Below are 52,456 nucleotides of genomic sequence, written 5' to 3'. Positions count from 1 at the left end.
CTGAACCTTCAAGTTCGGCTGGGGCGGGACCTTCAGGTTATGACAATTCGGGTTATGACAACCAGGGGTACCACCAGCACTCCCTTTATGACAACCAAAGGTACCACCAGCACTCCCCTTATGACCACCAGGAGTACCACCAGCAATCCCCTTATGACAACCAGGAATATCACCAGCAGTCCCCTTATGACAGCCAGAGGTACCACAGCCCCGGTTATGACAACCAGGGGTACCACAACTCCCCAAAAAATACTGAAGAGTTGCCACCACCACCCAGACAGACACCCATAATCCCTAGATTTCCAACTATGCCAGAGTCAGGACCGGTACCCGTTAATCGAAATGATATTGATATTGATATTGATGTTGATGCTATTGATGCCATACCAGAAAGGGAAATGGAAACGGGGGACGAATACCAAGGGGTTTGGGAAGCTGATGACTTATCAGATGGTGATGCAAATGTACCAGGTTTATCCAGGGCAGAAAAATTCCCGATTACAGGTCGGGGAAGTAAGCATCCGGTCGCCACATTCAACGACACCACAGCTTTCGAAGAGGCATACATTAGTTTCTTCGGTCCTCGTGTTGAATACAATAAAGAACTTGCCGCAGGGCAAGTTTATACCAACATAGACGAACTTGTAAAGAAAATAAATGAGACTCATGTTCACGGCAACTGGGAATGTATACTACACAAAAGGGACCGAACAAGGTTAGTTGTGCTGTGTAAAACTCACCCGCGCTGCGAGTTCCGCCTTTTTGCAACCCCTGTGGGTTCAGGGGAAGCATGGATGATTAAGAAGTGTGAACCACCTCATACATGCAAGTCTGCGTCCACAAGGACAGACCATGCGCAGCTGACGACATCACTAATTGCCGATGCAATTGAGGAGGACATTAAGTTGGATCCATCGATGAGCATCAAGGCGGTGGCTATGACCGTCAGACACAAATACAAATATGTAATCCCAAAATACAACAGGCTGTGGAGAGGTCGTGAACTTGCTATCTGCAGGATATTCGGTAGTTGGAAGGATTCGTATGGCTATCTGTCACCATTGCTCCAGGCCATGGCAAGTACAAATGTCGGCACCGTATATGAGCGATGGCATGGCCCTTTTTTTGATAAAGACGGAGTACTAATAGAGGGAGCTCAACAATTCAAGGGCATAGCATGGGCTTTCGGTGCTTGTATCCAGGCTGTGCCATACATCAGACCCGTTATCAGCATTGATGCATGCTTCATGTCTGGCCGTTACGAGGGGAGGCTACTGATAGCATGCACATATGATGTTGAGAACCAGCTGTTGCCTTTGGCGTTTGCAATTGTTCATAAAGAGGACGGCGAGAACTGGGGATTCTTTATGCAGTTTTTAAGAAGACGGGTGATTGGGGAAGGGAAGTTTTTCTGCGTGATATCAGACCAGCACAAAGGAATAAAATATGTTTTTGATCGTGAAGATTACGGTTGGTCAACACGTACTGGCCAGTGTGTGCACAGGTTATGTATGCAACACGTTGCGGAGAACCTTTCCAAGGCAACCGGGGGCGACAAGTGGGTTACTGATACATTTAGATGAAATTGCAGAAAGAAAAAGCCGAGAAGGGTGGTAGAGATAACTAGCAGTTTTGCAAAGGTACATGTATTTCAATTGTTTACATATATTATTGTACTTTAAGAAAACAATTTTTTTTAGTACAATTGTTTACTTACATTATTCTATTTCCTTATTTTTTATGTAGTACATGCCAAAGGCAAATCTCTACTTAATGAAGGTGGGCAAAAATAATCCCCGAGATGTCAACGAAGATCCAGCATACGAGAAAATATATCAATCCCGTGATGGAGGTTGGCGTTGGGGAATTATGACCACCAACGGGTCCGAGTTGCTGAATGCAGTATTCAAGCAGAGCCGGATGTTGCCTGTGGCTGCAGTTGTAGAGGACACATTCTACAAGTTAAATGCCTGGTTTCAGGAACGACGTGCTAAGGCCGCAGAATTAATAAGGATGAACCAGTCATTTTCAACAAGGGTGGAGGAGAAACTAAGACGACACAGGGACAAAGGTGCAACTATGACCGTGATCCCGATGGGTAATGATGGAATAGAATTCGAAGTGCAAAATCCAAATGAGTACGTTCCTACCAGCCGTAAACCAGACGGCACTATGGCGTTTGTCAAGAGGGCTTGCAAGTACGTGGTTAAATTCGGAGATGCCAGGGCGGTAACCTGTACATGCCAGGGACCCCAACTAAGTCACATACCATGCAGTCACGTGATGGCGGTATGCCGAGTGAGGAACTACTGCGAGGATCACTATGTTGCTGACATGTACCGTACCGATTACCTTGCTTCCACTTGGGGTGGATCTTTCCATTCTTATCCCGATCAGCACGAGTGGCCTGCATATGTCGGTGATAGAATACTCCCTTCAGAAGGATGGATAAGGAAGGGGAGGAGGAGACATAAACGTGCTATAATGACCATGGACAAGATGGGTGGTAGGAGGCCATCGGGAAATCAGGCTCGCCGTTCCGTTTCTGATAGGCGCAACGCAGGTATGTAGCATTTTTCGGAATTCATTTATGATTTTATTATATTACTAACTGAATTGTATTCTTATTTTCAGATGCCATAAACGCGCACAACGAAAGAGAAAATGCTAGAGTTGTTGCTGAAGCAACTGGTAGAACACAACCCCCCCCTCCTCCGAGCCAATCATCTAGTAGCCAAGCCTCTACAAGTAATGCCGCACCTGCAGCTCATACCAGTACAACTAGTCGTTTGTTAGGTTTATTGAGACGTCGTGGTAGGGACAGATAAACTTGCTATTTTGCTTGTGTGAACTTTTTTGTTTATTGTAATATATTTCTGATTGTAGTATTTTTACTATGGGACCGCTGTATTACATTGGCGCACATATTTTATGTTGTTTGCACTTTACATTTCGTTATTGTAACACAGTTTAATAATACAATTAAAGTTGAACAATATAATTAAAAGCGTAACAATATAATTAAAACCGTTAGATGTTCAATCTATTATAAAATATGCTTGGAGACCAAATTTTACATTTTTTGACATACTCATAATATTTTATTTTTTGACATACACATATACATAAACCCTAAACTTTTTTCACAAAATTATTCAAATCAAAATACTAAGATTTCTCTAAAAAAAAAAAAAAAAAACACACACACACATGAGGCGCCCTGCTGTGTGGCGCCTCACTTGTGCTTTGGGCCGCCCCAGGGGGTGGCGCCTCACAGGCTTTTTTGGGCCGCCCGAACCCCAGGCGGTCAGGGCATTTTTAAAAAAAAATTGGGAGCAGGGGCATTTTTAAAATTTTGATTTGTTTTAGGGATATTAATAAAAATCGCCGCACATACACATACACATACACATACACATACACATACACATACACATACACATACACATACACATACACATACACATACACATACACATACACATAAATAATATACGGTTACCAATTTTTTTTTTTTTTTTACTTTTTTTACTTTTTTTTTTATAACAGAAAATTTTAAATTTTTTTATTTTTCTATTGAAAATATACACGAAAATTCGTATTTAGATTTATCAAATTTACACCAAAAAAATTTGTAAATCAAATATGAAATTTAAAATTATAGAAAAATACACATACACATACACATACACATATACATATACATATACATATACATATACATATACATATACATATACATATACATATACATATACATATACATATACATATACATATACATATACATATACATATACATATACATATACATATACATGGGTCTGTCTAAATTGCTGCTGGCAGCATTTCGGCAGAGGTGCTGCCGGGGCTATATTTAGCCGTGTGATGTCCAAACAACAAATCCAAACCGTTAGATGTTTAATCTATATTATAATCTACTTGGAGACCAAATTTTACATTTTTTGGAATTTTTTTACTATATATTAAGCTGGTTTGAAAACCGCTGATTTCAGTAAATTTCTGCAGCATTGAAATCAGTGGTTTTCAAACCAGCTTAATATATAGTAAAAAAATTCCAAAAAATGTAAAATTTGGTCTCCAAGTAGATTATAATATAGATTAAACATCTAACGGTTTAGATTTGTCATTTGAACATCAAAAAATAGAAAAAACAGTGGCAGCACCGCCGGCAGAAATGCTGCCGGCAACAAATTAGCCACAGCCCATATACATATACATATACATATACATATACATATACATATACATATACATATACATATACATATACATATACATATACATATACATATACATATACATATACATATACATATACATATACATATACATATACATATACATATACATATACATATACATATACATATACATATACATATACATATACATATACATATACATATACATATACATATACATATACATATACATATACATATACATATACATATACATATACATATTATATATGAAATTTAAAATAATATGTATATGTATATGTATATGTATATGTGTATGTGTATGTGTATTTTTCTATAATTTTAAATTTCATATTTGATTTACAAAATTTTTTGGTGTAAATTTGATAAATCTAAATACGAATTTTCATGTATATTTTCAATAGAAAAATAAAAAAATTTAAAATTTTCTGTTTTAAAAAAAAAAAAAAGTAAAAAAAAAAAAAAAAAAATTGGTAACAGTATATTATTTATGTATATGTATATGTATATGTGTATGTGTATGTGTATGTGTATGTGTATGTGTATGTGTATTTTTCTATAATTTTAAATTTCATATTTGATTTACAAATTTTTTTGGTGTAAATTTGATAAATCTAAATACGAATTTTCATGTATATTTTCAATAGAATTTTTTTTTTTAAATTTTATGTTTTAAAAAAAAGTAAAAAAAGTAAAAAAAAAAAAAAAAAAAAAATCGGGTTCGGTTAACGGTTAACCGAACCAACGAATCCGGTTAACCACTAACCAGATCCAAACCAAATTTCCGGTTAATGGTTAACCGGACTCTTTTAAAGGGTCTGGTTAACCGTTAACCGGAAATTTGGTCCGGTTAACGGTTAACCGGTTTGGGTAGATTTCAAATTCCACAGCCGGTTCGGTTATTTTTTTAAATTTAATTTATTTTTTGGATATAAATAAAAAAATCGGTAATGATGAAATGAGGGCAGAGAAAATTCTTAACACAGAGTTATAGACACATAGTAAAATTATGCAATTTGCTCGGAGACGGAATTATGGGAGAAATTGAAGAGAGAATAAATGATTGCAGTTCAAATTTAAATTAACTAACATCTTGTTTGGATGGAGAGTAGAGGAAGGAATGGAATGGTAAGCAAAGAAAATTTTATGTTGAATTATGTTTGGTTGATAAAATTATATCGAAAGTGAAGGATATCGGAGGTGAAAGAATTTAATCTTGTATTATTATAACTAATAAAATCAGTTTTTCTCCCAATTTGAAGTGCGTGCAACAGATGAAAAGAAATTTTGTTGCAAGTATTTTAAGAAAAAATAACACAAATATCAAACTCTGTATCTTACTTATATAATTTTTATAGAAGCAGCTAACAGTCCCCCAAAAATCCCCGGAGATTTTCAACTAATTCTGTAAACATCAATACTAAATCCTGTAAACTAATTCAACAAATCCTGTAAACATAAAAACACGTGAAAGCTGTTAAAAACGCGTGAAAGCTGTTAAAAATGCGTGACAGCTGTTGAAAACGTGTGACAGCTGTTGGGGACCACCTTCTGTGAACATACACATAATATCTTGTAAACATACACATATTATCCTGTAAACATATACATATTATCCTATAAACATATACATATAATTCTGTAAACATACATAGTGTACTTGAAATTATAGCAGTGAAATTATGCAGTTGTGGCAGTTAAAAACGCGTCAGAACTAAAGCTAAAAAGGGAATACTTTTATACACGGAGATTTTTGGAAGACTGTAGCCCGAGGGAGATTACCTTTTCTCAATTTTTATATAAGTTTTTTTTTATCACAATCCAACAACACTCACGGAACCTTCTAAAATTTAATCAACTAAACAAGAAATAAGACAAAAAAGAAAGTTAAATTTATTTTTCCTCATTAATAATCCAAACATAAAGAAGTAAAATATATTAATTTTCTTTTCTATTATATTTCATTACCTTCTATTCTTCACCTCCCCTTCATTCCTCTACTCGATAATAAAGTAAAATTGATAATCTTTATAACGCATCAACCTTTTAACTAACCGAATACGCGGCCATTTTTATTAATATCTCTAAAAAAAAAGAAAATTTTAAAAATGCCCCTGTCCCCCAATTTTTATCGAATATGCCCTGACCGCCTGGGCCTGGGGCGGCCCAAATAACCCAGTGAGGCGCCCCCCCCAGTGGCGCCCCATATCACAAGTGAGGCGCCACCCCCTGGGGCGCCTCATGGGACATGCATTTTTTTTTTTTTTTTTTTTTTTTTTTTGTAAAATCTTAGGATTTTGATTTGAATAATTTTGTTGAAAAAAGTGTTGAGTTTATGTATATGTGTATGTGTATGTCAAAAAATAAAATATTATGTATATGTATATGTGTATGTGTATGCCAAAAAATAAAATATTTGAAGAATTTTGTGAAGAAAAACAGATTAATCTGGACCGCACATCTTAATGGGTAATTTGACTAATCTGGACCGTCGGTTAAAGGATTTTCATGCAATTGACTTCTCTGAAAATAAAATTCTCCGAGATAAACAGAGCGGTGCTTCGTAGCCTCAGACATCGCTCGCAGGGGGCTGCCGCCCCCCTGCCACCCCCCGCATACTCCTAGAATCAGGTCCCCAAATTTTATATTTTTTGAAATTTTTTTACTATTTTTTTAGATTTATTGAAAATCACTGTTTTTGGATGGTCCAGAATTTTCAGATCAAGTGATTTTCTAAATATCTAAAAAAAAGTAAAAAAGTTTCAAAAAAAGGTAAAATTTGGTCTCCAAACACATATTAATATGGAGAACAAGATGAACGGTTTGGATCGACTGTTAGGATTTGAAAACTCGAATATAGAGCCGTAGTACAGTAACAACCCGTGATATGCATAGTACCATAGACTCACTCATTTTCCAAATATAAAGCTTAATATCAGATATATATATAAGGTAGATATATGATAAATAAGATAAACATAATGATCAAGAACCAATATTTTCAAAGAATATTAGGATTAATTCAAGCGAAGATGAGGATATTGAATTCAGGAAACGAAAATCTGAGCTAAGTTAGAAAATTTAATTTGACTAACTTGATAGAAGTTGAAGGATTAAATACCCTTAACCAAATTAGTTTTTTTTGGTCCCGAGCGCGGATAATATCCGCGGGCCGAATTTTAATTTTTTTTTTTTTTTTTTTTTTTTTTGTCTGGAGAAAAAAAATTATTTTTTTGGTCCAATTTTGTACCTCTGATTAACATAACAAAACACCTTCAAAAATCATGAAAATTTACCGACATGTATTCTTGACTTCATAGAATAAGACTGTAAAGTTTCATACAAAATCTCAAAACAGATCGTGAGATATCGACTCTCAAAAATTGCCCGAACTGCTGAAGGAGTGCTTCTGACCCCAAATTTGCACCTCTGATTAACATACCAAAACACCTTCAAAAATCATGAAAATTTACCTACATGCATTCTTGACTTCATAGAATAATACTGTAAAGTTTCATACAAAATCTCAAAACAGATCGTGAGATATCGACTCTCAAAAATTGCCCGAACTGCTGAAGGAGTGCTTCTGACCCCAAATTTGCACCTCTGATTAACATACCAAAACACCTTAAAAAATTATGAAAATTTACCCGTGATATCCGTACCCGATCTCTACCTGTGCCCGTGCCCGGATATGCCCGGCCCGCCCTGCCCCTACCCGAGAGCAAACCACTATTGGAGGGTGATCTACTCAAACTTTAGATATGTTTGAATGTGTTAAATATCTTGACAAATAATTTTTTTTTTTTTGTATAAAAAAAGAAACTAATAAGATACAGTTTCTAATTTCGTTGTTCGATCTGCAAGTAATCATATTTGGACAAACAAATATCAATAGCATGGATAGGGATGCTGGAAACTTGCTTACCGGCCTCGGTTTTGCCATGTTAACATGTAATTCAGAGTGTTGGCAGTCCACCGGTCGAAGGGAGATGCATGGTCAGTGGCTTTCGTCGTATCGGCATACTTTGCACTGCTTTTCTCTTCTGGTTTCTGCGTATCGGCATACTTTGAAAAAAGTGTTGGTTTTTTTGTAATTTCATATATACTACTTAAAAACTGTGAAATTACGTATTTACCATCTAAATTTTTGTAATTACATATTTACAATCTAAAAACTGTCAAACTTATTTTATTTTTTATGTATATGTATATGTATGTGTGTATGTGTGTATGTATATTATATATATATATATATATATATATATATATAGAGTACGGCTAACGCGCTTCCTCTAGCATATGGGCCGAAATGCTTCCGGTAGAAATTTGAAATTTCAAAATCCAAAAAGTCGATCTGAACCGTTCATCTTCTTCTCCATATTAATATCTGCTTGGAAACCAAATTTTACATTTTTCTGAAATTTTTTACTATTTATTAAGCCATTTTGAAAATCGTTGATCCAACGGTAGCTTCTGATTTTTACTGTTTGGTAAGCCACCGTTGGATCAGCAATTTTCAAAGTGGCTTAATAAATAGTAAAAAAATTTAGAAAAATATAAAATTTGGTCTCCAAGCAGATATTAATATAGAGAAGAAGATGAACGGTTCAGATCGACTTTCTAAATTTTGAAATTTCAAATTTCCACCGGAAGCATTTCGGCCCATATGCTAGAGGAAGCGCGTTAGCCGTACTCTATATATATATATATATATATATATATTATACATATATTATAAAAACCATAATAAATGCCAAGTTCTTAATGTTATGTATGTGGACCTGATTCTAGGAGTATGCGGGGGGTGGCAGGGGGGCGGCAGCCCCCTGCAAGCGATGTCTGAGGCTACGAAGCACCGCTCTGTTTATCTCGGAGAATTTTATTTTCAGAGAAGTCAATTGCATGAAAATCCTTTAACCGACGGTCCAGATTAGTCAAATTACCCATTAAGATGTGCGGTCCAGATTAATCTGTTTTTCTTCACAAAATTCTTCAAATATTTTATTTTTTGGCATACACATACACATATACATATACATAATATTTTATTTTTTGACATACACATACACATATACATAAACTCAACACTTTTTTCAACAAAATTATTCAAATCAAAATCCTAAGATTTCTCAAAAAAAAAAAAAAAAAAAAAAAAAATGCATGTCCCATGAGGCGCCCCAGGGGGTGGCGCCTCACTTGTGATATGGGGCGCCACTGGGGGGGGCGCCTCACTGGGTTATTTGGGCCGCCCCAGGCCCAGGCGGTCAGGGCATATTCGATAAAAATTGGGGGATAGGGGCATTTTTAAAATTTTCTTTTTTTTTAGGGATATTAATAAAAATGGCCGCCGAATACGTATTCAGTAGGCAACCAAGAGAGCGAATGGGCGTAAAAATCACAAGTTTGTTTTCTTTTGTGATGTATTCGTAGTTCAAAGTTAAAGTTCTAACTTATTTTATTTTATTTTATCCACTAATCAAAAGAAAATATCAACAATATAAAAGAAAAAAACTTTTAATTGTGCATAAAATTAGAATCACAACTTAGACTACTCTAAATTAATCCGGAGCTACTTCAATAAAATTTTAATATACTTTTAAATTATTCTAGATCTAATCCAATAAAAAGTAACTATAGTAAATATAATGTAAATATCAATGTTGAAGAAAATAAATAACACAAATAACAACGATTCCAATGATAATGATAAGAACTTATTTCTTCTGCCTGTACTAACTTGGCCCCAAATAACAACAGTAAGCTTTACAAAACTCTCATTTACTTTTTTTAATTTACATTATCCAACAAGGCAACAGCCAAGGATAAAATTGAGATATTATTAGTATAAATTTATCTATTTAATAATGAACATATCAATATATATAAGATGTTTCAATATGTTATGGCTAATAAAAAATCATAGAGACTTTGGCAAGATCTTGATCAGAATTAGATTAATTTATAAATCTATTTTCCGTTCAATGAAAGGGGCCCCTAATAAAAGCATTGTGATAAAGAGTTTTATACAAGCTAACTTAAGAGACCAACCTATTTAATTATTAAGGTAATTAGCCTTAATTATAATTTACTGATGTTTAAAATTGGGTGAGTTGCTGTTAACGATAGGTTGGAGGTTATTAGAGGTGTTTTAGATGGAGAGGGGGCCGTCCGATATTCGATCAAGTTGTTCGATTTGTATTAAGATTTGTAAGTACTTGATCCAAATGAATCTCAAAATTGTTAGCGTCAATTTTTAATGCAGATCTGACAGTTCTAATTGAATATCGATTTGATCGGATGTCTATCGACGGATTCCGTTTTAGATACCAATGATTTTTAGAAATATGTATCTCGTTAAACGCTTTGAAAATTTTAGGTTGTCTACAATTACAATATTGACTTAGGTTTCAATTTATAGACAATGATTGGTTGTGGAGTGTTTATTTCTTACGTAAAAGTAAAACTAGGGGTGTCACAAAAAGCTCATGATTCGAAACTCAGTTCGGAATTAATTCGGATTCAACTCATTATAACTTGAGTTAAAACTAACTCGAGTCAAAACTTACTCGAGTTTACTGACTCGGTTGATTTATGAATCGATTCCAAGTTATCTCTAATTCGGTTCGGAATCAACTCGGTTGGACTCATCACACCAAACCCTAACTCATATATTTTCAATTTTTGAGGCGCCCCAAAACCTTAAAAATTAGAAATATTTGCCACTGCCAACATTTTATTTGACTAGTACATTTTTTTAGCAATCTACAGCATATGAAGAGAAGTAGAGAAGAAAGAGGGAGAAAAGTAGAGAAAAGAATTGCATACTGCTTAGTCTGCTTTATTAGACTTCTTTTTTTGATAAATATGTTTGGTAATTTGATAATTGTGTAATGTTTTGTTAGACATCGTAATATTTGGTAATTTAATGAACTATGTACTATTTCTTTTGTTTTGTTAATTTATTAAGACTCTGTACTGTTTTATTGGACTTTATCGGTTTGGTAATTTTTAGTTATGTACTATTTTGATATTTTCGTAATTTTTAATTATGTGTTGGCCATTATTTCATTATGTATTGCCTTTAATTGTGTATTATTTTAATAAACTATGTAATATTTTTTTTGTTAGAATTAAATTAGACTATCTCACTATGTAGTACATTATGAGTCACGAGTCGACTCTCTTCGACTCGAGTTGCTCACGAGTTGATTCCAAATCGAAGTTTTTGACTCAGAACTGGATTAGCAACTCGGACTCAACTCGGCTCATGAGCAGCCCTACGTAAAACCATATTATATATTGGTTAATAAAATTACCAAACACTTCAATTAATTTTAATTGTGGAATGAGCATTATCTGATTCTTGGTTTTGAGATGCTAGTTACTAGAAATTCTTTTCTTGTAATTACATGTCTTGGACATAAATTTTTTTTTTTTTTTGAGAAACTGATAGTGGCTATCAGTGTATTACATCAATATACCTGCTTATAACAACAACTAAACAAGAAACAACCAAAGCAACTGCTACCTAAGTTTAGAAATTTAAAACACTAAATGAAACAACCTAACAGTGCTTCAACCACAGCCGCACTTCATGTATAGCCTGATTCGCCAGTACCATTGAATGAGTCCCTTTTCTATCAAAAATGAGTCTGTTTCAATTTTTCCAAATATGCCAGCAGCCACCAAAAAATAAAGAACCCCATGTTGGACCTCCTACTTTGACTCTGCCTGCTCTGTGTGAGTTTGCAACTATGCTTTGTATTGTGTCCCCATGGTGATATATCTGGAAACCGGCTTTAAGAGAAAAGATATGCCAGAATAATCTTGCTATATGACACCAAAAGAAGAGGTGCAGAGCAGTTTCTAATGTTTGTGTTTGACAAACTTCACATCTAATTGCACAATTAAATCTCCTTCGAATCATATTCTCAGGTACAAGCAGTATTGTTGTGAGTTCGACAAATCAAAAAGTATGACACTATCTTTTCATAATCCATAGATCAAAACCATTGAATATACCAAGTTTAATAATTAAAAATTAAAAACCATCTTGCAATAATTGTTCACACTCTCACATATAATCTGGTTGTCAAGTAAGAAGTATATCTCGGATAATAGAGTAAATTTATGCAGATAAAATTAATAATATTTTTTTTCTTGTAAAAAATCAATCCTTTGAATACCTGATGGTCTATCTGTTCAGAGTAAATCTGAATTATTGAATCAATCATGATTAGTATTATAACCATATGGCTATCAACTTGGTGATACATTGCTAATTAGGTCATTGAAATACTCAAATACAAATAAAACTGCAAGTCTGCAAACATAATCAAAGAACGACTTCATTTATTTTCTATTTCTAATTAATCCACTTTGAAGTACAGATGTATAAGAAAGAATCCCTAGAGAACCAGAAGCCAATCAAGAACAACCTAAACAAAAATGAATGTTGAAGTTCAGGAAATCCTTGGTTCAAAAAAGAAAAAGAAAAAAAATAACAACCTAAGCTAATAAAAAAGAGAACAAAAAATAGACCTCGTGGAAGCATCAACAGACACCAAACCATCCTAGCAATGAAACCCAAACCTATTTCCCTTCCCGTATTAGATGCTCAGCATCCTCAAATTCTACCTCACCTCTATTTGAATCATTCCCCCTAAACATCATCTCAATTTGTTCCAGGGTTTTCTCTTTCGTCTCTGGAATGCACACCTTGACAAACAATACTGAGATGGCCGAAAGAGCGGCAAAAACAAAGAACACACCGGCTACTGATATAACTCTAGATGCCGACAAAAACGACATAGAGACCAGTCCACTACTGACCCTCCCTCCCACTTGGCCGAGTGCAGATGCCTGGGCCCGTAGTCTCAGAGGAAAAATCTCAGAGGAGAGAACCCAGCATACGGGTCCCATTCCGACAGAGAAAAATGCGACATTGGTACAGACAGCCAGGATTGCAAGCTGAATGCCAAATGCTGAGTTTGGCAAAGTCAAAGCAACACCTAGAACGAACAAACAACAAGTCATGCCGATTGTACTAACATACAAAAGGGGTTTCCTTCCAACCTTGTCAACCAAAAAAATAGCAACCAAAATAAATATAGTTTTGGAGAACCCAACTGCAACGGTGGCTACGAGAATCTCTTTGTCAGATCGTATACCTGCATCTTTAAAAATAGTCGGGCTATAGTAAACTGTAGCATCTATGCCCGTAATCTGCTGAAAAAGCTGGATGCCAACACCAGCAAATAACATTCGGCGCACAGCAGGAGATGGATACAAAAGCTCTTTCCAAACAGCCTTATCTTCATGACCTTTTGATGCTTTAGCCGCCTCTTCTATTTCCTCCATTCTTTGTTCGACCTCTATATCGGTCTCACTTAGTGTAATTAGCACTGACCGTGCCTCCTGTAGTCTGTTTTCCATAACTAACCACCTAGGTGATTCAGGTATAACAAAAAGTGCAACACCAATAAATACTGAAGGAAGAACACCAACACCGAGCATTATTCTCCAGTTAATGTGCTCAGGTAAACCCGAAAATGCGTAATTAGAAACATAGCCGAGTAAAATCCCCAGATTAATGCAAATCTCAATGAGTGATGTTAGAGTGCCTCTAGCATCAGCTGGTGAAATCTCGGCTATATAGACACCTGAAATCATGGCGCCGAACCCAATACCTATACCAGCCATGAGTCGGCCGATCATTAAATAAGTAAATGAGGGAGCAAATGTCATTATAGCCATGCCAGATTGAAAGATAATCGCGCCGACACCCATTGTCCATTTTCGGCCAATTGCGTCAGAGGTGCGGCCACCAGATAAACTGCCAATCAGTGAGATGACACTTAGACAGCCTACTAGTATTTCTTCTTGGAATTCAGTTATGTGAAGATCTTTTTCTATGTATAGGATTGCGCCGCTCATCACCCCGACATCTATCAATTGAATATTTTCAGTCTTAGATTATTAGCTTGTAGAGACTAAAAAATAAATAAATAAAAGGAAACAAAGAGATTATAAAGTGATGGCAGTAAAATCAGCTGATTTTGTATGATATTAGCTAACCATAAGATAGCAATAATATTGAACAACTATATCTAATGATGCTTTTTTTTATGAGAAATTCATTTTTCAATATTGGTTCACCCCTTGATGACACAAGAAAATAAAGAAAAGATAAAAAGTAAATATAAATTCTGAACATTGCCGTGACTGAGGTCAAGCAGCATCCAAATCCAAAAACCAACATATTTCAAAAGGAAGTCCAAATCCATTAAAGGTAGCAGGATCAAACTGTAAATCTACCCGTAATTCTTGATTGGCACTGGTAAGTACACAGAGGTGGGTCAATGTTCACCCAGAATACATGGCTGATTTAGATGAAACAGTGTCTGCCAATGAAAAAAGCTTCTCTCATGACTAGTTCACAATGAATTGTTAGATTTTCGATCATTGTTACCAGGATGGTACAAACTGGGATCTTATGTTCCTTTTGGTTCCTCTTATGGAGTTGGAGCCAGTTTTCTGTCCAGAATTTGGTTAGTGATTGTTGCCAATTGTGCTATTTAAAGTGAACTAAGGGCATTGAGGAGAGAGGGTGAAGTCGCTGTAGAAGCTTTCCGAATTTTGCCACCCCCAAATCAGGATGTAGACGGAGTAAACACGTAGCTGATCCCTTCCTTCCCTTCCCGTTTGTTCCCTCTACCCTCCGGTCTTCTGGAGCACAGCCTTAGGCTATTTACCTTATCTTGTATCCCCTTATCCCATTTATGTTATAGTCTTTGTCATGACTCATGACTCTACTTTCACTTTTTTTTTCGCTTTCTATTCTGAATCATATTGGATCATTGTACTGTTTTTTTTCCTCATATAATTATAGCTAATCTCTACGCACAAGATGCAATACCCTTATATAGTATATACTTTAATAAAAAAAAAAAAACAATCAAACATTAGGCAACCTAATTTGGTTAGATGTGCATAGGGATTAGAGACAACATGGTAATTTGACTTGATTATACTTTGTATTTGGTATCTTATTAATCCAAACCCAAATCCAATAAACTACCAAATTGATTTCTAAAGTTCATATGAAGATCCTGTGAACTAAAATTTACAGTTTTAATCAATATTGTAGATCCCATTGATGTGGATCCTGATAAGGTAAATGATTAGTTGGCAAAATAGGAACTTTGGACCAATTTAAGGAGTTCTTCTAACAGGCATTTCTGCAAACACTTTTCATATATTGCATATACAACCAATTAAGTGAAACGGTCCTCTTTCCTTCCATAGTAATAATTAAGAATAATCTAAAAAAAAACGAAGCAGCTTACCATATCCAAGTAGAATCGAATTTAGCGAAGCAAACATGGCACAGGCATATACATACTTCTTAGTGTCTCTTCTTCTTTCCATCCACTTCACTTCTAAATCTTCATCTTCTTCCTCTTCTCGCGAATCCATTCTCTCATAATTGCTTTTGAGCCCCATTTCTGTGCCTTTTTTCATCACATTCGCCATTGATCCAGTCTCAACCTTCTCCATCCTTTTCAAAATCGTACTCCCGATTGAATCTGTTGCAAGATCTTTTGGAAGTCAAGGTGTGATACATTACCCCAACTTTTAGTCACTATAAGCATTAATTTAAGACCAGAGGGAATTGTTAATTGGTTCTTCAGTCTTCAGCGTCGCTTTTTCAGGAATCCCCAGTTTTTCTATTCAAAGTAAGGTACACGATGGCGACTATAAATCTCAAATGGACCATTCTTGGAATTCATTCACCTACAGTAACTCAAATTTTGAATTTACATCAGGACCGTGAGATCTATTTTGGCACGAATATTGAAACGGACTCGTGCATTCCACCTCGGACCGGATTGGCTCGATTCATATCGAACGGTCCAGATATAAAATCAAAATTCGAGTTACTTCAGAGGATGCAAACTAAAATATCTTGTATTTTTTTGGCACTGTATAATTGGGTCCACTGCAGGAACAAGAGTAGTAAACTAAAACGCAGAGAGGGAGATCTGCGTCCATTGGGATCTAATGGTTGGATGAACGTACCAGATTGATCCAAACTGTGGGATCGAATAAACGGATATACCGTCCAAAAGAGCTGGAGGACGCGGTAGGTAACAGAATATTTCTTCAGGAACGAGCTGAATCTCCTAAAACAAGAGCCCGGATCTCTAAGGTAACAGAATATTTCTTCTTTTATATCAACCGTCTGATCATAATCGGGGCATTCGACGGATCGTGCGCATTCTGATCGAACGGTGTTGCTATGAATTCCTAAAACAATGGCACGCTAGCCAGGTCAACTGTCCAAGAGCCAATCAGGATAACACCGTAACACCGTTTGGTTGTACACCATTAGAGAAAATATCTCACGTAGCCGGTGGAGGCGTGGAATATTACACAAGCTCTCAAACTTTTTTTCTTTCTTGAGGTGCGTGTTAATTAAGTTAATGTTGTTTATATCGTCATACAAGAACAGATTTATTTTTAATTAATTTTTACCAGGTACGATGGTTTAATTGCGAAACGTCAAACTGAGAATGATTGAGTACCAAATTTGGATTGGCAAATATGCGACTAGAGAAGGGTTCAAATGCCTCTATTTTTTGTGTCTCCATCATGCCTCTATTTTTAAAAATTTAAATAACTCAAAGTTTAAAACTTAAACGTCAAAATAAAACTGTTAGATGCAATCTATGTTATTTTCTCTATGTGCCCATAAAAAATTATCACATTTTGATTTTGCTTTTATATGAATTAATAAGTTGAAAAATCAACGTCTAGAAATTATCCACATTTGTATACATTTTTACAAGCTCAAGATGACAATCAAAACAAAGTTGAAATGCCATAATTTTTTACATGTGCATAGATAAAATGATATAATTCATATCTAACGGTTTTATTTTGAATTTTAAGATTTAAATTTTGAGTTATTAAAGTTTTTAAAAATGGAGGCACAAAAAATGAGGGCATTTGAACTCTCCTCATGCGACTATGGGTTATGATTAATATAAAAAAATGCTTAACTGGTTATTTTGTCAGCATTAGATATATTTAATAAAAAAAATAATTTGGACATAATATTTATAGGAGTTGAATTTTTGACCAAAATATCTTAAGTGCGAGATCCATTAACATGGAATTAGTTTAAAAAATTTAAGGGCGAGATTCCTTCAATAGAGTTTTGAATTTGTTATGTTCTACACAAAAAGCTTAGGGGTGTCAATTGCACCCTTTTATCCGTTTATCCGATCCATACTGTTTTCGATAAGACGGGTATGGATAAGATTTTTTTTTCGTAAACATATCGGGTACGAGTAAATATTTTTTTTCCGTTATCAAAACGGGTAAGGGTACGGGTAAATCCTATTTCCTACCCGTTACCCGATCAGGTAATTATATAAAACAATTATATATTACATATCATGAGACGCGGTGCTTAACATGATGGGTCCATAGAAGAGGACTAAATGTGTCAGGATCATGCACACCATCTGAAAAATCGGCCTGAGATGACGGATCCGCTCCAGTCGGATCCTCAAAACCCCTGCCAGTCGTATCATCATACGACGACGGGCCCTCTCCAGTCGGATCCACTGAGGACGTGCCCGCTCCACTCGGATCCACAGCATCTGCACCCGCTGCAGGCTCAGCTCGTACTCCCCACCGTCTAACTCTAGGCATAATACATTTACCAAAAAATATTAATCAAAACATACAATTTATATAATTTTACATTTTTTGAACTTTTTTTACTATTTTTTTATATTTATTGAAAATCACTATTTCGAATGTCCACAATTTTCAGATCAAGTGATTTTCTAAATATCTAAAAATATACCATTTGGTCTCCAAACACATATTAATATGGAGAACAATTGTATGATATATACATGCAATTTACTTACAATAAAAAAATATATATGTCATCTTTAAACAAATATTGATATACTTCAAAATAATTAGTTTTAGTTCAAATTATTTTGTATTGATATATACATGTTTTTCATGAACTATCACAAAAATAATTTTCAAAAAATAAATATGCATATTTTTAAATCATAAACCCTAAACCCTAAATTCTTAAACAGTTCAACTATTTGAACCATAAATTCTAATCCTAAATTGAACCGTAAACCCTAAATTTTTAAGTAATTCACAATTCACAAACATAAACCGTAAATTTAACTATAAACCCTAAATTTTTAAGTAATTCACAATTCACAAACATAAACCGTAAATTTAACTATAAACCCTAAATTTTAAGAAAATTCACAATTCACAACTATAAACCCTAAATTGAACCATACGATATTCAAGCAATTTTACCATAAATCATAATCCTAAATTCGAGCAATTGAACCAATTCAAGCAATTCAAGCATCCAATTCAAGCAATCAAGCAATTCAACCATCCAACTCACTTTTCGATTGCCACAATTCAAGCATCCAATCCAACCAATTCGACCAATTCAATCAATTCAACTAATTACTCACATTTAACCCTAAACATCGAATCGAACCAAACCGAATCACATTACACCATTTAATCACATTTAACCCAAACCCTAAACCCTAATCGAATAAAAAAAAAGAGAACTCACTTTTCGATTGCCACAATTCAAGCATCCAATCAAACCAATTCAATCAATTCAACTAATTACGCACATTTAACCCTAAATATCGAATCGAACCAAACCGAATCACATTTAACCCAAACCCTAAATCTTAATCGAATAAAAAAAAAGAGAACTCACTTGTTCGATTGAGAGAGAAGCGAATCGAGGCGAGGCAGTGACGAGCGTGGTGCGAGGCAGAGAGGGAGCAAGATCTAGCAGGGTTTCTTCTTCTTTTTTTCACTTTTTTTCTGTTTTTTTACGGCTTAGATGAAGGCAGAGAGGGGAAGAAGGTGCTGCTCACGGGTTAATAACATGGGTAGTGGGGCGCCTCACTTGCCATATGGGCCGCCATGCGCTGGGGCGCTCCACTGGGTTATATGGCCCGAAGCCCAGGCGGTCAAGGCAGGAATAAAAAGAAATTTTCAACAGGATTATTTTTAAAATTAAATATTTTTTTAGGGATATTAATAAAAATGGCCGATTTTTTCTTATTATAGATAGTTAATGTTAGATTTTAGTTAATTTTTTTTCGTTTTATGTTATTTTCTTAGTATAAATTTAATGTTAGAATAGTACATATTTTTTTGTTAGTTAAATTTTAGTATACAAATCTAAGTTAATTACTAATTTTGTTCTATATTATTTTATTCGACAGTATGATCATAGACATAATAATTAATTTATAATATCTTGTTACTTAATTTAGATATGGCTGATAGAGGCAAATCGATGTGTAGATCAGAAGATGTTGGTTGGGAACATTTTGAAGCAGTTGATGCTTCAAAAAAAGATAAAATGTAAATGGTGTCATAAAATCATTTCAGGTAGGATTTCTAGAGAAAAAGAACATTTGGGTGGAATAAAGGATAATGTTATTGTATGTTCTCAAGCTCCATCAGAAATTTGACTTCAATTTAATCAACACATTCGAGGAAAAAAACTAGAAAAATAAAAAAACAAGGGCGCGAGAAGAATTAATAGCAAACGAGTTGACAAGAGTCCCAGAAAATTTATCGGATGAGGATGTCTCAGATCCCGAACTTCATAGGGCTCTAAGAGAAAGTACAGAATTTCAAAGGGTTGAATACTTTCAACGTAGGGGTGGCGAAGGCTCTTCTAGAGCGGAGTTAGGGCACTCTACTTCTATGCGTGCGCCTGAAGGGTTTGGTCGTAATAAGAGACTGTTGAATTTAGGGATCGGGCCATCTGATAGGCAACCTAGAGTCAATAATTATTTATACTCAAAACAAACAAGTCTACAATCCAAAATTTCTAATGTTGTGCTAAGGGGTATAAAAGATGCTAAACAATATTTAGGTTGAGCGTGGACAAAGTTATTTGTTAATGATGGTATCCCTGCACATGTTGCAGATAGTGTCTACTTTAAAAAAGCCATTAAAGCAACACAGGAATGTGGAACCGGTGCCTGTGCACCAAATTCATATGACATTTATAATAAATATCTATCAATGGAGGTTGAGGAAATTGAAAACCACATAAAAAACTTTCACAACCACTAGGATGATTTTGATTGTACCATAACGTGTGATGGATGGACCACTAGTAATAAAAGAAATATTAATATTTTTTTGGTTTATTGTATCGAAGTAACGGTATTTTTGAAATCCGTTAATGCGACGAATAATTACAAAAGTGCAAATTACATTTACGGTTTGATTGAAGAAGTTGGTGCCACTCGTGTTGTCCAAGTGGTGTCCAAAAATGGTATTAATTTTAAGAAAGCAGGAAGCATTCTCATGGATAATTACAGCCACATACTTTGGACACCATGTGCCGCCCACTGTATTGATCTCATGTTAGAAGATATTGGTAACATTGATGAAATAAAAGATGTTGTTCAAAAGACACAAAATTTTACAAATTTTATATATAATCATCAGTGGGCTCTTAACTTGATGCATGAAGCTACCAATAATCGGGAGTTGCTCAGGCCCGGTATCACACGCTTTGCAACAAATTTCATTACTTTATCGAGCATATTCACATTTAAGGATGCACTTGTACATATGAGTTTAAAGTCAAATTGGATTGAACAAGTTCGAAAGTTGAAAACAAATAAAGGACAGAAAAGGTGCTGAAAATGTGAGAAATCTCATATTGGATTTTTGTTGTTGAGACAATTCAACTATTTGAGCCACTAGTTAAAGTGTTACGAATGGTTGATTGTGATGATAAAATCGAAATGAGTTTTTTTTATATGAAGCAATAAATCATGCGAAAGAGTAAAAAAGAGCCTCAGTACGAGATGCAGCAAACCTTGGTGGAAAATAATTGATAAAAGATGGAAAAAAACACTTCACAAAGATATACATGCAGCATGTAAAATATTTATTTAAAATAGCAAGCTATTTTTTTTACTAATACTTATATAATATTATTAACTTTTCAGGATATTTTCTCAATCCGCAATTTTAATTCTCACAAGCACTTCAAAATAACAGTGAAGTAATGAGAGGCCTTATAAATGTCATTGCAAGATTACAACCTGATTTGCCCAAACAAATTAGCGCAGAAAAATAAGTATATTATTATTGTCCAAACTTTATTGATATGAAATATTCATTATTATTATTCTCTAATATTTATATATTATGAGAATAAATTTATTTGCAGGCTGAACGGTATCGTAGAAGATTAGGAACATTTTCTACCAAGAAAATGTTAACAATAGCAAAATAGTGCCCTCCGGCTGAATGGTGGAATATCTACGCAAGTGTAGCCATAATTAGACAAGGGTCTATTAAAATTGGAATCCACATCAAAATATTTACTCGAGGTAATGTAGAATTAAGTTCCTAATATTAGTTAAGGGGTAAAATGTATGATTCAAAAGAAGAACATATCAAAAAATAAATGACAAGATGGTAAAACGAGTCTAAGCCAACTGTTTTCATAATTAAACCAACATTCATATTTTAAAGTGTCATTCTATTAAATCATGCGTGATTGCTTAGGTACTGTAGACTAGCCAGAAGATCAGACCGGTTATAACTCGGTACTGCAGACTGGGATCCAGACAAGGGTCCCTGCCTCAGTTTGGCACAAGAGGAATAACCTTTTACCGTTCAACAAACTTCCATATATGTTGGTGATGGAGATCCTCTCTCACCTGCCACCTAAATTATTCTTTCGTTGCAGAAGTGTCTGCAAAGCCTGGCTCTCCCTTTTTTTCTTTTTTTGTCCGCCTCAACAAACATTTGAAACCAACTATGAGCGGTTTTTTCTACCACAATAGTCCATTTGGTGGTGCCCGCTTTGTGAACTTATCACGTGGCATCAACAAGGTGGAGGTTGATGACAAGATCAGTAGTGCTATATCACATATAAGACATTTCAGTATACTAGATTGTTGTAACGGACTTGTCCTCATGAAAACCTCTAGGAAATCATCATCGAACGTATATGACGTACATGTCTATAACTTGACAACCCGGACTCTTTTGACCTTGTGGTCATTGGATTTTGACCCCGACCTACGGATGAATGGAGCATTTTCATTGGCCTTTGACCCTCAAGTGTTCCATCGGTTTCACGTAATTAGATTCACAGACAGGGCCCTTGAGATTTTCTCGTATGAGAAAAACAAGTTGAAAAACTAGAAAATTGGTATGTGCTATGAAAATCAAGGCATATCTCGGGGGCACTTTTACTGATGGGAGGATCCAAGTTTAACAACTCACAATGAAATTTTGAGCATTGATCTGAACAATTGCTCATTTGAAGTTTTTTGCCACCCAAACCTGAAAACATGTGAACTGATTATAATTAGACAGTCCCGAGGGGTCTTACAGTGTATGTCTGTACATTGGAATAAAATGCTTTCTATTTATGCACTTGAGAGCTACACTAGAAAAGAGTGGACCTTAAAGTACCAATTGAGCCTTGATGCAATGCATCCAAATCCCACATGTAATTTTGATGATTTTTGTATCTATCGCATCAAGAACTCACGACATTTTGCATTTCATCGTGATAAGGATGTTCTCTTTATGCCTAAGGGAGAAACAAGTTTCGTGTCACTTGATTTGAGCACGGGCAAAGAAGATAAGTTTAATGGTTTGGGCAAAAATGGAGAGAGCAGAAAGGGTTGTTGGGTTTACATGCCTTGTTACTTGGTATGACTTGATCTCTAGAGATCATTTGTAGTAATGATATATCTTTTTGTACCTAGACATGTCTAGAGAACATGATTTGCGTTTCGTATATCTTCTTTAAAATGTGTAATTTGTTTTTCTGTTGTATGACATGTTAAAATTTAGTACTATTATGACACGCTTCTTTAAAATGTGTAATTTGTGATCTAGAATTTAGTACTGTTATGAGATGCTTCTAATGATTTGCTTTCGAACGACTTCCTCATTTTTTTGCTACTTTATAGTTCTTATTTGACTTGACTGGTATATTCGTACAATCGTGAATATATTGATCGTGTAAAGTAATTGTATAGATTCACCGGGACAGTAATTTCAATGATTTTTGACTGGTATATCCTAGTATTTCAATAAGTCAGTGGACTAACATCTCACGCTAAACCTTATATATTAGGCAACACCTCTGTGAAGCAAAAAAAAGACAACACCTCATGGAAAATCAACCATATATCTTGTGTCAAATTGTTCTACCACTAGTACAGATACTTGAAAAATGTACATCAGCGATGAGGTCGATGACCTTCTTGAGGCTAATAGGCGTTGCGAAGAGAGGTTGGCAAAAATTAATGAAGAGATCATGGATGGAGTGAATATCCATATCCAAGAATTTTATAAGGCAGCAGGCTTGTCATGCCCAATAAATGTATCGGTATGTACTATGTTTTCTCTAATTGCAATGTATTTGTTAATGACAATGTACATGCTAAATGTTTTCGCGAATATGAAAGTGCTTATTTATGTTATGTATTTAGAATATGTGGTTAAAATTATATTAAGAGGATGCAACCACTCTGTTATGAAATGTAGCATCGCGAATACCTTCATATTCTAGTTGTAATACCTGTATGTATCTATCTAATCTTCAATTCATATCCATATACTTATTCGAAAAATAAATAAAAACAAATACTGATGTGGTTTTATCACTATAATCCTTTTCCGATCTGTTTTCACCCCTATTAGTATGATGTATCTCCATGACAAATACGAACAAACAATACCGTGTAGAATCTGTAGATCCATGGAAAATTTTGATGATAGACCAAATTTGGAACAAGATATGTCTATTCTCGGATTTGTGATATGGGGAAATCATTGAATATGGTAATATAAAATACTGCAGATATTCAAGGTATTGTTAATACCTTGTAATAATTTTTTGCAAAATACTGATTTTTTATACTTTGATTTTGATTTTAAAATTCATATGATTGATCAAAATTAATTTAAATATCACAATATTATACGTAATCAAGGTTTTATATTTTTTTTTGATATTTTTAGACATTTTAAACCGTTCAGTAGCAATAATTTGTTTATGTTTATCGGGAAAAGTAAATGGACCTAAAGAATGAAAACATATATCTTGATTTCTTCAATTAACTTTTTGTGCGTATAGATATTAACAAAAAAAATATATAATTGATCATTCAGTAACTCTTTTCATATGGCTTTATGGGTCATGTTTCGAAACAAAATAATAATAGCGAACAATCTCATTAAAAAAAATATAGACCATCTGTTACAATCTCACAGATGGTCTATATATTTTTAATGTTACAGTCTTACACATGATCTATATATTTTTAATGAGCTATATATTTTTAATGAGATTGTTCGCTATCATTATTTTGTTTTATTTATTTACCGTTTAAGTTGTAAATTTTAATACTTAAATCCTTCAATTTTTATTCAATGCAATAAAGATAGGGGCTTGATTTTTGTATTTTGTTTTATTTGAAAGAACTTTTAGAATTGCAAGATTTCTGAAAGTATCACCTGTGTTGGAGATAATTAACATCTGGCCGCATATGTATTTGCGATCTCCAACTGCATAAAAGTTGACTATGCGGATACTGTTTAGTTTAGATATTAACCAAAATCAAATACAATTCACTTAAAATATTTTATTTATTAACAAAAAAAATCAGATTTGGATCCTGATTCCAGTATAAAACCGAAATCCAGTTCTTATTAATCCTCATCCAGACTCCATTGTCTAATTAAGTTAATTTGCGAAGTTATCCCAGGACGCCAGCCTCTTTTATAGGCGCTTCAGAGCAATGTTTCTCTTTGGGATAAGGCTAAGGTGTTATGGGTTGCATAGCGACCTACGGTGCTACAGCTCAATATTTGAGTTTTCAAAATTCAAACGGTCGATCCGAACCGTTCATCTTGTTCTCTATATTAATGTATTTGGAGACCAAATTTTACATTTTTTGAAAAAAATTTACTATTTTTTTAGATAGGTAGAAAATCAGTTGATCTAAAAAATTCTGCACCATTCAGATATTTGATTTTCTACCTATCTAAAAAAATAGTAAATTTTTTTCAAAAAATGTAAAATTTGGTCTCCAAACACATATTAATATGGAGAACAAGATGAACAGCTCAGATCAACCGTTTGAATTTTAAAAATTTAAATATTGAGCCGTAACACCGTAGGTCGCTATGCAACCCATAGCACCTTAGTCTTACCCTTCTCTTTGTTTGGAATTGTAGGACAAATGCATTGATTATATGTACCGGAATCATCATGTTGTCTTCTTTTGGTTTGAAATTGGGCTGATAGATTTTGGGCCACGCACAGACCCACTAGTTATTTTGACTTGGGCCAACGAAATTTATAGAATGTTTGTCTAAAGAAACATGAATTTGCTTTACTCAAGAAAACAAATCATCGAGCAAACCGATCCATAAAAATTTTCTCATTTTTTTCTATTTTGAAAATACAATACCATACATTTTGAAAATATCACACCATATCTAATTCGAATGTTCTCTTTCGCATATATAAGTCCATATAAAAATTTACATATGCAGCCGCATACTGTATATACAGTATGACACCTTCTGCATACTGCATCAAAATCACATTTTATAACATTGATTAGCATTATACACATGGTGGGAGATCCAATACTTGGAGACACGAAGCATAAAAGAACTTGGAAAAACTGCAGATCGATTACACCAACGGCTAAATCAGCCGTTGTATTGTATAGATACTTTATTCAGAGTTCATTTGTTTTGTACATTGTAAAATAGTGAAATATATCAATAAATCAATTAATTCATTAAATTAGATAAAATTGCAAACCTGTCATAGATTTTGAACAGGATAAAACTTAAAAGAAGAGTGATTATGCTGAGTCAAACCATTGCCAAATTCTTTTGACTGTTACGATATCTAATTCTAATTTTTTTCCACAAACATAAATAAAAGAAAGAAGAATAAATTTTAGAACAATTTAGGGAGACATGCTTATATGTACATTTACATAATGTATATACCATGTAAAGAAAGAAAAATAAAAGATTAATCCTTCAGTTTATCATTCTCTCTCGAGTGAGGCTAGGGGACTATGCATAGTGCAAATTAGTTTGTGCTATGATTAATATTTTTATTTTTAAACTTCAAACAATTGATCTAAATACTTTAACATGATCTCCATTTGGAAATGTACTTGTAAATTAAATTTTGCATTTTTTACTATTTTTTTTAGATAAGTTAGTGATTTTCTATCTATCTAAACAAATTTTAAAGAATTTTAAAAAATACAAAATTTTGTGAACAATTGCATTTTTTTTATGGTCATTTTTGTATGAAAATCAAATTGAATAATTTAGATCGACTATTTAAATATTGAAAACAAAATATAAATCAATAATACGGACTAATTCGCAATATGCTTAGTACCATTGCCTCACTCTTCTCTCTCTCTCTCTATACATTATTAATGAGATACTAAATACACAGAATGAAAACTTGAGTTATATTTAGTTTTAATTATACATCTTTCTTTCTCTACTACCAGAAAATAGAACCCAACTACATGAGAGAGAAGAAATACTAGCCTATTTTCCATTTTATTTCCTGAGATCTTAATTTTTTTTTTCCTTTTCTTTGCCCTATTTCTAACCAAACAGAATTTAAAATTAAGTGGAATACACTTTAATGACCCAAAATCTGAAGTGCACTAGAAGATAAACAAAACCAAAGAAATAACACTTTCTTAAATCTTAAGACTAGATATAGAAATTCTCAAGCTTTTGTTTTAGTCTCCTGTTCTGTTTTAACAGATTCTACATCTGCTTGATCCAGTTTCTCTCTTCCTCTAAGTGCCATCTCGATCTCTTCTAATGTCTTCCCTTTCGTCTCTGGTACACACACCGTAACAAATACCACAGCTACAGCTGATATACCTGAGAAAAGAAAGAACACTCCAGCCACCGACATAGCTCGCGAAAGAGATAGAAACGACATGGAAACTAAACCGCTACTAACCCTTGCTCCGACCCCGCCAAGAGCCGATGCCTTGGCTCTAAGTCTTAGTGAAAAAATCTCTGATGAAAGAACCCAACAAATGGGACCTAAGCCGATTGAAAAGAACGCGACGTTGCTGCAAACCGCAAAAATGGCAAGGCCTATACCGAAATCCTGCATGCCCGATTCTGACAGATGCTTTTGCAAAGCAAGTGCCATCCCAAGCATAGCCAAACAAACTGTCATGCCAATTGTGCTAACATACAACAGTACCTTTCTTCCAACCTTATCAATAAAAAAGATTGCGACTAATATAAAAACCGTCTTCGTAAAACCAACCCCAACCGTAGTCGCAAGAATTTTCTTCTCAGACTTGATACCAGCATTTTTTAAAATTGTGGGGCTGTAATACACAGTTGCATCAATACCTGTGATCTGTTGAAAGATCATGATACCGCAACCTGCAGCCAACATGCGGCGCACAGCAGGAGATGGGAATAAAATTTCCCGGTACGAAGACTGGTTTTTGTAACCCGAGTTAACACAGGCTGCCTCTTGGATATCCTTTAGTCTTTGTTCGACATCTTCGGCCTTTCCACCCACTTTAACAAGCACTGATCGAGCCTCTTCTATTCTGTTTTGCATTACGAGCCACCTAGGTGATTCAGGTATCACGGGAAAAGTGATGGCGATAAAAAATGCAGGGAGAATCCCGACCCCGAGCATTATCCTCCAGTTAATATGCTGGGGTAAACCCGAAAACGCATAGTTCGATATGTATCCGAGTAGAATTCCAATATTGATACAAATTTCAGGCACTGCAACGAGGGTTCCTCGTGTAGCAGCTGGGGAGAACTCTGCTATATAAACAGCTGAGGTCGATAAACCAAAACCGATACCAATTCCGGTTATAAGCCGGCCGAGCATTAAAATAGTAAATGATGGTGCGAAGGTCATCACGACTGCTCCGGCTTGGAAAACGAGCGCTCCAATACCCATAGTCCATTTCCGACCAATTGAATCCGATGTCGGGCCACCGATTAAGCCGCCGATGATCGAGACAATGCTCAAACAACCAACAAATATTTCTTGTTGAACTTCTGTGATATCGAGGTCTCTTTTTACATAGATGATTGCTCCGCTCATTACTCCTATATCTGTGAAAAAAAATTAAAAGAACTTCTATGCGTTAAGTGATCTTGTTACAACTATATAATTGGCAAATAATACAAGGCGCCATATATATATGTATGTGCATATTTGTATCTTTTGTTGTAATTATTAGCATGCATAATTCGTTTATTAAAATTAAATGGAGAAAATCGAGATTTTCCACTTAATTATACACACAGAACTCCCAAGAAGAATATTATTTCTATATATGCTGAACTTTATGTATATATTCTCAATTTTACAATTCGGAAGTATGAATGATCCATTTTGAGTCATGTGCACCTACAACTGTTAAATATCAAAGAGATAATTAATAAAGAGTTAGGCTGGGGTGCTATGGATAGCATAGTGGCCTCTATGCTACGGCTCAATATTCGAGTTTTCAAAATCCAAACGGTCGATCCGAACCGTTCATCTTATTCTCCATATTAATATCTGCTTGGAGACCAAATTTTACATTTTTCTGATTTTTTTTACTATTTATTAAGTATTTTACAAAATTGTTGATCCAACGGTGGCTGCACAAAACAGTAAAACCGTTGGATTAGCGATTTTCAAAGTGGCTTAATAAATAGTAAAAAAATTCAGAAAATTATAAAATTTGATCTCCAAGCAGATATTAATATGGAGAATAAGATGAACGGTTCGGATCGACCGTTTGAATTTTGAAAACTCAAATATTGAGCCGTAGCATAGAGGCCACTATGCTATCCATAGCACCCCGCCTAACTCATTAATAAGTGTGTGTGTGTACGCGCGCATATACTGAAAGAATAACAATAATATAATATATAGACTGTACCGTAGCCAAGGAGAACGAAATTAAGCGAAGCAAAAATAGCACAAAAGTACACGATTTTCTGATGCATCATTCTCCGAATATCGCCTTAAAACGACCAACACTTCAAATTTTAAAGGACAATAATGATCTCTTAAACAAAATATAGGATAAAGGATTTTTCTTTTTATCTTTGAGTCTTTGCAATAGTTTACAGACTCGTGCAAAATAGAGACCATGCTGGTTGATATTTATAGGGAAAATAGGGCCCATTGTGGTTGCAATCAAGTTTGCGTACGGTCAAACAAATTGATGAGCATATATATATAAGTGGGACAGGTGTTAGAGCTATATATTGTGGCAATTGGTCCCAATAATACTTGAACCGGGTCGAAACCTACACAAATTAAGTTCTGGTGAATAAGTAGATCCGATAATAGCAGAGGCGGACCCAGCAGCCGAGCCAGACTTTCAAGTTATGGGAGTCAATCATATAGAATTTTTCTACTACGAATGGGGTCAAATTTACATATTTACACCATTTTACTCAAAACTACATATAATATTGTGTATAATTATAAAAATTTTGAAATTAAATGGGGTCAATTGACCCCCATACCTTCAATATCCCTCCGCCTCTGGGCGGACCCACATGGTCTCAAGGAACAGCTGTTCTCTTTGGATTTTGAATTTTAGTGGAGATCGGAACGTTCTGATCGAGTTTGTTCTTCTCTGAAAAAAAATTTGCCCTCTGAATGTTTAATTTGTAAGCCGGGTTAAATTAGAGTTAAAATTAAAATATATTTTTTAAATTATGATTGGTAATTAGAATTACAAGTTAAAGAATTAGAAATTACAAATCAGAGTATTAGAAAGTATAAGTTAAAGCATTGTTTTTTTATTGAGTATCTAATTATTTAATGAGTTTAAATTCAATTAGCTATTTAAATTCGATTTGATATTTTTTTTAACTCTCTGATGAAAATAGTTTCGTCTGTTCGTTCTGACAATAAAAAATGTTTTAATTATTTTTTATCGTTTACTTTTGTTACATTGAGAAGAAAATTAGTGTACAACCAGGGGCGGGCCAAGAAATAGAATAAGGCGAGACAAAATTTTCAGGGTAAAATATAATTGTTTAATTATTTTAAATACAAACCTATTTCTATAAAGTTTTCTAAAAGGATATATGATAAAAATAAGAGTGAGTCTATGGTACTATGCATATTACGATTTGTTACCGTGCTACGGCTCTATATTCGAATTTTCAAATCCTAACGGTCGATCTGAACCGTTCATCTTGTTCTCCATATTAATATGTGTTTGGAGACCAAATTTTGCATTTTTTGAAATTTTTTTACTATTTGTTTAAATTTATTGAAAATCACTGTTTTTGGATGGTCCAGAATTTTCAGATCAAGTGATTTTCTAAATATCTAAAAAAATAGTAAACAATTTTCAAAAAATGTAAAATTTGGTCTCCAAACACATATTAATATGGAGAACAAGATGAACGGTTCGGATCGACCGTTAGGATTTGAAAACTCGAATATAGAGCCGTAGCACGGTAACAACCCGTGATATGCATAGTACCATAGACTCACTCTAAAAATAATATACTTTTTTTTTTAAAATCATACAAGTCACAAGTGTCTCAGAACTCTACTGGTTCGAAATGAGATCTGATGCTCTTTAAATCTCTACTAGTTGCTGCTATTTTCTCTTTCTCGTCTTTCTTTCTTTTCTTTTTTAAAGAGAGAGAGAAAAAAGATAGGAGAGTTCTGCTTTTTCTTTGGGTACATTTGAGTGACACAGGAATAGCGCTAACTCAGGAATAGCTATTATTCATAGTGAGATATTCTCAACACAACGGGGCTGTTCGGCAACACCCCTTAATCCTAGTTAGGATTAAGTCCTAAGGAAGCTTAAGGAACCGGTGTTCGGTAAGCTAAAGGAAGGGGCAACGGATTAAAGAAGCTAAAGGAGGGGGGGATAATACCTTAAGGAATGGGCAGTGGATTAAGATCCGGGCAAAAGGAGGCTAAAGGAGGTAAACTTAATCCGTGCTAAGGAACCGGTGTTCGGCGTGATTAAGCGGCTAAGGAAACTAAAGGAGGCTCCTTTAGCCTTAAGGAGGCTTAATCCCATCTAGCCGAACAGCCCCAACACGTTTGGGTAAAAAAAAAACGCTATTCTTAACAAAGGAATAGCTCAGATTAGCTGCTATTCCTATGAAATGTTGGGTTAGCGGCTCTTCCGAATCCATAAATAGCTGTTATTTCAAGCTATTCCTTAATTCATCCAAACGTACCCGGAGAAAAGCAGTGGATATTGGTCCTACTGACTCCTCCCCTGTATGCAATCAATTAGTACTTTAGTTATATATGGTTCAATTTTTTTTCTCTAATAGCATTATGAAGACTAAGCCCGGCAGGATATACACATGTACGAATAAATTATTCAGTCACAAGCAAATAAATTATCTTGGTCAAATAAAATAAGCTAAATGATCATATCATGATATGTTTTAACTTTTAATTACACTTAAATTCAACCATATCTAAGTTATATATATCCGTATTTAACTAGGATATTTTATTGTTGTCTTCTAGATTCTTAAATTCCCATTTTATTGCATTAGCTAATTTAGTTTGAAAATCGTAATAATATATTGCGTTTTGAACCTTTATATTATTTATCAAATTCAGACTAAATTTGCGCATTTAATTCAAGTAAATGTTCAACAAATAGGCGCCTCTTTTAAAATTTATATGCAATTTTCATAAAAATCATCAGATTCAAAAATAATTTTTGTTGGATGAAATACATACATACATACATACATACATACATACATACATGAGGAGGGTTCAAATGCCTCCATTTTTTGTGCCTCCACCATGCCTCCATTTTTAAAACTCCAATAATTCAAAATTTAAACCTTAAAAGTCAAAATAAAACCATTGGATATGATCTACATCATTTTATCTACGCACGTGTAAAAAATTATGACATTTCAATTTTATTTGGGTAGTCATCAAGAGCTTGTAAAAAACGTACTAATGTGGATAATTTCTAGACGTTTATTTTTGAACTTATTGATTAACATAAAAATAAAATTAAAATGTAATAATTTTTTATGAGCACATAGAGAAAATAATATAGATCACATCTAACAGTTTTATTTTAACTTTTAAGTTTTAAACTTTGAGTTATTAAAATTTTCAAAAATGGAGGCATGATGGAGGCACCAAAAATGGAGGCATTTGAACCCTCCTCATATATATATATATAGAGAGAGAGCTAGGCTACGGTGAGTTGCGAAGTAAAATGACTATTTTACTTCACGCTCATATTTTGCGATTTTAAAGTTCAAAACGTCGATCCAAACCATTCATCTTGTTCTTCATATTGAAATGTGCTTGGAGACCAAATTTTACATTTTTTGAAATTTTTTTACTATTTATTAAGCAATTTTGAAAGTCGCTGATCTGATGGTCCAGAAAATTTTACTGTTTTTTACTGTTCACAGCAAAACAGCAATTTTAAAAAATGCTTAATAAATAGTAAAAAAATTCCAAAAAATGTAAAATTTGGTCTCCAAGCACATTTCAATATGGATTAAATATCTAAATGTTCGGATCGGTAATTTGGACTTTCAAAATAAAAATACAGCGTGAAGTAGAAACGCATTTTACTTCTCAACTCACCGTAGACTACCTCTATATATATATATATATATATATATATATAGTCAGGCTATGATGCATTGCAATGTATAGTCCCTCTTATACATTGGACTACAAATCGTTGGTTTTTATTTTCAAATAACGGTTCCAAACTGTTCAATTTGATATCCATATTAAAATGTGATTGGAGACCAAATTTTACATTTTTTAGAAATTGTTTGCTATTTTTTTAGAATTTTTGAAAATCACTATTTTTCTGTAGTTCAGAAATATGAAAAACAATGGTTTTCAAAAATTCTTAAAAAGTAGTAAATAATTTTCAAAAAAATATAAAATTTGGTCTCCAATCACATTTCAATATGGAGAACATGTTGAGCTCTTTAGATTAACTGTTTGTACTTCAAATCTAATGATTTATAGTCCAATGTACAAGAGGGATTATACATTGCAATGTACCATAGCCCAACTATATATATATATATGGAATATGCTAGCATGCTATGCATAGCATAGAGGGCCTCCATGCAACGGCTCAATATTCGACTTTTCAAAATTCTAATGGTCGATCCGAACCGTTCATCTTGTTCTCCATATTAATATGTGTTTGGAGACCAAATTTTACATTTTTTGGAATTTTTTTACTATTTTTTTAGATTTATTGAAAATCGCTGTTTTTGTTATGGTCCAGATTTGTTGAAAACATCGATTTTCAATAAATCTAAAAAAATAGTAAAAGAATTCCAAAAAATGTAAAATTTGGTCTCCAAACACATATTAATATGAAGAACAAGATGAACGGTTCGGATCGACCGTTAGGATTTGAAAAGTTGAATATTGAGCCGTTGCATGGAGGCCCTCTATGCTATGCATAGCATGCTAGCATATTCCACATATATATATATATCAGATTCAACTGGCAGATTTATGTATGAAAGTCCAATGGTCCACTGATAAAAAGTTTGGATCGGACTTTCGGATTGTTTATCAATTAACATCCATTAACAGTTTAAGGACCCAACTCATCCTGTGGGTCCCGCAAACAGCGACCCATTAATAATGGACAAACTGATAAGTAAAGATCCTAGGCTGCATTAGCGCCGCATATATTGTGCATTGGAATCTTTGGTTCATACGGAGAAAAAAGCCATATGGATGGATATACATGGAAATATCAAGAATATAGACAAAATTTGATTATTAAAATTGAGAAAGGATAATATACAGACAGCCATTTAATTCATTATGAGCATTAGAGATATGTTGATAGTCAATTTATTTTGATAAGTAGAATAATTTATGTTTAATTACTTAAAATTATAAATTATAGTTATAGGGTATGTTCTTTATCATTTATATAGATTGTATATAAAATTTAATGTAATTTTAAATATTAAACAGATAACACTATGTTTGTTTTTCAAACTGCTTGACAGATGATTAATTATGTTTTTAAAGTGTACTAAATTTAATATACAAATAATTAAATCGTAGAGAAATATTAAAATTTATAATATTTGATGTGAAATTATTGTGTCATTAATCACAATTGTGAAAGAAAAATATCATGTATAATATATAATGAGATTATTCTAAATGAATCATGCTGAATGTATTATCAATTTTTGCATATATACTTCTATAACAACTAGTTTTTTTTTTATTATTATGAATAAACTAATAGGTTAGAGAGAATGACATATTGTAGTTTATACTTCTTCTTTTTTGTCTTAGTATAACATTAAGCTTATGATGATCCCCTTTTTTTTTAAGGTACTCTTTGAGCCAAAATTTTTATTTATACCATACTCATAAAAAGGTAAATCAAAAAACCATGTTTTGGGAGAATTTTGAAAAATGCCAAGGCCGTCAAGTCAATCTGTGGTTTCATTCCTGAGGGGACCCCAGATTGACTTGACGGCTCTCCAAAAATTTAAAAATGCACTGTAATATTAAATATATTTAGGTTTTTAAGGACCCTTCAAATCAATGTGCATCTCCTAAAAAATGAGGCTACATATTAATTTAGAAGCCCTAGTATTTTTCGAAATCCCTATAACTCGGAGTGTTTTTTTTTTTTTTTTTTTGATATGGTATAAATAAAAATTTCGGCTCCTTGAGTCCCGTTAAGCAAGCAAATTTTCTTAGGATGAGCGAGTCCCATTTGAGCACGTGATTCTCCATCAATTATAATTATAGAGACTCGTTCACCAATAACGCAATATCTTGTAATCTTCAATCACCAATTAACTCCTAGTATTAGCTAGACGTTAATTGGTTCACATTTCACCTATCGCTAATATTACTAGCAGTTTATTGTTTATTTTACGTGGTTCATACTTCCAATCAAATATGGTTCACACCTTTTTAAAGAGTTAGGCTGGGGTGCTATGGATAGCATAGTGGCCTCCCGTGCTACGGCTCAATATTCGAGTTTTCAAAATCCAAACGGTCGATCCGAACCGTTCATCTTATTCTCCATATTAATATCTGCTTGGAGACCAAATTTTACATTTTTCTGAATTTTTTTACTATTTATTAAGTATTTTACAAAATTGTTGATCCAACGGTGGCTGCACAAAACAGTAAAACCGTTGGATTAGCGATTTTCAAAGTGGCTTAATAAATAGTAAAAAAATTCAGAAAATTATAAAATTTGGTCTCCAAGCAGATATTAATATGGAGAATAAGATGAACGGTTCGGATCGACCGTTTGGATCTTGAAAACTTGAATATTGAGCCGTAGCACGGGAGGCCACTATGCTATCCATAGCAACCCAGCCTAACTCCTTTTTAAATTAACAAACCAATCAGTATTAGTGAGCTTTATATATACAGTGACAAAAATATCTCACGTGCGTGACCTTTGGTATATGATGTCTCCATCGTGAAATTTTTTATGCACAGAAATTATAAAATTTAGACAGATAAAAAAATAGATAAAAAGAATGTCTTGTTTCTATTAAATATAGTAAGATCAGATTTAATAAATCTGATTCATTTTTTTTTTTTTTTTTAAATTGTGCACAGAGGGAAACAAAAATTTATGGATTATAAACAGTGATTCCGACCCATAAAGTGATTGATTTTTTACAGTACAAAATTCTTTGTAAGTATTGATTTTCGACAGATACAAAGGATTTTGTACCGCATAAAATGATCAATCCCTTTATAGATCGGAATCACTATTCACGATTCATTCACTAACTGGTTGATTTTTTACGACAGCAAACCCTCGTATCTGTATCCGTAGATACAGAGAGTTTTGTGCCACATAAAATTAATCCCTTTATGAATCAGAATCACTGTTCATCATCTATTTTTTTTTATTTTTGTTACTATATTTGATAAAAACAAGGTACTCTTTCTAATTTTGCGTCTAAATTTTATAATTTTTATGAATAAAAAATTTCCTCTCCACCAACGTGTTTCTCTACACTAAAGAATAGATCAATTAATGACAAACACCAGGACATCTAGTGGTTCTCCTCCAGAAGACTTTTATGTCTTTTACAGTAGTCGTATTCTCCAAAATTAATATTCTTACGTGTCAAAGAAAGGGACCGAGGGAGGGAGAAAGAATGAATTAATGACAATGTTTTTCTCCTAAATCATTAATGTTTTTCTCCTTAATTATTTAGTGTCTTTTCAGTTTTGAAGGAGGAAAAATAAGGGATGTCTGCTTAGTATTTTTTCATAGTAAACTTAGGATTAAGCGCGTGGTTTTATTCTGTTAGGATATGTTTGGTTGAATTGAGAATATGCTATTTTTGAGGTTAGGTTATTCGGAATAGCATATTCGGTGTTTGGTTGGATTAGAATAGCTAGAATAGTGAATCCAATTCTTTTGTCTTATTAGAATATGTTATTCCTAAGGGTTATGAAATTAATTATTCTAGTAAGACAAATAGTAGTTATTTTTAATTTGGCTATTCTAACTAGTCTTGTTTTGCAATCAAACATACCCTTTTAATTGTTAAATCCCAATGATCAACTTTTCTGATAAATGTCATTAATTTATTTATTTGTAACTTAATGTAAATAAAGTTCGAAGTTCTAAGTAGAGATTATTGCGTCATCGTGAAAAGGCTAAAAAAACAGCTATAGTTAGCTATTTAAAATCCTGATTAAAGTTAGTTTCTGTTCAAAAGGTAGGCACCAGTTATTAATTCATCCGTTGAAATTGATGAATATCAAGAAAAGTATTCAGTTGTTCATGTAAATCGTATAAAAAGAAAAATTACGAAAATCAATTCAAGGTAACCCCATTCAGTATTTGAAATTTTAAAAGTAACAATTGAAGGTCATCAAATTTATGAAAGCACATTTGATAGTAATTTAGGCGGATCAAATGAGAAAATTATCTCTAATTAGCAGGGCCAATTAGTAAAACTTAAAATCACTGAAATATAAAAACTTGAAACTTTTTCTTACAGTGGCGTTTCTTGAATACATATTATAAAATCATCTTTAGTTAGGAGGGCCAGTTTGTAAAACATTATACCTTCTTTCAACTGAATCTAACTCTACATCAAGTTTTTTTTTAAAGAAATAATGACATCTATCAGAAAAATTGATCACTATTTAACTATTTAACTATTTATTGAAGGACATGGATGCAAAATTTTCCCTTTAATCAGCGGCCCAACATAGAACCCCTGTTTCTATTTTTAACCAAACAGATACTAAATACAGTCGTTTCAAACAAAATAACACTGATAGATGACCACTATTCAACAAAAATCCAGATACATTCTCCAGTTCGTGGAAAATAAAAGTAAATTTAAGCATCTTGACATTTTCACAGCATCCATAAAAAAAAGGGAAAAGATGTATTAATGCAGATTTTCCAGGGTGCTTGAAAATGAAAGTATATAAGAATGGTAAATTACTATTTTGATGATGAAAGCACCAAGAATAGAGTGGAAAAAACGTGCCGTGTCGTATCGTGCTATGATTAACACGCCATGAGTAAAATATCAAGGATAATCACGATACACGAATGGTCACGCCCAGTGGCGTAGCCAAGAATTTTGCCAGGGATAGGCGAACACATATGAAAGAATATATATAGTTGCAAAAAATAAAAATTTCAGCATAACAAAAAATACAATATCAACCAATTACCCTATGTTGTTTGTCTTTGCATTTCTCCATTAATTACCCCGTGTTGAAATTTTTTATTTCCAGATTAGCAACCCAAGCTATGTAGAGCATGAACATCAAATTAAGTTGTTATCATGCAATATTTACTTACCTATGTGCATCGAAAGTAATTTCTTTAATCAAATGAACAACATGATAAAAAGTGGGAAAATCAGGAAAACTTCTTTAATCCAGTGAAGAGTGTGTACATGCCACTCCAAATAATTACTGGAAGTTGGTAATTGCATCGAGAATTATCATTCCACTTGGTATCCAATCCTTCATTAACAAACAATTCGAATTTGGTAGAGAACCAGTTTCCCCCAAATTACAACCCTAGATTGAACATCAACAAATTCACTAATAGAAACGAACACAACAATAAGATCAAGCAATACTTTCTTATTTAATCTTAAAAGACGACATGAACAAGCCATCAAAGGGTCTAAAAGGCACCTTTAGTCTTACAAAATACTCCAAAAGCAACAAGCATAAAAACCCCACACTTAGTTCCAAATACAAACGGAAGGCTATCTCTGCCCAAACTTACAATAATTAATATATAGTATAGTACTGATGCGCAATACTCAAAAACTTTGCCGGCAAACAGTAGAGAGCTAGCACTTAGAAACCGTGAAGTATATAGTATGTGCTCTTTCTTCACAATACCAGCCTATCATTTGCAAAAAAAATTATCAGCATTCCATATACAAATTAGACCACACAAGTATATAGGGGTGTTCAAACGGTTCGGTTTATTTGGTTTTAAACCGAACCGAGAAAATTCGGTTTAAATGGTTCGGTTTTTCGGTTTAAATGGATCGGTTTTTCGGTTTAAATGGATCGGTTCGGTTCGTTTTTTCATGTAATTCGGTTTATCTTGTTCGGTTCTTAAAATTTTGAAATCGGTTGAACCGAACCGACCGGTTCTCTTTAATAAGACTGCATATTCTTTTCCCATCTCCCAACTCTTTTTTTTTTTCTTTTCCCTGTCTCCCGACTCCTCTTTTTTTTTTCTTTCTCCCTCCCCTTCTTTCTTCTTCAAACCTAATGTCTGCTCCACTATTCTCTGCTCTCTTCAACGGAAAACTCTTCTGGCAGCGTAGAGATCGTCGGATGACTTTGCTTGTTTCCACAAAGTTGTTCTCGTCTGGAAATATCTCCGCCTATTCTCTGATTTCGACTAAGAAGTTGATTTTGAGGGTTCGTCGTTCTAATTAATACCAAAATTGAGCTATGGAGCTCATTCTTCTCCTATTCCTCATGATCTGTACTAGATCTGATTCAAATTTGCTGTTGATTTTCTTGCTTGAGTCATTTAATTTGGGAGTGGCTCAAATTAATTTCCTTTTGAGGTTTTTTGCCGCATTTCTTAGTTGTATACTTTGAATTACTGTTAAATGCCTTGTAAAGCAAAATTTTCTAATTATAAGGTTTTTGCTTGGTGTATTGAGTTTTGATTTTTGAGAAAATTCGGTTCAACCGATCATACCGAAGTTTAAATCGGTTTAAATGGTTCGGTTTTAATTTGGTTTGCTATTTTAGTTCGGTCGGTTCGGTTGGATTTTAAAATTTCGGTTTTAAGTTCAGTTTGGTTATTTTAGTTCAGTTTAAACCGAACCGACCGTTTGAACACCCCTACAAGTATACATACTGGAAATGACAGAATAAAAAGATGCTTGTCTGGTTAAGGTATGAAGTACCTGAATGAGGAAGTTGGAGACGTTTTTATGCTGATCACCTCGCAGTTGTATCACCTATATACAACCTTGCAGTTGTAAACTATTTTATATTTATATTTATATATTTATGTTTATAAAGAACAAAAATATGGTACCTGGCCCATCTCAGGGTCCTGGACCACGGTACTGTTGCAACAGAACTCCTTCTTAAGGTCTTTGAGGATTTTGTTGTAGGAGATGTCTTTCTTGAGGCCCTGCACGGTGCTTAGGCTCTTGTGGCCATTCCTCTGTTGGATGCATATGTGCGCGTAATCCTTTGTTCCTGCCCCTGCTTCCTCAGCATTTGCCTCAGCAAACGGATCTGCACCAAACACTGGGAAAATCAGGAAAATTTCTTTAATCCAGTGAAGAGTGTTAACATGCCACTCCAAATAATTACTGGAATTTGGTAATGACATCGAGAATTATCATTCCACTTGGTACCCAATCCTTCAGGAAAATTTCTTTAATCCAGTGAAGAGTGTTAACATGCCACTCCAAATAATTACTGGAATTTGGTAATGGCATCGAGAATTATCATTCCACTTGGTACCCAATCCTTCATTAACAGACAATTCGAATTTGGTAGAGAACCAGTTTTCCCCAAATTACAACCCTAGATTGAACAATTTTTCCTCAAAATTAACATACAAATTCCATAAATAAACTGAAGGGCCGTTTTACATACCAGTTTATCCCCGATCGATAGAGAGAAGAGTGAGGTTAGGGTTTATCTCCGATCGATTGAGAAGAGTGCGGCGTTAGAGTTTATCTCCGAGGATTTGGTAGAGAAAACCAAGAGGCTAGGGTTGGCCGCGGTCGATCGATCTGGAAGAGGATGCGATTTGGTTACTGGAGAATTTGGAAAAGAGGAATGCTCGGATTACTTGGAGAGTAGAGGGGGAAGAGTCGTAGAGAGAAGAAACCATGGCAGAGCGAAGCCGCGATTTCACGAATCCGTATCCTCTCCGGTCTTGCAGAGGATCACTTTACGATTTGAGATTAAATTTCAACCGGTTTGGTATTCGGGTTGCACGCACTATTTTTTGGCTTTGAGATTGGTGACAAGTTAAAAAGAACGGTTTAGATCTAGTAATTGTAAAAGATTCCCTTATCAGGTATTGGAGAGGATGTGAATTCCAATTTCACTCGGGATGAAGCGAAGAGACTGCAAATTGGCAGTTCTATTCTCCTAACGGGCTGGGAAACAACTAGGCCCAGGGCGGATCTATGAGGGCTCAGGGTAAGCAAGTGCTTATCCTGAATTTGAAATTTGTTATAGAATTAGTACTAATTTTTTTCTGTGTCTTCTTCTAATTTGATGGAGTGCCTATTCCTGATCTAAAAATATTGATTCAGTCACTATTTTGAGAAAAATAATCTGATTTAAAACAAATACTTTTGCTTTGACCAATTGATTGTAGAACAGAAATTATAAAGAGAAAAAGAGAAACTAAAGAAGACAATTCTGATCATGGGACCCATTAATTTATTATATACGACATTTAACTTTTCAGATTTCAAATTTCAAATTACTTGGGCTCACCGAAAGCCCAAATATTTAGTGTCTATGTGTGCATGTTGTCCATGTGTCTACCTTCCTGTTGGCATTCCATTTTATATATTTCATCTTATATATTCCTCGAAAGCCCAATTGGCATTCCACAGTATACTGTTATACATGTATATATTCACAAAAATCCCAATTGGCATTCCAGTCAAATATTTACTCTGAGTCACTGTGAGATGATGGTATATAATTGATATTTTGGTTCGGTTTCTATTATTGACAAAAAAAATATTTTCTTTGCTTCTTAAATGTTATTTTATTTGGTCAAGTATGTAACATTATTTGTTGTGTAATATTGGAATTTACAATTTAACCCTATTAATTTTGCAATTTACTTATAATTTTTGTATGCTTTTATTGTATAATAAAAGTGAGACATTTATTTCGAATATAGTATTGTACCTGATAAGTTAATAAGTTTGAATCCGATTAGCTATTTGAATCCAATTAGCGTCCTACCCTGATAAAAATTCTGAATCCGCCCCTGATTGGACCACAAGTAGGCATACTTAAATTCAGGGGTAGGCAAACTTTTCAAGGCTCACTAGAAAACCTGATCCAATTTTTTTTTCCAGGGGTAGGCAAGCTGCCTACCCTTGATGAACAGTAGCTCCACCCCTGGTCACGCCATGACCAAACGTGCCTCGGGTGACCATTTAATCATAATTTAAATTAGTTTATTCAAGATTCACCATTTAATCAATATATGATTGTCCTAGTTACACGCAGTGTTTTTAAATGCGGTTTTGTTCATGCATGCGGAAGGCCACTGCATACCGCATATGCGGATTTTCATGCGGATTTATATATGCGGATCAATTTTAAAATAAAAATTCACGTATATATATATGGCAAAGGCTTCTATGGACATAAGGATCTATTTGTAAAATGAACATATTTTTATTTTCAAAATTCAAACAGTCGATCCGAACCATTCATCTTATTCTCCATATTAATATGTGCTTGGAGACCAAATTTTACATTTTTCTGATTTTTTTTACTATTTATTAAGATGGGTACAAAAAATATCAAATTCAGACCATTGAATCCGCATGGAAAACCGCATGGCCGCATGGAAAATTCCGCATGACCGCATATTCGGACCGCATATGCGGCCGCATGGTCAAAACTGCATGGAAAACCGCATGGGCATTCTGAGCACGGCTGCCGACCGCATACGCATATGCGGCCCATGCGGCCGCATTTTAAAACACTGGTTACACGTGACTTGCATAACCACATGCCGTACCATGCCAAAGTTTCAAAAGATGATCATGGCATGAGACACACGAATCGCGACACGTAACTGACACGCATGTCATGCCGTTCCGTGACAGAGACAACTCCGTTGTGCCATTTTTCCCACTAGCCAAGAATGTCCAATTCCAAATGACGAACCTGTTAGATATGTGTTCTAAAAGTTATCTTATGTTGATTACTTTTACATGTTATGTTTATGAATTGGATGCTACATGCATTTTGTTCCATGAAATTTATGTTTATCTTTAGAAGTGTTCAAGAAGATGCACTTGATATTGATCCATAGAACTCTAAATAATAACAAACATAAATCTCTAAAATGTTCACAAACTTGGTTATTAGCATGGAACACTAATATACCATGATAAGTTTGTCATGTTGATTAAAGTACATTGTAGTTCTATAAATGTTAATAAAGATTTATCATTTAATAACATGAGTATATGAAATGTTTCATATATTAAACAGACTCAACAAATGAAAATATTATATAGGTTATGTTAGTGTCATTAATATTTTCATTGTGTCTAAGAATTCTAAAATATGAGATGTATTTCTTTTTCACATGAGAAATATATAATGTAATTAGTATTAAAAGCTACTTATCATAAGTGGTGATAAAAATATTAGTTTCTTATATATAACTTGTGCGGGAGAAAATTATATGTCAATAGTATAATTGCCCCTCATTTATAATGAGTGATGATATTTTATGGGCATCTTGGTAAAGTAGAATTATAATGCATGCAATATAACTGAAGTGTAGTTATATATTTATAATTTACTTAAGAGACCAAGAAACGAATATATAATACAAAGATGACACAGTCCGACTTTGTATAATATTCATAATATCATGTGGCAAGGAATAGACATAAGTGATGTTAATTATAGCATTACTTTAAGTAATCGTGTATTATAAAAATGTACTTTACATCTGTGTCATTTGGGTAACTATAATGTATAGCTAGTACCGCTTATAATTTATGGTAATAAAATATTTTATGCCATTGTCTGTTGGGGTTTTTGACGATTCAAACCCATTGATTTAGCTTAAGGTACGGAAAGAGTAAAACAAAAATTTTTACATCTACCTTAAGCTACGGATTAAATGAATCAGGAAGATCCATTTAATCCTATTTACATATCTACTCCATAATTGATTTTCTAAAGCTTTAAATCTATTTATCAATTAAATAGATTAATATAACATGTTTATACCTTGTTTCCAAATCACAGTTGGAATGCAGACCGAGTGAGAAGAGCTACACCAGGGAAGGAATCGACTCGGAGTATCACACGTGTGATACCTCTATCGGTTATCCACCAGGACTAACCGGAGAGCAGTTTATTTCTTCTGCCAGAAATACCGTAAATCGCGAAATTCTGCAGAAATACTATTCACCAAAAAGGGACAGATTAAATATATTTAAGACTCCAAGTTATTCCATTTCACTTAAAAGCAAAACAAGAAATACCGCAGAGTTTGCAAAAATATATTTTTCCGAATCTCGTAATAAACGAAACCGGAGAAGAGAGAAAAAACCGATTAACGAAGTAATCAGATTAACACGTGAATTAGTAAGTTTTCTCTCTACCCTCACCCTCTATTTATAGTGTTTTGAGGAGGTTCGCAAAAGACCAAAATACCCCTCAAAACAAATCTATTTACCAAAATACCTTGACACCTCATGCTTTAATATGTGAAATGACCAAAATACCCCTTCCACACTCTTCTCCATGCTTCTACACCCTAAGGTGTCATGCAAGGTGGCATAGGTGTGAAATGACCATTTTGCCCCTGGCCCATTAAGGCATAAATAGTAAAAGGCTTTGATTTTGGGCTTTTAATTTTAATTAAGGCTTTGATTATTTTTGGGCTTTTAAACCAATAATTCAAATCCATAATTAACAAATTAAAATTCAAATCAAATATATATAATTGTCATATACAATTATATTTCTTTTCGGTTGTTGTTCGGTAACTTTTATACAACGTAACGTGTACGTTTATAAATTAACCGTTGTTTCTGCTTGTCATTCTAAATGACATTTATAATTTAATTATATCACGTATAATTAATTATAACCATCTTAATATTAATTATAATCAATTTATAATTAATCAGTAAGATTCTCCGAGTAGCTCCTATATGGTGTGACCCAATAGGATCTATGTTATGTTGGTAAACAGAGTTAAAACTGTTTTAACTTCTATAATCATGAGTGGTATCTGGCAACACATCATGACCATCCAATTACACAGATGATGCTGTACTGTACAATATCACGATCCAGTAAACTATTTACTTGTGTCTGTTCTTCTGTCTCATAGCTATCAGATCAGTTTCAAGGTAGATGTGTGTCATCTTTGCTAACTGAATCTTTTCTTGATCTTGAGTAGATTATCAAATATAATTACTCTTGTAATTATACCGCATGCAGATAATCTAACTCTACCAAGGGGCCCAGTGATGTTATAGCTCGTATAAAATACGAGGGACAAATAGTACTTTTGGTAGACTATCACTTCCTCAGCTAAGCTATACATATGGGAATGCTACCGTTAGGACTGCTTTTTACGGACAGCGGTGGATAACAATCACACATACACATTTCTCAGTGGGAACGATAAATACCTCATACTGTAGAACGTGATACTGAATGAAAACATAAATGACACGAACACAATTCTATTTAATGTCTCATTCGGGGTCTGTCAAATACCATGTTCCTAGAACATGTATCTATGTGATTAAAATGACATCTCGTGTCAAGTGGTTTGTAAAACTTAACCATCTTTTAATCCACATACTAACCTTATAGCGGTAATTAGTGTTCCTGCTAATTACCTTGGTCAGTGACCTTTTAAGAGTATATATCATCTATATTATGGAGTTTCACAATTTCAGTAATGAACTCGAAATGATCCATAAATGCAATAATACTCAAGGCAACAAAATGATATAAACATTCAATTCATGAACAAAGCTTTATATAATCAATTATCGTATTATTGACTTCTAGATTATTACACTAACATTGTCAACATGACATAGATCCCACATGGTCACACCAATAAGAAATTGATTAGAAAGGCTAGCTCCTATATTTATTTAACATGTATGACATGACTAATAAATGAGTTTCTCTACTTAAACATGAGATAAATAATTATCTCATAATTATGAGATGTTTGAATTTAATTAAATGATTAATGAAATTCAAATATCGGAAAGAGATCAAAATGGAAGAAGCTTTGTAAGACACAAAAGAGAGTTTTTGTGTGCAGCAAAGAGTTCTGTATTTCCGCCATGATTTCTGTGAACAGAACTTAAAATAGGCATATCTTATCAACCATAACCCTGATTTTAGTGTTCTACGACTTTTCGGAAAGCTTGCCACAAGATCTACAGTTTGATATAAAATGGACTGTAGGTTATGTCACATGTGGGTATGCCTAGATCGCACACGGTATCGTGCAGTGTGCTGTTGGGCCAGAATCGACTAATTTTGGCCCATATTAATTATAGAAATCGTGGGGAACATGGCAGAATGTGGGGGAACGTGTCTAGGTCGGTGGAAGCACCTCTAAACAACATGTAGGCTATAAAAGGAGGTCCTTACTGCTTAGGGTTTCATCCCATTTATCTCTCATCTTTCTAAGAGAGCCGAAACTTTGTCTCTCTCTCATTTGATCTCTCTCATGTGTTGAGAAGCCACAAACCCTAAACTCAAGATCTTCCATTAGAGAATAGAGATTAAGGAGAGATTGAAATAGTACTATCTAGCAAGAGGAAACTTCAATTTATAATTAATTTCTTGGGGGGATGCCGTGGAGGGCTTCTACTTTGAAGTCTCAATTTGGTGCAAGACATTCTAGGTGGCCGTTTCGACAAACGAAAGTATCCAAGAGATTTAGAAGAGAGTACAACTTCTCTCTACTTACCAAATTGACATTTGTTAGAGGTATATCCAAATCTTCTTTTGTAGATAGATTTATGATGGATGAATGAGTAGATGATCATTCATGCATATGAATTGCTTTAATATAATTAGTATAATAAAGTAGATCCGTAGATGCTTAAAAAGAGGTTAAACAAAATTTTAATTTTACCGACTCGCCGCATCATGAAATCCTTTAGAACCTATGCAATGCAGTGTTGGACATGAAAGTACCCAAAAAAAATGAAAAATTAATAAACACCCCCTTTAATTTGGCAAATTATGCCGCCATCCTAACATCTTTGAGAAAAAACCTCCTGGTCCATCTTTCCCTGTTCGGGCCGTAATATCCTACTTTCTCAGAGGCGCAACTTCTCATCAATTAAGTCTGTTTACTTAAAGTATTGCTGCTAAATTTAGATTGTAGCTTATCTGTTTGAAGTTATATATTCCTCTTTCAAATTAAGAAGTATAATGACTGACTCTTTGCTCTAGTAGTAGATACTTCATTTCATTTGATTGTTTGTTTGATTATGCTATGCATTTGTTAGTTTTCTTAAAGCTACAACTTTTTGTAAATTCAGAATACATGCAATTAAGTTGTTTCTCGAAAATTGTACACATACCAATCACCCTTATGCTACAGTAAATTATTTTATACTATGTACCAGATCAACTGCACAGCCTTATTTCTACCTTATTTGATCTATGCTAGCTTGCCTGCTAGCATGCAAGTCTCGATGTTGCCTTCTCCATGCATGATTGTGCAGTTTTTACCATGAACAATACTAAACATCAAAATATACAACAGAAAAGGGAATATGTAATAACATTTCTAGTCTTCTACACTGAGCATCATATAGCATGATTAATTCTCCAATTCCTTCCATGAACTATTCTTCGAATATGGCTTGATCATTTGAATTAGGTTGCTGCCATTTTAACGGATTCTGAAACCCTTAAGAAGAAATCTCATCTAGGGCTGATTTGACTTTGGGTGAAAGAAGAAGAGCTCATCGGTGGCCAAACGGCACTACTTCTCATGACCATAGAACTCGAAGCACCTTCAGCCTCATTTCGTATCATATCATGAATGGAACATGCGGACTTGAGTTCCTTTTCGTCCAGTTTAATTGGTCTCGAAAGCATCTCCACCACTTGCGGCATAAATGGTCTTTTACTAGCTGCACCTTGCGTGCAAAAAAGACCTACTTTTGTGTATCGTAACACTTCCTCTTCTGGGTAATCTTTTAGTTTTGGATCAACCAGATCAAGAAGCCTTTGTTTCTCGTAAAGATGCCATGCCTGTGAAAATGAAAATTTTGTAAAGGTAGCATTTATAGTCTATAAATTAATCATGCATTTTAGATTAATTGCATAAGTTCTGTGTTATATAGATGAATTCTGTAAGTCCAAGCAAAAATATTAGTCTCTGGAACATTAAACTATGTTTTCTTTTCTGGCATTTAATTAGTCACAATAAAAAAAAATGAAATTTGCTTGACCCTGATTTTTACTTTTTAAAAAAAAATTAAATTTTGCTGTGGCTTGAGCAATCAAGAATATGAATGATTAACAGAAATGCAAGGAATTCTCATGATTAAAATAACTTTGTCAAACTGCCACCTCAGTGTTTCCTAAGTACTTCACAACACACATTCATTCACCATGTATTTGGCATCCAACATATTGTCATAGTTTCTTTTGGATCGAGCACAAAGTTTCATGGAGTATATATCTTTTATAGCTTTTTTGATGGTTTAAAAATTTATACAATCTTTCATTTACATCCTCTAAAATTTAACTAACCAGTTGCACGAGAAACATCTCTGAGTTGACAATATTGTGCGACTGTGAAATTCTTTTTCCGCTTATTACTTCGAGAAGAAGTACTCCGAAGCTGTAAACATCAGCCTTCTTGGTTAACTGTCCACGAACAGCATATTCTGGTGCCAAATAACCACTGCATGCATTTTTTATTTTATACAGAGTTAGAAAGTTAAATGAGCTGTAGTATCAAGTATCAACTGAAATCAATAACTTTCCTCTCTATAATTTGACAACATAAAGAAATTGATAGTTCTAGTTGGCGGGAGGATGTCAAGAAAGAATGAATCTTGTATTATTCTTGTGTATTTGATTACATGATATGATAGTTATTTATAAACTAATCAATCTCTCTATAATGTACTATAACAAATCCATTGGTCACTTGACACCTGTCCACTATCCTTACCGACCTACAGATTTAATATCTCTAACAGAAATTGCTGATCAAAATTATACTAGCCAGTGGCCACATATGGTTTCATACTTTCATTTCTGAAAAAACCAAAATTTAGTCAAGTGAGAACTTACTATGTGCCAACAACGCGTGTGCTTATATGAGTGATGTTATCAGGAAAAAGCTTGGCAAGACCAAAATCTCCTATTTTTGGAATAAAATTTTGGTCAAGTAAAATATTACTTGCTTTAATGTCCCTGTGCACAATAGGCGGTTCAAGTTCTTCATGCAAATAGCTGAGGCCGCATGCAGTTCCTTTACAAATTGCAGATCTTAAACCCCAGCTTAGGTTTATTTCTCCATTGTTTGAACCTAAAAAATGAAAAACATGGCTACATGTTTATGCTTTGAGTAATTACAATATATAATTTTCAAGAGCAAACGACATGAAAAAGAGAAGGGAAAATTAATTAAACTGGTACCTAGCATGACTCGGTCGAGACTGTTATTTGCTACATATGGGTAAATCAAAATTTGAGCGCCCCTTTGAATACAACAACCAAGCAGCATAACAAGGTTAGTGTGTTTCACATTAGCAATGCTCTCTATCTCAGTCATAAATTCCTTTGCACCTTGTTCTGACTTGCTAGATAGCACCTTTGCAGCGATGTGGGTCCCATCTTTCAGTTTTCCCTAAATAAAATCAGGGACTTACAGATCCATGATCACTACCAATACAGTACAATAAAATCATTTGTATTTCATAATTTTTTATAAGTATTTATATCTTTTAGCTGCCCTTATAATTTTTTTTTAAGGTTGGTGACTTAAGTGCCTAATAATAATTTTATTGATAAAAAACTTATTTACAATGGATCAAATGACCGTAATTCCTAGATCTACTCTTTTATTCTCATAAAATTCTCTAAACTATTCTAATATTCTAATCCTCTCTTAATCACTCTAATACCTTAATCCTCATCTCGCTCCACGACCAAATCTATTCACCGTCGTGCTCCAATCAAGATGTCGATCACCCTAATACTTTAATTGCCATCTCGCTCCACGACCAGATCCGCTTCTTCGATTGCCGCCGTGCTCCGACGACAACCGGATGTACTCACCGTTGCACTTCAATCGAAATGAGGACTCTACGTTCCGAACTCCAACGATACCACACTCTTAGCTTCGATCGACTTCGATCAGCTCCGGTTCCTCCCCTCTCCCTCATTCTCCTCCTTTTTTGAGGAGGTAGAAGTGAGAAAGAAGAAGGTTGTTGTGTCAGAGATGAGGACTATAAGGAGTGAAAAGGATAAAATTGGATGGAGGGAGAGGGGGGAGGGGGTGGCAGTTGTCAAAACCCTAGGTTTTGAATTGCCTTTTGAATCACCAAAATTCATTGAAACAGCGAACCTTGTAAAATAAAATTACACTACATTATCTTATTTATCTTATTTATATACTAATACACTAGGTATGCAAATTATGGTGCTATGTATGGATCAATAAGTGTTCTCTCTCGAAATCTATATTCTTAGGATTCAAACATCCGTATCTAAGTCATTCTACAAAATCTGTACACTCAAAATTTTGTAGGGCATTTATTTATTTTTATAATTTTGTTTAGCTTGAAATGAAGACCAAAATTCGTTCGATTTTAATCAAACAATACAATGCAATTTGAATTTGTAGGTCTTCAAAATTCGTGAAAAATTAAGACTAACGGTTTGGATTAAGTGCCATAGTATGGCATCATTGTAATTGTAGTCAATCCACCAATTTGGTATTGAACAGCTTGCTATATATGACATCTAGAATTCTAGATGGTGTTTGATTGAGGCATAACTTGAACTGGTTTAACTATTGAGAGAGTTAAATAAAAAAGAGAAGGGGAAAAAAGAAAAAGAAATAGTCACTAACACGGACTCAACATGCGGAATAAACTTAAGTTTAAGTCAACTTAAATCAGCCTAACTATTCCGCGTTTGACCACTTAACTGAGGCCTAAATTTCTTATTTTACAGTTTAGTCCTGAACTAAACCCTAAACTGATAATCTAGCTAGCTTACCAGTAACAGGTCGTAATCCTCTTAAATCGGCCTAACTATTCCACGTTTGACCACTTAACTGAGGCCTAAATTTCTTATTTTACAGTTTAGTCCTCAACTATACATGCATGGAACTAAAATCTAGCTAGCTTACCAGTAACAGGTCGTAATCCTTAATTTTAAGAAATTCTAGCCAAACAGCTGGCAATGTGGTCAGTAAACCTTAATTTCAAAAAATGGAGGTTAAGTTATTAGTACCTTGTATACGATTCCAAATCCCCCTTGACCCAATTTGTTACTTGGATCGAAGTTATCTGTCGCCGCTTTTATCTCATTGTACGAGAAAATTCTAACATTCTTCACTGCAGCAAAGAAGAAAGTTGAAAAAAGGCACTCATACCAGTTTGAAATTAAAAGGAAAAAAAGAAATGTGGTATCGAAGTATATTGGCTATTGATCACTTACCATCGAAATCTTGTTTAGATTTGGAGATATCATCAGTACAGCACCACCTCATAACCAAAGAATTCCACTAGTGATGAACTGAAGTCGTATGAAATATATGTGAACTAAAGAACTTGGCGTCTAATCTCTTTTTTTTGTCTTTTCTGAAAACCTGATAGATGCTATCAGGGTGACTAATCTCGAAAGGAAGAAATATATAACCATCATCAATTTTTGTGAACAGTTGGCTGTCAAAAATGCAGACTGATGTATTGAAATGAAAGAAAAGGTGCCGTCCTGGAATTCGTATCCTCTGCATTAACTCAAAAAGAATATGTATATGGACCGTCAGATTAGCTAAGCTAAGATTCGTGTGGATTAAGTCCGCACTTATATTAAAAACCCTACATTATAGACGGAGGTTAGATAAACTCTATTTATAAAGATGCTCTTTTGAGTTAATGCAGACGATGCGGACTCGCTGTCCCGAGTACAATTTGTTTTTAGAAGTAGAAAAAATCGATATATATTGATGGGTTTTATTTTTCTTCAAAATAGTAAGACATCGGATTCAGGATTTCGGTTAGGCACAAGTACAATATTTTTTTTTCTGTTGATAAATGAGAGCTTTGTTCAAAAGAAAAAAAAAAATCAGAGGAGGGTAGTAAATCTTCTTTTAATTCTGATAAAACAATGAAATTTTTGAACAGAGTAGCAAATCAGACATTGTCTTTTTCTTTCTTTTGGACTGACCTTATTTTTCACGCATTTTTTTTCGACTACATCATAAATTAAATTCAAATAAACACAAGTATAAATTATCACTAAGTCAAAAGAAAAAATTGAATCAAGAAGTAAATATTTGCCAATTCCGACACCTCTTTGGATCCACCATTGATCTGAATCAATGATTTGGTCCACTGTTATTTACACCTCCACACTGCCAACCACATATATTATGTTCCCATCTTGATCTCTCTTGGTCTGAATTAATAGTTCAGTCCTCTGATGAGAAGGAATAAAGAAAGAATAGTTCGGTCAAACCCACTCCCCTCTCCTTTCCTTTATGAAATTTTTGTGTAATCAGTCATGTAAATGCATGACAAAAGGTGAACTA

At 34.0% G+C, this 52,456-nt stretch overlaps 4 protein-coding genes across 6 annotated transcripts; all 4 read right to left on the bottom strand.

The window, feature by feature from the left end:
* Nucleotides 1–12,582: 12,582 nt before the first annotated feature.
* LOC144561699 (putative polyol transporter 4) lies at nt 12,583–15,995 on the bottom strand. Of its 2 annotated transcripts, none has more exons than XM_078310753.1 (2): nt 15,599–15,995; nt 12,583–14,197 (listed from the first exon to the last, which is right to left on the bottom strand). In XM_078310753.1, the coding sequence occupies exons 1-2, from the start codon at nt 15,807–15,809 to the stop codon at nt 12,843–12,845; spliced, it is 1,566 nt and encodes a 521-aa protein (XP_078166879.1). In that variant the 5' UTR covers nt 15,810–15,995; the 3' UTR covers nt 12,583–12,842. The 2 variants fall into 2 exon arrangements, with proteins under 2 accessions (XP_078166879.1, XP_078166880.1); XM_078310754.1 differs by having other exon boundaries at nt 12,583–14,242; nt 15,599–15,734.
* An 11,046-nt stretch (nt 15,996–27,041) lies between these two features.
* LOC144562196 (putative polyol transporter 4) lies at nt 27,042–29,516 on the bottom strand. Its single transcript, XM_078311367.1, has 2 exons — nt 29,321–29,516; nt 27,042–28,502 (listed from the first exon to the last, which is right to left on the bottom strand). The coding sequence occupies exons 1-2, from the start codon at nt 29,388–29,390 to the stop codon at nt 27,124–27,126; spliced, it is 1,449 nt and encodes a 482-aa protein (XP_078167493.1). The 5' UTR covers nt 29,391–29,516; the 3' UTR covers nt 27,042–27,123.
* An 8,836-nt stretch (nt 29,517–38,352) lies between these two features.
* On the bottom strand, nt 38,353–40,267 carry LOC144561389 (protein translation factor SUI1 homolog). The gene is made up of 4 exons (XM_078310356.1): nt 39,965–40,267; nt 39,831–39,884; nt 38,702–38,800; nt 38,353–38,463 (listed from the first exon to the last, which is right to left on the bottom strand). The coding sequence occupies exons 1-4, from the start codon at nt 40,265–40,267 to the stop codon at nt 38,353–38,355; spliced, it is 567 nt and encodes a 188-aa protein (XP_078166482.1).
* Nucleotides 40,268–47,401: 7,134 nt separating this feature from the next.
* On the bottom strand, nt 47,402–51,482 carry LOC144562351 (cold-responsive protein kinase 1-like). Of its 2 annotated transcripts, none has more exons than XM_078311565.1 (6): nt 51,361–51,482; nt 51,154–51,257; nt 49,330–49,540; nt 48,982–49,219; nt 48,433–48,586; nt 47,402–47,928 (listed from the first exon to the last, which is right to left on the bottom strand). In XM_078311565.1, the coding sequence occupies exons 1-6, from the start codon at nt 51,410–51,412 to the stop codon at nt 47,596–47,598; spliced, it is 1,092 nt and encodes a 363-aa protein (XP_078167691.1). In that variant the 5' UTR covers nt 51,413–51,482; the 3' UTR covers nt 47,402–47,595. The 2 variants fall into 2 exon arrangements, with proteins under 2 accessions (XP_078167691.1, XP_078167692.1); XM_078311566.1 differs by having other exon boundaries at nt 48,433–48,523.
* Nucleotides 51,483–52,456: the final 974 nt, after the last annotated feature.

The sequence above is a fragment of the Carex rostrata genome, chromosome 11 (assembly GCF_964058835.1).
Source record: "Carex rostrata chromosome 11, lpCarRost1.2, whole genome shotgun sequence".
NCBI classification, from domain to species: domain Eukaryota; kingdom Viridiplantae; phylum Streptophyta; class Magnoliopsida; order Poales; family Cyperaceae; genus Carex; species Carex rostrata.
Note: the sequence above shows the minus strand (reverse complement) of the source record. Positions and strands in the feature narration are given on the sequence as shown.

Excerpts from the sequence above, each read along its gene's own strand:
- LOC144561389 (XM_078310356.1), bottom strand. The coding sequence starts at position 40,267 with ATGTCATTACCAAATTCCAGTAATTATTTGGAGTGGCATGTTAACACT. Across the intron at positions 39,885-39,964 it reads AGGACCCTGAGATGGGCCAG|GTGATACAACTGCGAGGTGA; the intron begins GTACCATATTTT and ends GGTTGTATATAG. Across the intron at positions 38,464-38,701 it reads TTTTTGAGTATTGCGCATCA|GGTTGTAATTTGGGGGAAAC; the intron begins GTACTATACTAT and ends TGTTCAATCTAG.
- LOC144562351 (XM_078311565.1), bottom strand. The coding sequence starts at position 51,412 with ATGAGGTGGTGCTGTACTGATGATATCTCCAAATCTAAACAAGATTTC. Across the intron at positions 48,587-48,981 it reads ACACGCGTTGTTGGCACATA|TGGTTATTTGGCACCAGAAT; the intron begins GTAAGTTCTCAC and ends AAATGCATGCAG. Across the intron at positions 47,929-48,432 it reads AGATGTTTCTCGTGCAACTG|GCATGGCATCTTTACGAGAA; the intron begins GTTAGTTAAATT and ends TCATTTTCACAG.
- LOC144562196 (XM_078311367.1), bottom strand. The coding sequence starts at position 29,390 with ATGATGCATCAGAAAATCGTGTACTTTTGTGCTATTTTTGCTTCGCTT. Across the intron at positions 28,503-29,320 it reads TTTCGTTCTCCTTGGCTACG|ATATAGGAGTAATGAGCGGA; the intron begins GTACAGTCTATA and ends TTTTTTTCACAG.
- LOC144561699 (XM_078310753.1), bottom strand. The coding sequence starts at position 15,809 with ATGGAGAAGGTTGAGACTGGATCAATGGCGAATGTGATGAAAAAAGGC. Across the intron at positions 14,198-15,598 it reads TTCGATTCTACTTGGATATG|ATGTCGGGGTGATGAGCGGC; the intron begins GTAAGCTGCTTC and ends TTCAATTGATAG.